Source organism: Akebia trifoliata, chromosome 7 (assembly GCF_017979445.1).
Source record: "Akebia trifoliata isolate Shusen 1 chromosome 7, ASM1797944v1, whole genome shotgun sequence".
Taxonomy (NCBI): Eukaryota; Viridiplantae; Streptophyta; class Magnoliopsida; order Ranunculales; family Lardizabalaceae; genus Akebia; species Akebia trifoliata.
The window spans coordinates 2,928,924-3,001,012 of record NC_141381.1 but is presented as its reverse complement, the minus strand read 5'-3'; the positions used below and the strand labels follow the sequence as shown (position 1 = coordinate 3,001,012).

Genomic DNA, 72,089 nt, shown 5'->3' with positions numbered 1-72,089 from the left:
CAAAGTAGGCGATCAAGGAGACCACCTAATGCGGAACCCAATTGATGATGAGAATTACTACAATTTTATTTCGCCAATGGTAAAATCTTTCCAGTCGAAGAGAATTGATGGGGACATCAAATATTGAAATGTATATTAAAAAATTTATTTAGTTTTCTATTTTAGAGCTTTGGTTTTATGTTTTTTGAGCTTATTTTGATGTTTTATTAGCCTAATATGTTAGTATATGTGTTGGGGCAATTTGGTAACTTTATATTGATTTTTTAATGAGTTTTCATAAGCTGAAATTCAAGGGAAATAAAGTTACGGGATTGAGACATAGAGGATATTTCTGCTTTTGTTTTATTTAAGTTTTAAGTTTTAAGTTTTATTTACAACCATTGGATCTCTTTATTTTAGTTGGATGGTTGAGATTAGATTTAGGGTTTAGAGAACATTATAAATACTTGCTTCTCGCTGTAACTTTTTAAAATGATGAATAAAAATTGAGATTTAAGCTCTGATATGCCCATTAATAGTGTGATTTGTGGTCATTTTGGAGTGAGTTAAACATCTCTTTCTTCTTCTAATCTTTATTTTATTTTATTTTTTATTCTTTTATTTTTCTTGAATCCTTTATCTTTTCTCTTAACCTTTAACCATTCTTTAACCATTTTCTCTATCTTACAATAATTGAAATAAAATTTTCATCTTACCTTTTGGGTTTACCCTATCCTAACACAAATCCTTTACCCAATCCTAAACCAAATTCCCTAAATCCCATGTTTTTTTTCTCCCATCACTGTCTTGCATCACTACCTACTATACACAAGAAGAAAAAAAAATAGTAAAAAACCCGAGGGGTAGCTCAATGGCCATTTCGGATCCAATAAGCGGTGAGAGTCTGTAGGTTGTGAGTTCAATACCTAGTATGAGCAATATTTCCTCGGGGTCACCCGCGAGGGCGCACCCTCACTTACCCAGTGCGGGTGTTGCACGTGCCCAAGGGAGGGATCCATATGCCTTGGCTCCAGCCTTTCTCTTCCAGTCCCCCCAATTTGAACGTCAGTTCGGACACCCCTGTCATTAGGAAAAAAAATGTAAAAAAATCTCAATAGCCAAACCAAATAAACAAGCAAAAAGTAGTCAAACATTGAACACGAGAATTGGGTTAAAAACCTGTTGACCCACTTTCACGTTGACCACTACCTCCTTGCTTGCCTAACAAAAAAGTGTTTTATACTTTTGGGGTCAAGTTGAGGCTATTCCTTTTGATATTGGCCAGAGGTGATAGTTGTCTATCGATCATCTAGGTTCATATTTCAAAGTAAACGTTGTGATGGGATCCAACATGTTTTTTTTCTTTTCTATTTAGCCTTGCAAATGGTGCAATGCAAGGTATGTGGCTCCCCTTGCCCGCTCCCCCCCACCCACCCACCCATTCATTTTTTTAGATTGTTTCTAATATCAATTAAACTTTTTGGTTATAAAAACACAACTTTCATTTGCCTTATTTTTCGATGCCTATGAGGCATTTTTTTTAATCGGTAAGCTTGGGTTTTTAAGAAGACCCCTCCCCTTTTATTAAGATATCAGAAATTACATCCTTTCATAGTTACACATTTTTTCTTCTAAAAGGATATTTCTCAACTCGTTAGGCAATACATGTTCCCCCAACATGAGAATAGGATCTCCTCCAATCACACCTATTTTAGCCAAAAAATCCTTAGCTCTATTCGTTTCTCTTCAATAAAACTCGAAACAACAATATTGAAATTCTTGAGATTGGGATTTAATCCTTCTCACCAATATTTCATATCTCCATCCTACCTCAATCTCCCCCTTAAATGCAATTGATTGCATAAGAAGAGTTAGCTGAAATAGCAACTCTACTAATCCTTCTTTGTAAAGCATACCTGAGAGCTTCTTGAATAGCTGTAAGCTCTATAAAATTAATATCCACAGACTCCAGTCTCCCACACATCCCAAACTCAAAGAATACATTAGAGTCTCTGCCAACAAACCCAAATCCACCACCTCTAGGGGAAAGAGATCCATCTGAATTAATCTTCGTTACTCCCAATTTGGGGTAGTTCCAGAACACATGAAGCTGCTTTTTAGGCGTAATCTGGAAGGCCTATGAGACTTTAGTTCACTTCTTTCTCTTCCTTTGATTTATTACTCTGTATAATCCTTGCCTAAATACATATTTTACGAAGTTTATAGAGCAATATATTCCATGAAATCTTCCTCTGTTTCAATCATACCATCCTTAGCTTTCCATGGTCTGTCCTACCACATTAACCCTAAACCTACTTCACATTCTAGTCATATCATACCCTAAATGACCCTGATTGTTTGCACCATATTACTCCTCTTTCTACACCTTACCCAATCCTGTAAACCTAGTTGAAATTGTACATTATGCTATTGCGACTTTTGTCATAGCAAAGAACAAAATGTTGGTTCATAGACAACAAAAAAAATTGAGAATGATATTTTTCTTCTCACCCTTCACACAATAGCATAATGTTTAATGACTTGTGATCACATTTTCAGGCTCAAAAGGATTGTTGATACAAGAATAATGCTAACAAAACAAACCTAATATTTAAGGTAAAATTTTCACTACTGATCTGCTCAAATAAAAAATGGTTTTTCATTTAAAGTAGAAGGATGATGTTAAATGCCTCATGGCTCATGTTTTGGGTCCACTACTCCTATGGGCCAGTCCTTGTTATACTATTACATAAAGAAATCAGTTGGTGACTTTTAGTAATTTCATTTAAGTATTTTCCACTGGTGATTTCTAGTCATTTTCCATCAATGATTTCTAGTCCCGTACTTAATATTTTTTTTATAGGTACTTATTTAATAATTTCTATTGTCAATATATGACATCAAATTATCAATCAAGCTGATTTTGCATGTGTAGGTCCATGCAAAGATTAGACAAATATTCATTAATCAAAATGCCAAATAAGTGTCACAATGAACTGATAACATAATGTATCACAGTGCAATTTTTTGACACCACATTAAGCTTTTTGTTACAATAAGACATCTAATTTGTGTGTTATTTGCATCTTCATCTTTGCTTTTGATGCAAACCCCTCACATCAAATCTGAATTCATGTGTTTCGTTGTGTTTGACTTTCATGTTATTTGATGTTAAACTCTTGTATAAAACTTGGACCCATGTGTGTAATTTTTGTTATTTATTTTACTTGAAATTGTGCCATAACTTGTTTTTATTGTTGTTTCCTAATCAATATGCTTATAATCGAATCTACAACTGATGTTGGGAATAATAATCAAAGTGACATACGTATTGATTATTTGGCCGAACCTTGTTGGGCAAATTGTGTATCACAATCAATAGAGATAAAAAAAAGAAACTCTAAGTGTATTTATACCTGAGTTAAGCCTCATGACCCTCGTTATATTCATGATTCCCCCCCTCTCCAATAGATCAGTCTTTTGGAGTAGTTGGTTGGTTGACATGGTATCAGAGCACTAGGTTCGTATAGGTCATGAGTTCGATTCTTTTCACCCTTATGGGTGAGGGGAAGTGTATATTTTCCTCCAGTCTCGGGTGTGTCATACCCCAATTAAGCCCCGTGATCCTCTTATATTCATAGCTCCTCCCCCTTTCCAATAGATTGGTCTTTTGGAGTGGGTTGGTTGGTTAACAAAAAGGTGGTAAAATTGGAGGAAATTTGTTTGATTTGAGGCCCAGTAGTGCAATGGGGGCACATTCAAGTTTAGTGCCAAAAAACCTTGGCAAATAGATGTCGAGTGGTCATTTCCTACGATTTTTTTCCCCAAATAAGGGCATTTGTTAGTGGTAAAAGATTTTAGATGGTGTGTTAATTGAGAATGAGTACATTGATTCTATGATTATATCAAGAACTGCTAATGTTTGAAAAATTGGTATGAAGAAAGCATACGATCATGTTAATTGGATTTTTTTTGTGGTATATTCTTTGTAGGATAGGTTTAATTGAAAATCTTGGAAATTGATTTACAAATGGAAATCTTTGGTACTTTCTATTTCGGTAAATGGGCTCCTCTCTAGAGCTATAAAAGATTGATACAAAGTGATCCTTTCTCTTTGTTATGGCAATGAAGGCTTGGGCGGGATGATATATATATAGTCAATGAGGTTGACTATCTGTATGGCCTCTCGATGGGAGAAATTGTTCGATAATCTCTCACCACCTTCAGTTTGTAAATGACACATTGTTGTAGTTGGCACTTCCCCCAATCAGTTGAGTCATGAAGTGCTTATTATGTTGTTTCGAGATAATATTCAATCTTATAATTAATAATGAGGGAGTTTCTAAATATCATTTTGTGAATCGGGAAAATATTTGTTGTTCAAAAATCGGGACGGACTAGGGATTAAAAATCTTATGTCCATGGATTATGTTGTCCTTGGAAAAATGGTTTTGGAGATTTTGTGAGGAACCGTTGAGCCTTTGGAGGACTATTTCCAAGTTCTGGTGTTGTGATATGGAGTGGGAGATGGTTGTTGCATATGGAAAGGCATTAGTAGATTGCCGATTAATTTTTTTGTGGGAATTAGATTTCAGGTCGATAATGAGGGACAAAGAATACATTTTTGTGAGGACAATTGGTGCGGAAGTTCCACTCATCATCATCATTGTCATCATCGAAGCCTTATCCCAAAGATTCTTTATTCTCTCCACCAAGAAATATCATACATTACATTGTGGAATGACCCGACTTGGAATCTTGGATCCAGGAAGAATCTAAATGATTGGAAAATATATCCAATATCTAATCTGCCTGGAAACATCAATTATTCTCTGGGCACTTGATCAAATGGTAGAAGAATATGGATTTTATAAGGCACCTTTTTGGCATGTTTCGTCAGAAGGCTTTGAATAAAAGTCATAATCCTTTCTACCTTGCTTCCTTTGTGGCTCTAAATCCCATCTAAGGTATGATATTTTGTCTGGATAGTATCTCTAGTAAAATCCTCACGATTTATGAAGTCAAAAAGAAAATTATCATTATCTTTTGCTACAAGTGAATGGTTAATTTGTGACTCATTTGTTTCTGCGTTACTCATTAGCCTATTGTATTGGGAGCTTTTGTTACACAATTTGATATCAATTATGAATTCTTCTTTTAGCTTAGAAATTGTGACAGTTCTCTTAGTTATTTACTTCAAGAAAGAAAATAAGATGATGTGAGACACGGATATTTGATAACTTGTTCCTACGGTGAAGTTATAAACGTGCTAATTGATAAGATTTTACAAGGTTAACTTATAGGTCCAATCATGTCTTGAGGTTGACACATTACCAAATAAGATTAATCCGTAACATCAGGTAAAGACACATTGGGCCGCCTCAGCAAAGATATTAAAAACAATCAAAGGGAAGAATAGGTAACCCAATTGGAAAAGATCTGGAACTTGCAGTATCAATCAGCAACTGTTGCCATTAATTGCTTAATTAATTACCTTTCGAATTTCGTTTTTCTTGACTTGTTAATTATTTTTCCAATCATTGATGTATATTATATTTGAAAAGAAGAAAGCTGTTACGTGGGTCCATAACCAAATTCTTGAAAAACATGATTGTCAAAACTTCTAGAGCACGTGTACATGGTCATACCACGACCATTGGAATACATAACAATACACTGCTTGGGGTTCTATACGTCATGATCGAGGGCAAATGACGTGGTGGTTAACCAAGGCACTGCCTTGGATTCCTTTCCATTCACTGCTTGGGGTCCTAGACGTCATGGTTGAAGGCGGATGACGTTATGGCTAACCAAGGCATTGCCTTGGATTCCTTGTCATTCACTGCTTGGGAGCCTCTATGTCATGGTCGAAGGTGGATGTCGTTATGGTTAAACCAAGGCACCACCTTGGATTCCTTGTCAGAGAAAACTTTGAAGCAGCCAGGCCACTTGCTTCAAAGTTTTGGAGGATCCCTCTCCATTGTAAGACATGTCGCATTTTCACGTTTCTGTGGATAATTGAGACAACCCCTATATTTTAAATTAATTACACACCCCTTGACCCGAGTCTTCTCTTATCAACTAATGAAAAACGATTTAAATAACTAAGTGTTTTTTCTTCCCAAAACCATTCATCTTCAATATCTTGGATGTGATTATGGTGATGACTATGAGAGTTTAGGTCATTTTTTTATTATCTTATATAAGAGAAGGGGGCATATCACCAGTTGAAAATAAGTAAGGATGTATAACAAATATTCATGAAAACCTAAAGGGGCATGTCATTGTTTTGAAAACATACGAGAAACATGTGTCCAGAAAAAAAAGAAAAAAAAGAGGGTTGCTGCAAAACTTTCGAAGGACTTGTCATTCTTGTATGCACACACATCCATACATTCATATTTACGTACACGGTGTGTAATAATTTGTTTATATGGTCTATAATTAAAGCACTTGATCTACATTTACAATTGCACCAGTTAGTCTCTTTGAAATTGACTTTTTTGGGCTCCAATAATTTTTTATGCTAATGAAAGTGGTTCATATTCTTAACAGGAAACCTGGGATACAAATCTGAGACTAAGTGAGCTTCAGTTTGTTGCAACCCACTATGGGGACTATTTGATCTGTTTTGGTATTACTATGGACTATTGCAGAAACTTTCTTCTCTATTATGTTTTGCTTTGGCAACTTTCAGTTTCATTTACTGGAATAAAGTTACTCTTTAACAAGAATATTATGTCTTGAAATCAGATCTTTTTAAACAAGAAGTCGGTTTTATTTGTCTCTATTTTCTATATTTAAGCTGATTCTTGTTAGAAAGAAAGAACAGTTTTATAAAGATTGTGCTCTTAAATGTAGTTGGTTTACTTAAAGTGTATCGGCGTTCTATGATCCATGTTTAAGTAAGTAATTGTTTCGATAAACTGATAATTGAAGGATATGGGCAACATTGGAATTCGTAGGACCACTTGGCATGGTAGCTCACCAACTTACCTAATCGAATGAATTATTCAATCGTCCGACTACACCTTCAATGTTTATTAACTCAAAAGTCCAACTGGAGAATCTTAACCATCTGATGTGGTGAGTGATTAAATCAGTGTCCCACATTGAACGGACACGATGAAGCGATGTGGGTATCGTCATCTGCCTCTAGGTTGCGTTCATCAATGTCCTATACCATAATTTTCCAGCTAAAATGCAACTCCCCAGTTACCCACCTAAAACGTTGAACTTTTTTTCTGCTAAAAGTCAAAGATTTTTTCCAGTTGGGTTTGGGTCATTTCTTGACCCAAGTCTAGTGCTGCCACGTGTCATTCATGAACAATTTTTTATTTTTAAATTTAAGATGAATCCTACCTACTGTGCTCCAAAGGATGAGAAAATGTCAAAAGGAATAGTAACGTCTTTTTCTTGATTCTCTGTTAGGCAAGAGAATGTGAAGAACTTGAAATCTTTAGAGGTGAGGGATGTCTTGGTCCCACTCTCACACCTCTTCTCTTCTTTATAGAAAACCAACTCTCTTCTTTTAGATAAAGAAACAAATACAACATCTAACTTGTCAAATTTTCTTGTAAACAATTCCCAACTGTTAGTCTACCACCTACCATTCTCATTTCTTGACTTTGACTTTTTATTTTATGATGACACGTGTCAAAATAAAGAATGAATAATGATGGGTATATTATGATGATGAAGACCATGGGATCTTTGACTCAATCCATGCCATGGCACACCCAAAATTATGTCAATCCAAGAATAAAATGAAAAATAAATAATGGTCTCTCTGTTTCACCTAAAGCCATATCAATAAAAAAAAATATGACACCTCTCTCTCTCTCTCTCCAGTCTCATGTATTAGTCAAAATAAGAGAGCTGCTATTAGCACCCCAATTTTTACTTATTACACCCCCAATTATTAAATTATTTATCATACCCCAATTAAAGATTAAAACAAACTCTTCAAGCATTAAAAAAAAAAAAAATTTAGAAATCTAGAAAAAAAAGAGCTTCTATGGACACCTCAAATTTTACTTATTCTTAACCATTCACTTAATTTTTGGGGGATTTTCTCAAAGCATGCTCAATTTTTGTCCAAATTCTGATTTCGACACATCACTTTTATAATCAATGAATTTGTTGATATATCTACAAATTCGTAGATATAAAAAGTGACGAACTCACAAGTTTGTATATTATAAAAATGACAAATGCGTGTTTTAAAAATTAAAATAATCAATGTAGTGAACTTGGAATTGTATCATAATCAACGCACGAAATGGGAGATTCACCCTAATTTTTTTTAATTATGGTGTAATAAGTAGAAGTTGGGTTATCAATTGCAGCTCTCAAAAATAAATGGTTGGGGTTACCTTTTAAAAGGTGATGACTTTAGGATTCACATCTAACCGTTGTCACTTGGTCTGATATCTCTCTCTCTCTCTATTAAGTTTTTTGTAGGTTTGGTTTGGTGGTTGCCAACCGACCAGCAATGCATTTCTTTAGAAACGTATTAAATACTCACTGTCGCTGAAAACGAGACGTGTGGGCTCCTCCACACTTCCTTTAAAATAAACACTCTTGTTGAAAACAAGACAAGGTATAATAAAAGGAGGTTTTGTTTGGACTCTTAGGTTCTGTTTGGAAATGCAATCCGATTCTGTCATTATGAGGGAGCTGAAGTTGAAGTGCTGTTATAAAAAGTAGAGAAGTATTTTTTGGCAAAATTAGCGTTTGGGAAATCATATCGAAGAAGTGCCATTGTGCGACGATTATTATTTGGAAAAAATAGTGTTTGGGAATCACCCCCATTTTTGTACAATAACTACAAAAACAAAGAAATTGAGTATATTATTTTTATTATCTATTGTTGTTGATCTCTAATAGATTGTTGATTATAGATCCAAAACATTAGAATAGATAATAGATCATAAATCATTGACCAAAAATAAAGAAATCGATTTTGTTATTTTCATTATCTATGATCATTGATATATGATAGATTGTCGATTATAGAACGAAATAGTTTGATCATAGACCAAAATAGTAACATAGGTCATAGACCTATTAAATATTAGAACACATTATTCAAACATTACAAAGATTTGGCTCACGTTATCAATGAATATAATAAAACATTACAACACTCATTCAAACAATGGCGATAGTTGTTTGCAATTACAATTAGACTCATAAAAAATGGGAAAAATTAGTTAATAGTACCTGGAGCTAAGTTTTCTTTTAATTTAGTCCTAAACTTTTGTGGATTATCAAAATAGTCCATTTAGTAAATCCTTATTTTCAAAACAGTCCATGAACCCCACTTTAGACATTTCTAGTGATTGAAATGTCAAAATTGCCCTAAATTTTCGTTCGAAAAAATTGGATTTTTGACATTCTAGTTAGGGGCGTACATTCGGGTACCAAGAACATAACCAGACTCAATTTTTCAGTACGGGTCGAGTATACATGAAACCGGAACCAACCCATTAGTTTTCGTGATGGGTTTGAGCATACATTAAATTTTAAATTTTGAATTTTTTATATAGGTTAGTTTAACTTTAAAGTTTAAATTTAAAACAAAGTTCAAATTTATAATTATATAAAACTTACTAAATATAAAATTTTATAAAAAATAGAGTATGTGCAAATTATATAAGACATAACTAAATATTTTTAACTTAAAAATCTAAATATTTTACGGGTAGTGGGTAATGGGTATTTTATGAGTCGGTTACTAGTCGGAGATAGTTCTAGGTCATAGAAACCATAACCAAACCAAGTCGGGTACAATTCGATTGGGTATTTATCAGGTTCAAATCGAATTCAGTTATGTTTTTTATTCGGATTTCAGGTGGGTAATGGATATTTTGTACCACCCTAATTTGGATCAAGTTTTGGAGATTCCATTCCGATGAAAATTATTTGAGAATGAAGGATAATCATTTTCAAGTATTTTAAAGATGTATATAAAAAATCTAGACTTTTTTCAATTGTTTTGCATCTTTTTCGAATGAAAATTGATCAAGAATGATTTTTTAAATTTGAAATCATCTACACAAGTTGTTATGTCAAATTTTAAGACGGTCTTTCCATGTATTTTAGTTGGAAAAACTTGAAAAAATGAAAACGGGTGGATTTCACAGCATCAAAGTCGATAATTTTTATTTTGAGTTCAATATTTTTATTTTAGAGGTCAACATTTTTTTTAATTATTATCAAACTCAACGATGAGCATTGACGTCCTCACCAATTTTTTGTATTATCGAGCTCACTAGTTGTTATTATTATCAAACTTAACAATAATTTTAAAAAAAATGTTGACCTTGAAAATAAAAATTGTCGACCTTTTTGTAAAATCCACCTGTATTTCATTTTTTTAAGTTTTTATAACTAAAATATATGGAAAAATTGACTTAAAACTTGGCATAACAACTTGTGTAGATGATTTCATACCAAAAAAAACATCATTGATTGATTTTCATCTAAAAAGAAGTAAAATAATTGAAAAACCTTAATTTTTTACGTACATCTTCAAAATATTTGAAAATGACTTCTTCTTTTTTTTTTCTCAAATACTTTTTATCAGAATGGAGTCTTCAAAACTCAATCAAGAGGTCGGAAATTCAATTTTTTAGATGAAAATGGTGAATTTGAATAGTTAGGACAATTTCAACATTTCATAAATGAAAAATGTCTAGAGTAAGGTTCACGGACTGTTTTGAAAATGAGAAATTTACTAAATAGACTATTTTGATAACTTGCAAAAGTCAAGGATTAAATTGAAAGAAAAGTCAGCGCCAAGGACGATTAAGTAACTTTTGTTAAAAAAATAGAATTATGTGTGTGAGAGAGAGAAAGAGAGAGAGATTATTAGCACCCCAACTTTTACTTATTTTCAATCATTCACTTTTATCTATATATATAATGGGATGGGATGTAATAAGCAACAGTTGCACTGTCAGTAGCAGCTCTCAATAATTATTGATAATTTTACTTAATTTCTTAATAATAATAAAAAGTAATCAAGTAAGTCGAGTAGGATGTATAATTATCGGACCCATGTCCAACCCTACACATATATATATATATATAGGTCTGGTTCAGCAATAAACATTTTGGCAAAACATTTTTCAAAACATGGGTTAGAGGTTTTGGAATGGGCTTATTTTTGGTGAGGATGATCTTTATGGTGAGGAGATCACCCTCACCAAAAATCAGCCCATTCAAAAACTTCTAGCCCCAGTTTACAAGTTGAAAAATCGTGGACCATCCTTTTTTGTAAACCATTTTTGATGGGGTTAGAAGTTTTGGAATGGGCTGATTTTTGGTGATGATGATCTCTTCACCGTAGAGATCATCCTCACCAAAAATCAGCCCATTCCAAAACCTCTAACTCATGTTCTGAAAAATGTTTTGCCATTAAACGTGACCTTTTATATATATATAGGGTCACGTTCAATGACAAACTTTTTGGCAAAACATTTTTCAAAACATGAGTTAGAGGTTTTGGAATGGGCTGATTTTTGGTGAGGATGATCTCCTCACCGTAGAGATCATCCTCACCAAAAATCAGCCCATTCCAAAACTTCTAACTCATGTTTTGAAAAATGTTTTGCCAAAAAGTTAGCCATTGAACGCTACCCATATATATATATGGGGACGGTTCAACAGCCCTAAAGTTTGCCAAGTTTGATGCCAAACATTTTTCAAAATATGTGTTAGAAGCTTTGGAATGAGCTAAGTTTTTGTGAGGATGATCTCTATGATGAGGATATCATCCTCACCAAAAATCAGCCTATTCCAAAACTTCTAACCCCATCAAAAGTGATTTACAAAAATCGGACGGTCCACGATTCTTCAACTTGTAAACTAGGGTTAGAAGCTTTGGAATAGGCTGATTTTTTGTGAGGATGATCTCTTCACTTTAGATATCATCCTCACAAAAAATCAACCTATTCTAAAACTTCTAACCCCATCAAAAGTGATTTACAAAAAATGTTTGGCACCAAACTTGGCAAACTTTAGGGTTGTCGAACTGCTCCCCATATATTTGCCAAATTTGGTGCCAAACATTTTTCAAAATATAGGTTAGAAGCTTTGGAATGAGCTGATTTTTTGTGAGGCTGATCTCTATGATGAGGAGATCTTCCTCATAAAAAATCAGCCTATTCCAAAACTTCTAACCCCATCAAAAGTGATTTACAAAAAATGTTTGGCACCAAACTTGGCAAACTTTAAGACTGTCGAACCGCTCCCTATACATATATATATATATATATATATATATGGAAATGTTCAGCAACAAACATTTTGGCAAAACATTTTTCAAAACATGGGTTAGAGGTTTTAGAATAGGCTACTTTTTGGTGAGGATGATCTCTACGGTGAGGAGATCATCACCAAAAATCAGCCCATTCCAAAACTTCTAACCTCATCAAAAATGGTTTACAAAAAATGGACGGTCCACGATTTTTCAACTTGTAAACTGGGGCTAGAAGTTTTGGAATGGGCTGATTTTTGGTGAGGATGATCTCCTCACCGTAGAGATCATCCTCACCAAAAATCAACCCATTCCAAAACCTCTAACCCATGTTTTGAAAAATATTTTGCCAAAATGTTTGTTGCTGAACGGGACCCATATATATATATATATATATGGGTAGCGTTCAAGGGCAAACTTTTTAGCAAACTTTTTGGCAAAACATTTTTCAAAACATGGGCTAGAGGTTTTGGAATGGGCTGATTTTTGGTGAGGATGATCACTATGGTGAGTAGATCATCCTCACCAAAAATCAGCCCATTCCAAAACTTCTAACCCATGTTTACCAGTTGAAAAATCGTGGACCGTCCATTTTTTGTAAACTGTTTTTGATGGGGTTAGAAGTTTTGGAATGGGCTGATTTTTGGTGATGATGATCTCCTCACCATAGAGATCATCCTCACCAAAAATCAGCCCATTCCAAAACCTCTAACTCATGTTTTGAAAAATGTTTTGCCAAAAAGTTTGCTAAAAAGTTGGCCATTGAACGCCCCCTATATATATATATATAGGGAAATGTTCAGCACCCTAAGTTTTACCACACACTTTAACAAACGTTTTTTGTCCTACATGGGTTAGAAGTTTTGGAATGAGCTGATTTTTGGTGAGGATGATCTCTATGATTAGAAGATCATCCTCCCCAAAAATCAGTCCATTCCGAAATGTTTAGCCCCATGTTTACACATTGAAAAATCGTGGACCGTCCATTTTTTGTAAATCAATTTTGATGGGGTTAGAAGTTTTGGAATGAGCTGATTTTTGGTGAGGATGATCTCCTCACCATAGAGATCATCCTCACCAAAAATCAGCTCATTCCGAAACTTCTAACCCATGTAAGACAAAACGCGTTTGTTAAAGTGTGTGGTAAAACTAAGGGTGGCGAACGGGACCCATATATATATATATATATATATATATATATATAGGGAAATGTTCAGCAACAAACATTTTGACAAACATTTTGGCAAAACATTTTTCAAAATATGGGTTAGAGGTTTTGGAATTGGCTGATTTTTGGTGAGGATGATCTCTACGGTGAGGAGATAATCATCACCAAAAATCAGCCCATTCCAAAACCTTTTACCCATCAAAAATGGCTTACAAAAAATGGACGGTCCACGATTTCCCAACTTGTAAACATGGGGTTAGAAGTTTTGGAATGGGCTGATTTTTGATGAGGATGATCTCCTCACCATAGAGATCATGCTCATCAAAAATCAGCCCATTCCAAAACCTCTAACCCATGTTTTGAAAAATGTTTTGCCAAAATGTTTGCCAAAATGTTTGTTGCTGAAAGGGACCCATATATATATATATATATATATAGGGAGCGGTTCGGCAGTCCTAAAGTTTGCCAAGTTTGGTACCAAACATTTTTTGTAAATCACTTTTGATGGGGTTAGAAGTTTTGGAATAGGCTAATTTTTTGTGACGATGATCTCTACGGTGAAGAGATCATCCTCACAAAAAATCAGCTCATTTTGAAACTTCTAACCCTAGTTTACAAGTTGAAGAATCGTGGACCGTCCAATTTTTGTAAACACTTTTGATGGGGTTAAAAGTTTTGGAATAGGCTGATTTTTGGTGAGGATGATCTCCTCATCATAGAGATCATCCTTACAAAAAATCAGTTCATTCCAAAGCTTCTAACCCATATTTTGAAAATGTTTGGCACCCAACTTGGCAAACTTTAGGGCTGCTGAACCGTCCCCATATATATATGGGAAATGTTCAACACCCTAAGCTTTACCCTACACTTAAAAAGATGTGTTTTGTCCTACATGGGTTAGAAGTTTCGGCATGGGTTGATTTTTGGTGAAGATGATCTCTATGATTAGAAGATCATCCTCACCAAAAATCAGCCCATTCCAAAAAATTTAGCCCTATGTTTATAAGTTGAAAAATCGTGGAACTTCCATTTTTTGTAAATCATTTTTGATGGGGTCAGAAGTTTTGGAATGAGCTGATTTTTGGTGAGGACGATCTCCTCACCATAGAGATCATCCTCACAAAAAATCAGTCCATTCCAAGACTCCTAACCCATGTAGGACAAAACACGTTTGTTAAAGTGTAAGGTAAAACTTTAGGTGTTGTTTGTTAAACTGAAAAAAATAAGTGATGAATAGCATTAAGCGCTAAAACTTATAAGCACTGAATTTAAGTGCTGAAAAAGTTATTTGTTTAGATGCTGAATCATGTTTGTTACACATTGCTGAAACTGGTAAATTGTCTTTGTTACCCTTATAATTATATTATATATTGTTTGCATGTTTCAAATGCTTATTTATTATCAAACACAATAAAATATATTATTTCTTATAAAATTAAAATACAATTTATTTTTAAATAATAAATAATACTCAAATCTTCAATTTATAAATAATAATTTCTATTTATAAAAGCCTATAAATTTCAAATTAAAAATAATAATGCCATACAAGTCCCCAAAATTTGAAATCAACTTTAAAATAACTTAATTTTAGATGAATAATTTTCGATGAAAATAAAGGAAGTGTAATTATAAAAGCATCCTATGAATTAATAAGGGCAACCCACACTATAGCCATTTTTTGTTTTGTTTTATGTGGGTTAAAATTTTTGGAATGAGAAATTTTTTAGTGAGGATAGTCTATATGGTCTAGAGATCATCCTCACCAAAAATCAGTCTATTTTGAAACTTCTAACTCGTCAAAAATAGTTTTTTAAAAAAAATGACAAATTACAGTTCTTGAACTTGTTTTGATAAGGTTAGAAGTTTCAAGATGTGCTAATTTTTTGTGAGGATGATCTCCTCATTGTAGAGATCATCCTCACCAAAAATCAACTCATTCCAAAACTTTTAACTGATATAAGACAAAATAATTTAGTTATGGTGTGAGTTTATTAATTTGTGGCGTGTTTATATACTTATCCATAGGATATAAGAGGTAATATCCTTTTAAGAATAAGGGCATACTTGTCCATGCTCAAAAAAATAAAGGGTATACTTGTCCGTGTTGAAAAAAGCGAAGTGCTTACCGCTTAGCACTTTTTTTCAGCATCAAAATAGTGTTGAATTTTTTTCACTTTTTTTGAGCAATAAGCGCTGAAAATATAGAGTAAACAAACGCGTTATTTTAACAAAAGTGCTGAATTTAATTTTTTTCAGCAATAAACACTGAAAAATAGCACAAACAAACATCGCCTTAGGGTGGGGAACGGGACCATATATATGGTCTCGGTCCCCATCCTAAGCTTTACCCTACACTTTAACAAACGTGTTTTGTCCTACATGGGTTAGAAGTTTTGGAATGGGCTGATTTTTGGTGAGGACGATCTCTATGGTGAGGAGATCATCCTCACCGAAAATCAGCTCATTCCAAAACTTCTAACCCTATCAAAAATGGTTTACAAAAAATAGACGGTCCACGATATTTCAACTTGTAAGCATGGGGTTAAAATTTTCGGAATGGGCTGATTTTTGGTGAGGATGATCTTCTAATCATAGAGATCATCCTCACCAAAAATCAGTCCATTCCAAAACTTATAACCCATGTAGGACAAAACACATTTGTTAAAGTGTAGGGTAAAGCTTAGGGTGTTGAACATTTCCCATATATATATATGGGAAATGTTCAGCAACAAACATTTTGGCAAAATATTTTTTAAAATATGGGTTAGAGGTTTTGGAATGGGCTGATTTTTGGTGAGGATGATCTCTACGGTGAGGAGATCATCATTATCAAAAATCAGTCCATTCTAAAACTTCTAACCCATCAAAAATGGTTTATAAAAATGGACGGTCCATAATTTTTCAACTTATAAATATGGGACTAGAAATTTTAGAATGGACTGATTTTTGGTGATGATGATCTCCTCACCGTAGATATCATCCTCACCAAAAATCAGCCCATTTCAAAATCTCTAAGCGATGATTTGAAAAATGTTTTGCCAAAATGTTTGTGGGTGAAAAGACCCTATATATACATATATATATAAAAATAGAAGGTTAAAAACGTAATATGATGATAAACGATCCTGTAAAACACGATTCCCGAGGCATTTGCCGCTACTGCTGCTGCAGCACACGCCAAATCAACCAGCGTCCTCGAAGCTCTATTATATATATATATATATATATTAATTATGGGTGTCTTTTTTAGTCATAAATCATCATTCCTTCTGCCAGGAGAGGAGTTTCCCATCATTCATTCATTCCTTCCTTCCTGTCACCACCTTCTTTCTTATTAATATCCTCTCAGATACCGACACAAAATGACGATTAATAATTTTTTATTTTCTAATTTTTAATTATAAATATATATATTTTTTTATTCTAATTTACCGTTTTGCCCTTATCTTAAACTCAGTTTAGTACTACTGTTAAAATGTCATTCCACGATACGCCCTTTATCAGGAAATATTTTCACCTCGGCAATCGAGTCGGCGATTTTGTTTTCATTTGGGAGGCAAAAAGAACGTTTTTAAGTTTTTGCTTGTTAGATAACTTCTCTTCTATTCATTTTGTACGATTTTTCTGACATTACGCCGTTTTCGCTGTTATTCAAAAGAAAAATCGCCATAAAAACGATACTCCTCTTCGTTAAAATTGATCTTGACCGTTGGTTTTAACTTTGATTAAGACGATTCACACTTGCTAATGATGGTTTAGATCATCTTAGGGATCTACTATTTGCCCACACAAAAATGCTCTAGTACCCATCAGATTATAAAATGTTACAAAAAAAAAAAAAAAAAATTATCAACTCCCTTATTCACGGGGGCAAGCCACGATTTTACCAAGAGTAGAATATATATATGGGTCCCGTTCAGCACCCTAAGTTTTACCACACACTTTAACAAACGTGTTTTATCTTACATGGGTTAGAAGTCTTGGAATGGGCTGATTTTTGGTGAGGATGATCTCTATGGTGAGGAGATCATCCTCACCAAAAATCAGCTCATTCCAAAACTTATAACCCCATCAAAAATAATTTACAAAAAATGGACGATTCACAATTTTTCAACGTGTAAACATGGGGTTAAACATTTCGGAATGGGCTGATTTTTGGGGAGGATGATTTTTTAATAATAGAGATCATCCTCACAAAAAATCAGCCCATTCCAAAACTTCTAACCCATGTAGGACAAAAAACGTTTGTTAAAGTGTGTGGTAAAACTTAGGGTGCTGAACATTTCCCTATATATATATATATATTTTGTTGGACTAACTAAGCATGAAAAAAAAAATTAGTGAGAATAATAATAGTAAATTTTTTTATCCGTCGTTAAAATTTGTTGCAATATCTCACTAATTCATAGATTTTAAAAATTCTTATGGAGGCAAGTGCACCCGCTCTAAATCTAATTGAGTTTAGTAAGAGGTTTTGGAATTTCTTTTACAAGTTATCTTATATTACTTCTTCTATTTTTTCGAATTTAATCAATAACAAAGATGAAAAAATCATTAGTAAATCCTCCAAAACGATGATTTTGGATCGAAGAATTTGAATTTTTTTGATAGATTTGTTTAGTAGGTTTAGATTGAACTTATTTTATCAAATTCAATAGGTACCTAGGTATATTAACAAACATATTTAATAAGTACCATTCGAAAAGAATTTTCTACTGAACATTACAAAACAAATTCTATAGGTACCTATTAAACAAACTTTATCATGTGAATGAATTCAACTCAATTGGAGGTGTTATGGTAAAAAAAATCAAGATCAGAGTTTCAAACCCTAATTGAAACCTTCTAAATGCAAATAAAAAGAAGAGATTGATTCGGTGGATGGGTGCATGAAGAATAAAATTTTATTTCATTTGGTAGTTCATGGGATGTGTGTATTGAGAATCTTGTTTAAGTAAGTGTGTGCGTTGAGAATTTTTACTTGTTAGATGTGTACACTAAGTACATAGAGTATATTTTGATATGTACGAATAGACATTCTCATCATCTTATCCCATGGAATTACAAATATTTGGCCCATAAGATTGATATTCAACCTAGACCAAGAAATAGATCTATAATGACACGATATCTCTAGCACAAGGTTTGCACTTAATCAAAAGATCTTTAGTTTGATCATAGATGGAGGTAACAATGGAAATATTATGTCTTTAACAATGATGAAAAAAATTATATCATATCTTTCACTTTAACTCTATGTTCCATTCGAATAATCTTTAGACTCAAGATCGAATGATGTTCACATCAAAGTAGGCATAGCTTCCTCTATTTTATTTTGAAAAAATTACTTAAAAGACCCTGGTGGAAGGACTTTTTTTTTCTAGATAATCCCTAAGTTTTGGGCAATCTCTTAATAATCCATTTAGTTAACTTTTCTTTTCTTAATAGTCTCTAGACCTTATCTCACGTGTATAATGTCATTGAAATATCCAAACTATCATTTTCTCATCTTCTTCGCATTGTTAGGTTTTTCAACAACGATTGCGATCATTTATGATAATCGTTGACCATTTTCGATGATTTTTTATCATGAATGACGAATGGAGAATTATATTATTTTAATTTGAAGATCTAAACGATTTTTTTTTCGATGAATTATTAATATATAAAAAATTGAAGAACAAAGTTGAGATTCGCGTTTTTGTGATGATTAAGCTATAATTTTTTATTTACAACTATGAATTATTCATTTTGGGTATTTCAGAGAGATTTGCCAAGTATCAAAGTTGAAAAAAAAAATAAAAAATCCGATTCACATTATAGCGTCGAGTTCACGACTTTTTATTTAATTATTGTTGAGTTCGACAATATTTTCATAAGAAAAAAAAAATGTCGAACTTGATAGTAATTAAATGGTGAATTAGATAATAAAAAATGATGAACTTAATGCTCTAAATATGAATCAGATTTTTCATGTTTCCAAGTTTGATATTGGGTAAATCTCCTCGAAATACCCAAAATGCATAATTCATAGTTGCAAATAAAAAAATTATAACTTAATCATAAAAAAAATGTGAATCCCAACTTTGTTTTTCAAAATTTTTTTTTTATAACTCATCGAAATAAATAATAAAAAAACACGTCTAAATCTTAAAAAAAAAAAAAAAAATCATTCTCCATCCATCATTCGTGATAAAAAAAAATTCATCGCTGAAAAATTAACTATGTGAAGAAGATGAGAAAATGATAGTTTGAGTGTTTCAAAGATCTTGTACAAGTGGGATGGGATCCAATGACTATTAAGAAAAGAATTATTTACTAAATGGATTACTAAGAGATCACTCAAAACTTAGGGACTATTTAGAAAAGAGCCCCTTCGCCAAGGTCCTTTAAGTAATTTCCCCTTTTATTTAAAAAGGGATTTCAAGATGTTTCTATGACCCGACTTTTGCGTTCTAGTTGTACATTTGTGCATTTGATAATTGAAAATAAAAAAAGGAAAATGATATGTTTTCTTCATAGAGAGTAGTCTTGTGACACGTAATGGATAAATCACGCTCTTTTGACAATTCCAACTTGATCGATTCCTGATTAATTACTAATAGCTCAATTACTTGGTATCATCAACTTAACGCTAGGGTCGGTCTAGGGCGTGCTCCACCTATTTTTGGTAGGGCTAAGGTTCAATTAAGTACACTTTAAACTAATCTATCGACAACCATACTGATTGGGAGTGCAACTTGGTGCAGTTTGGGGCCAAATCATAATCGAACATTACAGAGGTTTGGCTACGTTAAAACACACTTGTAAACTAAGAAATTCAACCCATTCCAGAAAATCAGCTCATTTCGAAATTCTAACCCTAGCAGAATTGGTTTACAAATTAATAGTAAAAATTGACGATCCACAATTCTTCAACTTGTAAACTGTGGTTAGATATTTCAATATAAGCTGATTTTTTGCTAGGATCACAAAAATCAACCTATTTCGAAACATCTAGTCCATATAAGACAAAACACGTTGACTATATTATTGGCTCTTGAACCCCAATCTAATATTATAAATATATTTTATTTGCATTTCAAATATGTTATCAGATCGAAATATGATTGATCCAAAATCGGCCTAATAAATTATAAGTTTGGCTTATTTATCAAACCCATATACTTGATCCATTTAAATGGATCGGATTTCGGGTCTGATCTGATCCAATAGCTGACTAATCCAGTAATGAGTGAAATTTCCACAGGCGTGTGTCCTTTTCAAATAAAAACATTTGGGTTTGTCAAATAGAGCCTGATTTCAAAAGAATTAATTACAAAACTGCCCCTCTATTTGTAGTATCTGAAACGTCTGCAGAGGGGACAGATAGACGTTTCAGGGATGTTCAGACTCTTCCAGAGAGAGATAGAGAGAGAGAGAGAGAACAGTGTTAGAGAGAGAAAGTGCAGATTTTCTTTCACTTGTGTTATATACCCCTTCATGTTTTGGTGAATAATTTAGAAACCATGTTTTAAAACTGTTGTCTCTTTGACCTCTGTGTTCTTTGATTGACAAATAAAATGACTTAAATGCCCTGAACTCCAATTTTTAAACAAAAAACTCTTGATTTTTTAAAAATAAGAAATAAATCCAAATCAGTCATCTTCAACATCTTGATAAAATTGTTTTGCTTATCTTCAACCTTTAAGCATCAACAACAACATAAGATTTTAGAGAAGGTTCCAACTAAGTAAGTTAGTTAAAGTACAGGAATGTCGATACCATTGTATATATTCAAAATCTGTCTTTTCCTATTAACTACTGATCATTGATTTTATTTTTTGCAACAAAGAAAATTAAATAAAATAGATAAATTTTTTGAAAAAATAGAAGATAATTAAATTTTAGATAGAAAATCAAGGGTTTTCTATAAAGGATTATGACCAGAATTAATATGAAGAAGACAAAACTAATTTGTAATTACACACACTTGTACTTGTCAATATTTTTCTAGTAAAAGTTGGGGTCCCTTAATGCTCAAAACATATGATAAAAAAAATTGGGAGGTTACATACATTAAAAATAATTTTCTATATAAGTTAATAATTTACTATATAAGTTAAAAAGTGGGAACATGGTAGGTTTTTCGGAGAAAAAACACAGGGTGTGTAGTCTAGAGCATAGTTAGTAATTTTTCGAATAATTTGTGAATTATACCTGAATTTTTTAAATGATATACAACACGATTAATACTTTCGTCCAATTCAACTCCTATTAAAAATTCACGATTTTTTGAACCTTTTCGAATCATTCACGGTTTATTCTTTTTCTGAATTAAACAAATAAAAAATATTTTATGCAAAGAGGGTTAAACACACAAATTAACCCATATTTTTATAATTAAAAAAATTCTATCTCAATATCGTATAATAGTATTCTTCACACTTAAAGGTTTCATCAATAAACAATTAGTTTTTTCACTTCTTTTACATTTCTGTCTCCGCTCATATATTTTGAACATGAATCTTGGTAACTCAATTAAGTCATATATTATGTGTTTTGCATTATAAAGATTTGTGAAAATAGTATGATTAATTATTAGAAAAAAATTATTAATTTTAAAATTTTCTATATATGCTATTTTAGAATAAATATTAAAACAGAATATGTGTAAAGTTATCCAAGTATTATTGAGTTGTGATAAAACTTGAGTGTTTGATATACATGCATAAAAGTATCATATGTTTTTAATTAATGAGTTCAAAGATGAAGAGTACTAATCGTGATTTTGAAAAAAGAAATTTCTAAATATTGGGATATGGGTACACGAATTTTTGAAAATTTTCTAGAGTATTGAAGTCGAATTATACCCAAACTGTTCCCGTATCGCATTTATGCCATTCTTTGAATTTTTGATCAAATTTTTAAATGAACTATTAAGTGTATATTCTGAATCATACTCGAATTAATCCCGTAATAATTTTTGTTGTACAAAGAATTGCTAACTATGGTCTAGAGGTTGAAGATGAAGGTATTGATGTCATTTTACATTAATATATTAAAGAAGACTGAGGTCAAAGGGTATATCATCAATTTAAAAATACATGAGGCTATCTCAAATATTCCCCAAAACACGAAGAGATTTTACCTAAATCAACCCTTTAAAACTAAAAAATTAAAAAAAAAAATTCAAAAGTCGGCACCGCCTTTACTTCCCAATTCCCCCAACTCAATAGAAAACGTGATTGATGGGTTGGGTAATTTAATATTTTACAAAAGCCCATGTATCTGTTAAAAATTACACAAAATACCTACTAATTAGTTCTGAAATTCTGATAAGAAGTGGATTCTTTTCGTATTTTTCAATTTATCCCATCTACGTAGTTGACTTTTTGACAAGAAAGAAAGACTTGATGGGGTTTGATTGGTTCAAGATGAGAAGATTAAACATGAAAAATAAAGGCCAATTCCATTTGAATACTCAATCTTTGTTGATTGACTGTCACATCAATGTTTTCGTTGGGAGTGATGATCCAACGTTCAAAAATCATCAATCAAGTCGAATTTGTGTGGGTCCACTTGGAATTTTGGGAGGTGGGGTCATTGTCCAACAGCAAAGGAAGTCTGCGTATTGGGTCAATTAACATGTTTTCGATATATTCTACGGCCAGCCGTATTCTTTTGTGTTCGCTGTATCTTTAGAAAACGAATGTCTACATAGACAGTGAATGGGAGAAGCCTGCACACGCGGGCTTTCTTTTAAGTATTTATATATAAACTTTGGGTTATACCTTACGTCATAAATCTAAGTCTTATTATTATTATTATTATTATTATTATTATTATTTTCAGGAAAATGCTGATGAAATTGACATCTTCAGAGGCATTACTGACGTCGATGTGACTATAGAATCATACATGCTTTCGTCGAGATACAAGTGTTAAGTATTTAAGATTTTATGCACACCAATGTCCCGAACGATGTCACTTTTAACGTTACTCTAGCATGACTTTTTTTTTTTTAATTGTTATTATTTGTATGAGATTGGATGCCCTAAATCTTATTCCTTCGTTCCACTCCACATTGATTTATATATTTTACTGTTGAAAGTTTGTTTATACTCATTTTCACTATCCCAATGCTTATTATTTTATAAATTTTGATTGGTTGAAATTATAATATATTTTTTTGTTAAACATGCCCAAGTCTTCCAAGTCGACTTTCTCTTCATTCATTATCGATTAGAGTTATTCTTATGTTTTTATTTATAATCTTTTATACTTTAGAAATTTAATTTTGTAGTGTTATCTTAATATAAAAAAATTCTTATAATTTGATTGGTATGCATCAATCACATTGTACTTTAGAAATGCTTTCAAAAAAAAATTCAATGACCAAAAATATAATTTTGAATTTGGGCATATAATCTTTTGAATTTTTTATAAAAAAATTTGTAACCAAAATCAATTAATTATGTTAAATCGTCATCGTCCAAGTCTTATCTTGTGTTTATCTACTTACTCGTTGAGTTCGGGTCGTGTTTGATTTTGGTTATAATTTTTCCATTCCCTTTTAGGATCAAATAGAAACATAGTGTGAGATCAAACTACCCATTGTATCATTCTCAACATGATAATTCATTGTAAGAAAATGTGTTCAATTCTATCATTATTATTTGTAGGAAAAAATTGAAATAAAGTAACAAATAAATTAAAAGATCTAGATCTCAAAATCAAATTAACTTTTTGTGGGTCTCACAAGTGACTTTGAGTACAAATGGTGTGGGAGAATGGTGTAAGTATTGATCAACTCGTCAGGTTGGGTTACAAGCTACCAAGCCTAGCTACATCCGGATTTATCAATGAGGGAATGAATTATAAAAACTCTTATAATTTGAAAGATCAAAATCAAGGTCATAACCCTCGTTTTTCTAGATTCTACGACTCGCTTGACAAACAACCATATTGAAACCTACCACTTGGATTGTTAGTTGTGCGGGTGCAAATCAAGCTTAGTTAGTCCCTAACCCATCCCTAAAGAAATGGGTTGTACCTAGGACAAACGGCCTTACGCTCCTATTGAGCCTAAATTAGTTAAGCTCAAGGTTGACTCCAATGGGATTAGATCGGTTTTAATTATTACTAGATTTTATAAAAATATTAAATTCATGCACATTTTGAAGACGTTTGATATAACTATTCATCAAAATAAAAAGTCTAATATATTTCCTTGTTAAATTTTTTATGGAATTAATGTATATTTTTTTTACAAACTTTGCAGGCTGAAAATCAAGGCCTTAAACATTATTTTTAGAGTAGTTTTTTCTCACAACCAAACACTCGTTTGACATATGGCGCAGATGATGTAAGCAACATAGCTGAAATTTCTCTCTCCTGCCTAAGGCTTAAAATGGGATGGATTTTTATCTAAAATTGAGTGCATTGAATCTAAATTTAGCGGATTTGATTCCATCAAGTATATCTTAATTAAAATATGGTTCGGATATGGATTGATATTCTTTGATCCGAGTCGAATACGGATCCATTCTCATATCCGAATAATATATTACTTTACAAGTTGTATTTTTACATTTTTCAAGTTATCTTCTATCAACTAACAATAGTTGAGTGTAGTGGTTAAGAGTTCTCTCCTAAATGGAAATGTCTTGGATTCAAATTATCATTTGATTACATTTTAGTAATTTTATTTGAAATAACATTGAATGACTTGACATTATTCGACCCAATCAATTAATTCAATCGATCGGATCTGAATATGGACTTGATGAAAGTAAAATGGTTCAGATATGATTTTAGTTATTAGGATTTGGATCCAGATATGCATTTGAATATGGATATGGACATACTCATATTCGACATGTTTTAAACCCTAATCTTGCTCACACATCCTCTGCCCACAAATTTGTAATTTTGGCAATCAAAACACTACAACCTTCCTGATTTAATTAAGAAACTCATGGTCAAAATAAAATTTCAAAAAAACAATGTTTTTCGAGTTTGATCCAAGGTGTTGAAAATGAATAGCTACTAAGCACTCAAATTTAAATTTAAATTTAAAATTCAACGGTGAAAAATAACTTTTTTTTTTAAGTTCATAGAATTACATCTTCTACAATACCGTAGAATTAGATTATGTTTTTGAATTCTACGCAAGGTGATGTAATTAGGAAATTTCATTTTTTCATTATGTACAGGAGATATATTTTCTATTTTATTATTTACGTCATCTGCGCCATACGTCAAGCGGATGTTGGACCGTCTTGTTTTTGGGTGGGCCCGTAGGCCCAATTGGCAGTCCTACCTACCACATGGAGAGTTGATAGCTTTTGGTTAGCCACTTCAGCCTCCACCTGTAAAGTAAAACCTATCTATTGGTGGGTGATAAATTGATACTTCTCTCCACCGCCAGTGTACAAAACTGCCTAATTTTAAAAAAGACTTTCATGGGCTTTTGTGACAAAACTGATCATCATCATAACATACGTTGTTGTTTTGTGAGGAGAGAGGTTTGAGGTCAAAGCTTATATGTAATGATTTCATGAAGATCAGAAGCTCGTGATGAGAATTTTTCTTTGCAGGACAGCAGAACAGAAGAAATACCCTCAAAGGAATTTACAGACCCCCCCCCCCCCCAAAGCTTCTTCTTTGCTTTTCTCGTGATCTATCTTTCTCTCTCTCAGGGAGAGCTTTTTTTTAGTCATACTTTTAAAGCAACTATACAGGAGAGATGAAAATTATTCTCTTTCTCTGGAAGAAAAATATTTATAATAAGAGTGAATAGATTAGAGAGAGAGAAAGAGAGAGTTTTGAGAAGAAACCCATTGATAAGGTAAAACTATAAGAAACCGAGAATCTGAAGAGCAAATCCATTGATTCTGTTTGGGTGTCTGAGGTTTGGTTGAAAACCCAAACCCATTTTTTTTTTTTTAAAGGATAAAAATGGGGAGTTGTGGTAGGAATGGATCAGTAAGGCAGTATATAAGGTCTAAGGTGCCTCGTTTAAGATGGACTCCTGATCTTCATCAATGTTTTGTTAATGCCATTGAAAGTCTTGGAGGTCAAGAAAGTAAGAGCTCTCTCTCTCTCTCTCTCTCTCTGATCTCTTTATTCTGAATATTTTTTCTAAATTTTATTTTATACTTTGTAGAGGCTACACCTAAGCTTGTTCTTCAACTTATGGATGTGAGAGGACTAACCATTTCACATGTCAAAAGCCATCTTCAGGTTGCTTATTTCTTCCTTTTTTTTTAATATTTTGTTTTGTTTAATTTATTATTTATTTTCATAGCTGATGATTTTTATTTGTTGGTTTGTTAATTTGGGTTCTCTTTGGTTCAAAACAGATGCATAGAAGCATGAAGAATGACCACCTTAGCAGACAAGGTAGGAGAAATAAAAGATTTTTTCTCTGCAATTATTGCTCCATTCTTTTGTTTATTATAAATAAATAAAGGATGGAGAACTCATCGTAGTTTGGTTTCCACTACTGGCAGTTCTTAAAACAAGTTTGTGAACTAAAATCTTTACTCAGAGTTTTCATTTTCCATTAGTTTAATTTATTTCTTCAATGAAAGTTTTTGAACTCATTAGCACTATTGGTTCCCTCTCTTTTCTTCATTTATTTCTTTCTAAAGTTCTGAACAAAAATAGATGAGAAATGAATGAGAGACCACCTCTCTTCATTTATTTCTTTCGATTTCACTATTCTCACATCAAACCTTCACAAATGGTTGTCTATTTTTTTAATTAAATCCTACTATGTTTATTTTTATTTTTATTTTTTTCTTCTTGACATGTTTTGTGTGTGAATGTGAAAGCAGGTTTGCACCCAACCCAACAAAGAAAACCATCTTTTGATTTTCATGGTGGGTGTATTGATGAGGAAAATGACGATATGGGTTTTTTCCATTCTACAAAACCCATAAAGGACTCCAACCCTCAATCCCTTTACAGTGCTCTCCCTTCAAAGAGGTTAGCTAAACTTTCCATCTATTTCAAAAGTGATATAATAAATAAACAAAGAGACAAGACTCTCTCTCTCCCTTTTTACACCCACACTTTATTTACTCATATTTCTCTACTTTTTCTTTTGTTTATTTGTTTATTTTTCTATACACATCAGAGCTCGAATAGAAACCAATTCTATCTCCAACAGCCTGCATTGCAGTGAAAGAATATGTGAGAAAGTCTCCTACCCGTACTGTTTTGATGATTATCTGCAAACCAATGCTGAGAAAAGAGGAATAAAGGGGGATTTCAGATGGCAGACAGAGTCTCCAAACCCTCCCTTCTCTCTGCCATATGATCTTTACAAGCTTAATACATTTGGATGCACAGAAGAATCTGAGTTCTTCAAGGTACATCTCTCTCCCTCTCTCTCTCTTTGGTTTCTAGGCATATTTTATTCTCTTTTCCTACTTTAGTAATTTTCTTGACCTTTTTGTAGGGTCAGTTCATGTTGTTGGTTTTTCATGTAAGAATGCTGCTGTTGGTTTTTATATAGGAATGCATGAAATGTCTCATCTTGAAATAAGAGAACTTCTGTTGACACACCATTTTTATGAATTAAATGCATATCACCCTCTTATCTTGCTTTATAGTTGAAGAGTGCTTGAGAAGATATCATGTACTGTTGGGTCTAGTGGATGTGCCTAGAACCCTATTATACACCATGGTATGGTATATGTAAAAGTTGGTGTGCTAATAGAAGTTCTCTGAAACAGATATTTTTGGATAATTTTTAAGTGTGAAATATCTCAACTTTAATAAAATGGATCATCCATATGATGTGGGGTCATCCTTTGAAGGACTCATCATTTGGAGTTTAGATGTTTGTGATCGATTCTTCTTCTATAACTTGGACAATTCAAAGTGGATGCAGTACCCGTACCTGACAATTTATTTTTATGGAGGGAAAATGCAGTGTGCATGATGTACCCTATCAGTGTCTAGCATTTGAATGGTCCTGATTGATGCACACATATTCCTTGATATGGAGTACAACTCATATACTAGTTCCTAGTTGTATCTTCGCATGTGGTCGCATATATTAGTAATCCTACGTGTAAATATATTTCTTAGTTTATTTATTTATTTCTTGTTTGGATGATTTTCCTTGATTTATATTAGATGATTTTATTTGAAAAATCCTAGATGTAAAAATACCTAGATCTTGTCTTTTTTATCTGTCTTCCAAACTATGGAATGGCTTCATCCATGGCTATTTAGATGGCCCTTTTATGGTTTTAGTGGTAAAGTTTTTAAAAAAGTGCGAATTTCTTATTAGAGTGAAATACTTTGTAATGGAAATTATGGTTGAATCTCATGTTCTTAAATTGGCAAAAATTCAGTTATTGTGATAGGATAGAAAAGGTTTCAAATTTTGATTTTGTTGTATATTTGGGTCATCTTGTAAATGGAAATATTTTGAGAATCGTCATTGAAAAACATAGGTACACACATTGACATTAAGACAAACTAAATCAAACATGAATAAACATGAATAATAATTCACTTGTTAATGGTAGAGAAAAACATTGGACACAAAACGATGAAGGGTAACAATGTTGAGACCAATACTGAGGGTAACAATGGCCGATCTGCACTACACCTCCTTTGATCTAGGAAAGTGGCAGAAGAATTCATGGAATCTTGGATTGCCAAGTAAAAGGGCTGGCGTGCACTAGTGAGATCATGGACCCACGGGACACGGGGTCGAAATCATATGAGGAGGCCAATTCTTGAATGGAAACTCCATCGATGCAACATGATAGGATGACCACCAATCGTCCATATTGCAGAGTTAAGAACCATCTCACAGTCCTCCCAAAGGTTGAATTTGAATAGAAATAAACCATTTTTCAAAAACATTACTTTCATTGAACCTTTGATCTTCCACGTTCTTTGAACCACCCTTCATACTGTGATAGAAGGGTCTCTTACCTAGAAGATAACCCACCAAAGACTGCTTCCATCTTCTCTTCCTTGTCCAAGATGGATCATGGGATTTGAATCTTACTCTTCTTGCTTAGGTCCAGGTATGCAGGAAGAATGTGATCTTCCTTGTCCCTTGATCGAAGTGATTCTTCCATGAAAGGCCAGGGTTTTCACCATCACCTGAGTAGAAGCTTCACCTTTGTTAGATCTTGTCAACTCTCTACTTGAGTTTTCCCTTGATTATTGGACAAAGTAAGAAAAAAGACCACCCCAAGTGGAAAAATCCATCAAGAGTTCACTGTCATGTGCGAACTCTTTCAACAATGTACGTTGGGAATCAACAATTCTTTATTGGTGGCCACATTCTTCAATGACAACTTTAACATTAACATTTTTTGGCCAAACTCACGATAATAGTTGATAACCATAAGGAGGGCTAATAGAGCATTAGAGTTCGGGGGTTTTGACTTAAGGACATGAATACACTCCCCCATGATCTTTTATGTGTATGTTAACACACCATATCATAATACTATAAGATTAGGATTATGATTAGATTAGAATTGATTTGGATACTTTTTTCATAGGATTGTAATCTTCTAATTAAACCCTTCTTAGGGTGATCGTAATTTTATCCAATTTTCAATGAAGTTAAATTTCTTGCAGAGAAGCAACAGCCAGAGTAATCCATTGTTTTAAATAGTTCATACATTATAAAGATGATATTTTGATGACATTATTTATAAGTTGCGCCTAGAGCACACGATGCATCCAAGGCTTCATGATGTAATTCTGCTGACTGTTCAAGGACAATCCTGTCATGATTACAAGAACCCAAACATGGCAAATGGGATACTTTCGCACCTTTGAATCCCATAAGTATTTGAAACAACCATTCGGTGAAAATCTACACACAAGAATCAGCATAATTGGTGATCTCTATCCTTTTGGGTTTGACCATTTAATCTTCTTGAAAGTGGGGTTGAATTTTTTTCCTATGGGGGAACTCATGAAAAAATTGCTTAATCCAAATGTTTGAAATCATCAATCAGGCTAATTCTTGAGAACAATGAGCCTAAAAGAATCTGCGGCCGGATTCTGCAGATCCCACCTAAGAGAACTCGCGAGTTAAAGATCGACGTGATTAAATGTCCATAACAATCTGATCTATTATATTCTTTTGGATGCTTGAAAAACCTTGTGACACATTATAAAATAATGGTCATTCATTGTCATCGAGCCCCTTATCCCATAATTTGGGGTTGGCTGAACCAATTTAGTTCCTCTATTTGATTTTGTTTAGAACTATGTTTTCTGTTATTGAAAGTATGTCAATATCTGCTTTCATGATCTCAATCCGCATTCTTTTGTATCTTCCACTCACTCTTGTAGAACCTTCAACTTGAAAATCACTTAATGGATTTGTTATTTTAAATAATACTCGGATTCTTAGATTATGCTTTATCTTTGTTGGCATTGTTACAAAAAACTAAGGTATGAACTTTTAATCATAATGTAACAACTATAAATTCTCACCTTACACATTTCTTTTTTTCTTTTCTCAGAGTGTTAAACTAGATGAACAACAGCTTTCATTTGCAAGGGAAAAAGGACTAGAAGATATGGAGAATGGATTTCAACAACCTCTATCGCGATCAATTGATGGACGACAAGTAGATGATGAAGACATGGGTGGTGGAACACTGTCATTGTCACTCTCATTGCATCCTTCCACTCAAAGAAGCAATGCTTCATCAACTAGTGATATTAGTGAGGCATTTTCGTCGAACTCTAGGTTTAATATTCAAGACTCCTCTGGTTGTTCTATTGAAGAACACAAAATAAATTTAGATCTCTCTCTCTAAGTAGTACCTAATGTTGGACACTGTAAATCTTTTTGTTTTAATGAAATTCATCTCTTTTTTATCATCATTCCAATTCAATTCTCATTCGAATTTTTTTCTTCTTTATTTTCATTATCGGAATAGGGGATGAGTGTTGCTGAGATAGTATCATGGACCAAGCCTCCCGTTACCTAGTGCCCGTGTGGCACTCAAGTTAATCTCCACGATCTAGCTCAAGTCAGCCTTACTCACATGGCCTAAGAGTCAAGTCTCCAACACTTGTGTAAAATGTGGAAGTTTTACTAAGCTTCCAAGATTTACACAAGTGTGAGAATTCCTTTGACAATGTGCGAGGGTGACTCCTAATTAAGACACATGGGAAAGGCTGACTTGAGCTAGATCGTGGGGATTAGGGATTAGGTTGAGTACTGCATGGGCGCTAGGTACGTCGGAGGATGACATTAAGTTTTGTTCTGTACCTAAAAGTTGGATCCATTTGTACATATATTGAGATAAAAACATGGATGACCTTTGGCCATATGCCTTAAAAATATGGTTGAAAGCTATAGTTGTGTTTGGCACCCCATTTGGGGGAATGTATTAGCTTTTTTATCAAACGAAATTTTCAGTCAAAAGCATGGTAGGTGGGTACTTAAAACTTTTGGATTTTTACAAAAGTTAAAAGCTGAAGTAGTCTGGGGAATTGGATATTTAAGAGTCGTGATAATCTGACTTACCAATGTGGCATACTCAATTGACACCCTTGGCGTGACATGTTTGGGAACCGTAGATCTGTACTCAGCATACATGATTCCCTTGGGATATATTTTTTTATGGGGAACTGCAGTTGTGCATCCCGAGGTGTACATATCTACGGTTCCAAACATGTCACGTAAGTGGTGTCAATTGAGTATGCCACGTGGATAAGTCAGATTATCATGAGTATTTAAAATCCAGTCTGGAGACATTTCCAATCAAAAGAGCTCTTAACCCGTCCATATCTAGGTCGAAAAGATAAGTAATATTAGCTTCCCCAGACTTGAATCAATTGGCTGACGTAGGGAGATAAGAAATACCATGTTTTTTCTTATGGGATAATAACTAGGGAGAAATTGTGTCATTCTACAGAAGTCATTTTTGTCCTCAATAGTCGAATTTCAATCAACACGTAACTCATGAAATTTTGGCAGTTTTAAAGAAGGAAAAAAGAGAAGTAGTTTGAGTGTCATTCTGGACATAAAGAAAGCTTATGATATGATAGAATTGAATCGGTCTTATCTTAGGTGAAATTTTGGCAGTTTTAAGGAAAAAGAGAAGTGGTTTGAGTGTCAATCTCGACATGGAAAAAGCTTATGATAGAATTGAGTGGGTCTTATCTTTAGATAAGACTTGCGAATTATCTGTTGATGACGAGAGTGGGTAAGTTTTCATAGCCAGAGATGCCTTTTAGTCAATGGGCTCATACCACAAGTTTCTTCAATCTATCCACAATATACCCACTGTATCCTCCTGAATTGTGTCATATTCCATAATACTGAAAAATGTGAGGACTTTTGCATGATACCACACAAACTTCAGCCTAACAAATATAGTCCTAGAAAGATTCGCAATCCTAAAAAGGGGTGCCTAAACACCACATATTGCTTGGCTTTGGGCCTCCTTGCCCTAGGTACAATAATTCAATCCTTAGTGCTTACACCTGAAAAGGTCGAGCCCCTCTTGAGTGCTAAGGGCTATTTGGAACCGATTGGGCATTTGCGAGTACTTAGCTGCTCCATGCAACCTTTTGCGAGTAATGGACCACAAAGAGAATTTGGACTATGTCAGCGGATACCATAACCAAGATCACCTATACGGATAGAAACATCATCATCAAATGATTGTCTAACAGAAAACCTTTTGGAAGGTTTCTGTTGGACGAGTTTGGACCAATAAAAAAGGGCTTAGCCCAACTATGGGCATTAAGGGAAGACTTCTTGGGTGAGGGACGGATCTTTAGCACTATTGAAAAGTAGAAGGATCCAAAATTGAAGATAAAAGGTAAAAGGAGAGAAAAAGAAGAAAACAGAGGAGAATGAAGGAAATGCAATAGCAGATTTTTGCTTGCTTTAAGCTTGAATCGCCTAGCGACCCAACCTAAAAATAGAAAAGTGTACCACAATAAATTGGAAATAGTGTCCCATGTTAATAAAATACAGTGAACTGTCCAGAAAGAAAATGGGTTCTTCTCATGAGGCTCTTTAGATTTCTCGGACTTCCCTCAACACAAGTAGTCCAAGGGAAATCCTCCAGAGATTGGACTATTTAATTAGATTCAAACAGTTTTAAAAGATTCGCAGAACTTTAGCTCATCTGTTGGTCAAGTAATGATGCAGTTAATGTCCTCACCCATTTTCAATGTGTCTGACACTTGTTAATCCAGAGTCATAAGCCATACATGTGCCAAGGCCATTTTGTGATATTTCAAATAGAGTAAATAAATAGATCTGAGACACCACTGCATTGGATCGTATCTGAAACAATGAGGTGCAACTACAAAACCAGCTACAATACTGAAGCAGTTGAAATGAAATATCTATTAATAAACATTTAACAAAGGACAGCGCGTTGAAGAATTAAATGTGGCAAAAGAAAAAAACGCTTTCTTGTGGCAGTGTTGAGATTGACACAATTAATCAACTATTACCACTTAAGTATCTCCTTTGTTCGCTCCAAAATTTACATACTTCAGATTTCCTTGGAAACACCAAGGAAGCAGCAACGAAGCATTGTTGTGTTCGGATTTCATTAAGAGAGAACAACCATCAAGCAAGAAACCATATTCAAATGTTTCCATTTGGAGTCTTGGTATCTGAAACCAATGCTTTGATGCAGAGCCGTGGCTTTGTACTGATGAGGTTATGTGGAAGAACTGAAACAGCAACCACTAATGATCCATTCGGTACTCTAGAAAGTGGTAGCAACTCAACAAGAATGGCAAGCTAGAGATACATTAAATATAGTCAGCACAAGCACTATGGGAGATGCAAAAAAAAAAAAAAGTATTTTAGAAATACCCCCCTGATAAATTGGTGATATTAAGTTTGCCTCCTTTTACCGTAAGTCGAGGTTGAGTTTTCTTTATGATTTAATGGTGAAAATTTTGATTTTTTTTTTCAAAATGCTATTCAAATACTTAAATTACTAAATCAAACTTCGGGAAAAAAATCAAAACTTCATAAGACATGTTGACTACGGTCAAGAAGGGGTAAACCTAATATCACCAATTTACCAGACATTAAATGTGGGGTTACAGGACCAAGGATTAAGAGTCTCGATTGGTGCTGTTAGATGCATACTGAGAAATCAAAGCATGTAATGTGAAAATCTAAAAGAAATGAGAAAAAGAAACAATTTCAAAGAAAATTAAAATAAAGATAAAATTGTACAAGTAATTCATGGATTTTCACCTGTGGAGATTTGAGGTCCACAACCGAATCTGCTACAGTGTTTTTAACTGCGCTAGCGACGATGCCAAAGCACTTGTTTCGGTCTAATAAAGCCAATAAATTAGAATCTTTGGTATTACTTTTGTCCATCTTCAACTCCGTCTCGTCCATCCCTCTTCTGTTATACCCAACAGCAAACTACAAAATCAAATAAAAATTTGTATAAAAAACTCTAGAGAATTACAATGAAATAATGTATGGCAACTCTGTCAGTCCCTCCTTCCAAGAAAACCTTAATTTGAATTTATACCTTGGATCTTAGTGACTAGAGTATGGAGTGGGAGTGGCAGCAGGAGCGGGTGCGGATAAGAGAACCCCAAGTTCAAAATATCTTAGGGTGTGAACTGTGGAGGGCTTTGAAATTGCTTACCCACTCACCACTTACTATATCTTAAGAATAAAAAGACCTTATTTTACAATTTAAAACTGATAATTTTTAAGAAACTAAATATATTTTAATCAACTAAAGTGTGATTTGAAAAAGACAATCATGACCCCACTAGGTTCCATAACTCAGTTATATTTTCACTGAAACCATGCCCATAGTGTGCTTGCATTTCATCTCAACATTGACTTGACTAGTATCACCTATGTCACTGTTCTTTTCACAACCTCCAAACGGTAGAAGTCCAAATTTTTTTTTATCAATATCATTATTAATTAGTACAAATATTTAATATATTTGAAAATTCTTCTGCTTTGAAAATTTTCAATGAATCCGATAAGTATAACAACATTATATTTTTTTCCCAATATTTCATTACAATAACTGCTTTTAAGAACCAATTGTCAAATAAAATGCCAAATTTGGATCATATGATGGCATATGCGCATAAAAATGGTTGAAAACAAAAGTGGTGGTACCTTAATAGGTCTCTCAAATGTATTCTGCTTATTATCCAAGAATTGTTGGACAAGCTTGGACACAACTGGGCGAAGATCATCCTCATTCAGTCTACAAGTTGCTTGGATAGGAAAAATGCGATGACACCAGCTGCATCAAAGAAATGTGTATCACTTGAAACAGAGTAGCAAATTTCTAAGGCTCTTGTCAAGGCAGGAAAAAAAAAACACAAAAAAGGATACTAGCCAATGCAACAACTGCAAATAATAGGGTAAAATTTTTATAATTCACCTTCTCAATGTTGAATTAAAAAACATGAATTTGATGTACCTCCGTGACACCAAAAATTTGATGGCCACGGCAGCCACTCTATCCACCAATGCCTTGTGGCCACTTTTGTATAGATTTTGAAGCATTATATTATGGCAAAGTGTATCTATAAAAAATAGGCCTTGAGCCATTTTCCAATTATAAGCTCATGATTCTCAATAGGGTTTTGTTAGTGGCTTCAGCTTGACCATTACCCTTCAGGTAGAACGGTACTAATTACCAAGACATTTTTGTCAAGTTAATAGGTCACATAATGAAAGAGAGCTGCTATTGGAACCCCAACTTTTCCTTGTTAGACCCAAATTAAAAAAACAAATCAATGGTTGAGAATAAGTAAAAGTTGGGTCCCAATAGAAACTCTCTTATTTTTGTTTAGATTTCTATTTGCTAGATTTAGGATTTTTACGAGCCTAATCATATTTATAAACTGCTGAAATTGTTTGAATGTGTTATAATACTTTGTAATGTTGAGGTAATAACTAGAATCGAACATTACAATCGATTGGTGTGTTTTAATATTTAATTAGGGTGTGATTAATAATTTAAGAAATAGAGTTGTAATAAGTAAAAAAGTTGGGGTGCCAATAGCAGCTCTTAAAAAGGGTATGGACTTGATGGACCATGTAAAAGTGGCAAAAGAAATGCTGAATGTTACAACATCTAGAAAAATAATGATTAGTCATTGACAAAGTTTATATAGTCCTCACACAAGTAAATTGGAAAACTGAGTGCCTGACAACTCTGACATGGCTACTACTTGTGTGCAGATAATTGAGAAAAAACAATGTATCTGAATGGTATATGAACTTTAAAAAAAGACATAATAGGAGATGTGACACTCGTGCAGTATGTGTCAACGTCTTTATTTATTGAAACTGGAAAAATAAAAGAGAGATTCTATTGTCAGACCAACTTTTGCTAACGCCACCCCAATTCATATATAAATCACCAAAGAATTAGTACACATCTTGGGGTGGCGTTATAAAAAGTTGGTGTGGAAATAGAAGCTCTCATATAAAAAACTTTTTTTTTTTCTAGTATGAGTGGAGAGCAATATTTGAACAAAAATTCAAACTACTAAATATTGTAGGTTTGAAAAGAAAACACACAAACATACAATATTTGAACAAAAAAATCAAACTACTAAATATTGTAGGTTTGAAAAGAACACAAACAAACATGCAATATTTGAACCAAAAAATCAAACTACTAAATATTGTAGGTTTGAAATGAACCGCCCCCCCCCCCCCCCCAATAAGCAAGAAACTTACATTAGTGGCTTGAGACTTCTAGAATCCAGAGAATGAAATATGTTTGACACAATATCAACAGTGTCGGGAAAGTTGTTTCTTGGGAAGGTAAATAGAAGCAAGCCACTCCTTGTCAACTTCACCAATGAAAGAAGCCCTTTTTCCACATTTGCATCCATCTTTGCAGCAGATGAACTATCTTCTTTGGAAGTGTCACCTGCTTTCAAAGCTAATGAGATCGCGTTTGTTTACATGTGACTACATCTAACAACTTTAGTTCTAAGCACAATGAAAACTAACCACTGCGTTTAACAAACTATTACCACATTCGATGGTCTCCGTGCTTTTTGCACCATTGACACATTCTTTGCCTATTTCCTCAGAGCATATTTTCCTTCTCTTTACGGCTGCATTTACATCCAAGGTCTCCAAATTTTCGGGAATGTGCCCACTCAAGGAACCAACATACTGCAACAGTTACAAAAGATTTACAATATCAAATCCCAAAGAGAACTTGAAATAACATAACGTAGTTAGAATAGTCCGGAAAACATCTTCAATAAGGAAAATAACATAAAAATGTGAGATTTGCTCCAAATCCAAATAAAATGTCTTAAATATAGATAAATTTGTAGAATTGCAACCTTTGAGGCAAGGAATTTATTTTCTTTTGAATGAGTTGGTTGAAACATGGTTGGAAATTTCATTTCGTCTTGGAATGTCACCGTCAAAGATGCCTAGGTCATAGGGGTTCATGGAATGAGACATTGGAACTTTATTTTAATGACTAGGAAGTGGTCGAGACAAAGAAGGATAGACCATCCAAGAGTGGTCGAGAAAGGCAGGCTAGGAGAATTATTTTAAATGATAATAATATCACCCCCTCTAGGAGGTTGCTGTTTTTAAGTTGGAACTTGCATTGGTTTTACTAGCAGAGTCTGACTAGCCTTACTACCTTAGTAAGATTTCAAATCCGTTGACCTCACCTTGTGATATCCAAAACCGTGATCCGACGCCACAGCGTTGTAGAGGACAAAATTCTATGAAGTTTCAAAAAAAATAAAATTTTCAACGTTGAATTTTAATTTTAAATTTGGGAGTTTTGTGGAAGTTTAGTAGATGTCCATTTTCAAAACCTTGGATCAAGCCCACAATTTTTTTTTAATCCGAGTTTTTCTACAAAATTTGGAGGGCTGTGGTGTTGGATTGCCAATGTGGTAATCCATTTGAGAAAACAACCATTAGTAAGACTTACAATTTTACTAAGTTAGTAAGGAAAGTGTTTTTTTTACAAGTGAAAGTATTACTAAAAGGAGGACAAGAAGTCCTCAGAAAGATACAACTAAAACTGAAAACACTTACTCAAAACAAACAGAATCCCACCTATAAACAAAATCCTCAAAGAACAAACCCCTAAAAATCTTAAACTGCTTGCACCAAAAAAATAACAAGGCAAGAATGCTCAAAATCAACTCATGTAATGTCGACTCCTTTCCTTTCTTTCCAAAGGTCCCAGCAAATGGCAAAAGGAATAATCTTACGCAAAATCCTTTCCCTTCCAGAGCAGTTAGTGAACAACCAACAATTTAACAAGGACGACATTGAAAGGGGTTGGCACCAAGCAAGGTTAAACAACGATAAGAAATGAGACCATACTAAAGAGGCTGAATTACAATGGATGAGAATATGATCTACCAACTCCCCACTCGCCTTACAAAAGCAACAAAAGTCGACAAGGTATTGATCCCTTGATCTTAGAAAATCAATAGTGGGGAGTCTATTCAGGGTAGCCAACCACATGAAAAAAGAAAACTTTAGAATGAACCAACGAGAGCCAAACCGTAGAAACTGGAAACTGGGGCGCAAGGTTGTCAGTCAAAAGGGAATAAAAAGAGCTAACAAAGAACATACCGTCACGGTTGCCTTTCCAAATCTTGCAATCTTCCCAACCTGGAGACAGCACAGCAAATGACAACAGATGGAGAAGAGATGCTATCGTAGGAATCTTAGTCAGTCAATCTTCTTCTAAACCCCAAATCCCAAGAGAATTTTGTGTCAGTAAAAATCAAGACGGCAGAAACTAGCTTTCCTTTCCTTGTAGATAGCAAATACAACCCGTGAAAGAGTTCATGAAGAGAGATCTCACTGTACCAACAATCCTCACAAAAACGAACCCGATCTCCTTTTCCATCTTTAAAACTGAAATGCCTCCTGAACTTAGAAACGATATTACAAATGCCTCTCCAAACAAAGCACCCAAAGGGCAATCCAACTGGTATACTAGCCTACCCTGACGAATCCACCCCATACTTAGCCGCAATAAGTTTTTTCCAAAGCCATCTTCCAAGCAACAACCTATTAACTTGTATGATGCTTCTCATACCCAGCCCCCCCTCCCCACAGTTTCTTAAGACAACAAACTAACTTCCAATTAACAACATGAATCTTCTGATAACGCACCCGATCATTCAACATATTTTTTTACCAAAATTTCAAACTAGGCTTCCACTTTCCGAGGCATTGCAAACAAGGCCAAGAAGTGAATCGAAATACTCGACAACATACTTTTAATTAAAGGCAATTTTCCTTCTTTCAAAAGTTATTTCGCTTTCCAGGAACCCCATCTCTTTCTCACTCTCTCAAGCACAGGCTCCCACAAACTAGACAATCTGTATTGAGCACCAAGAGGAAAATCCAAATATATGGATGGAAAGGGATCCACCTAACAGCCCAAAATTTCTTCCCAAGCATAAATATCAGAACCTCTCCCAAGGCAAAGATTATGCTCTTACTCAAGTTAATAGGAAGACCCGAAACCGCTTCGACGCACAACAGAAGACCCTTCAGAAAACAAACTTCACTCATTTGCGCCTTGAGAAACAATAAGGTATCGTTTGCAAAACACAGATGAGAAAAAACTGGACCCTCTTCCACCACCCCAAACCCTCTCAGGGACCCACCTCAGTTGCTCTAGAAATCATCTTTCCCATAGCTTCAACCATGAAATTAAAAAGAAAGGGGGGCATAGGGTCGCCTTGCCTAAGCCCATGGGAACTTTTGAAAAAACCTGCAGGAGAACCATTTACTATGACTAAAAAAGAGGCTGAAGAAGTGCACTTGCTAATCCAAGAAATCCATTTGTCTAAGCATGTACCTCAAAAACTCCCAGTTGACGTGATCATAAGCTTTCTCGATATCTATTTTGCACACCAGACCTCGCCTACCATTTCTAATTCTAGAGTCGTGCACTCATTTGCTATCAAAACCCCATCAAGAATCTGTCTCCACTTAATAAAAGCCCCTTGTTCTTGGCCAATGACCATGGGAATCGTAACTTTCAACCTTGAAGCAAGAATTTTCGAGATGATTTTGTAAATCATACAAACTAAGCTTATGGGTCTAAAATTTGTAGCTCATCGGCTCCCTCCTTAGGAATTAGTGAAATGAAAATAGTGTTGGAATTGTTATCCAGAAAATCATTCTCGTAAAAATCCCTGATTGCTAACACATCTTTCTTAACAATCGGCCTCGTAGCTTTGTCTCTGCTCAAACTCCCCAAAGCCAAAGCCACCTTCTCTTTTCCAATTAGTCACTCATCTTGACAGAAATGGAATTGAAAGCTAAATTGTTCAAAAAGGGTCGTTCCTCAAAAATTACAGGAAAATCCCTCAAATCCGATCAAACGACCCTTTAGTAGAAAAGCCCCTACATCCCTCATAAATCACAGGAAAATCCCTCAAATCTATAAATCTAAATTGGTCCCATCGATTGGAATGGGCCTTCCATGGCCCACATCTGGGTTTTCTGGGATAAAACTTGTGGTTTAGACATGTCCACGTGATCTAGAATAGGCATCGGGCCTTCAAAACAATCCAAGTGAGTCAACCTATGAAATAAATAGTCTGGTCACATGCCCACACCAAAGATGGATGGAACCCACAAAAAATTCATAAAATAACTAAATTGAGATGGGGCTTGTTTATCCTTTAGATCAATTAATAAAGGCCATCAAATCAAGGGAATACTTGAAAGGTCATCCCCACCATAGGTCAACAAATATAAAAGCAAAGGCCATTAAAAGAAGCCCCTGGATTATTCCTTCACACGATCCTTTAGAGAAAATCAAGTTCACAAACCTTTCTTTAGAGATAACATCCTCCATAGAATATCAAGCTCACAATTCATTCTCTAGAGAAAAAACATCCTTCATAGAAGATCAACACAAAGCCTCCAAAGAAGATCAAGTTTTTAGTAGATGTATGGGCCTTTTAGTACATGTAGTGGCCCATTTTATACCATTTACAAGTATAAATTTCTAAAGCCATTTCCCCAAAAGAGTTATGTCACTTACATTGATATTGATCGTCAATCAAAGATTTTCAAAATCTATACAAGTTCAAAGAAGGATGATAATAATAATACATCATAAATAAAATGCGTCAAGTAGACACGTAGAATTTTACCCATTTATTTAAATTTTCCCATAATTGTAAGATGTGAAAAACTCATATCCATTCATGAAAGAACTTTCTCGTGAAGAACATAACCCATTCATTGGGCCAAACATTAGCTTCAAACTTAAAGAAAGTCATAGAAGGGAAATTGAAGTGGGTGGAAATGACTACAATACCATACCCAAGGAAATTTAGAATTAATTCAAGAAAATCTACTTAAGACTTGTAGCAATTACCAAAAACACCCCTTACACATATTCCCTAATTTCATTTTTGTATGGACTAATTTATTTTATATTAAGTTGATATGAATTAATGTACGGATCTAAATTAGCACGGTCATGTTATCCAAAGGAACATGCGTATTTCAATACTGGCTATCGTTGATGTTAATACCACAGTTGCAACCAAGGCATAAAAATTTAATGTTCTAATGCATTTCTACAATTTTAGTATAATAATATGTCCTTTGCAAGCACTATCGCAAAATTCGGTAAATTTTTCCGAAAATTCCAAAAAAATTCTCTGAATACGGGGCCAATAATTAGTGAAACAAGGAATTAATCGGCAAGTTGCTGATTAATTGCCCCCGCCCTTCAACCTCAAGATTATATCTTCTTCCTTAATAACACGACAGGGTTTTTAGGGAGGTTGAAGTTGATGCATTTTTGGGGAGAAACCCAAAACCATCATTTGTATAATCCCCGAAAATTTTTTCCAAAAATTTCCCAAATCCCCTTGCCGAATAATTGTAGAATGTTGAACTCTATGAAGGAAGTAGAGATTAGGGTTGCAACTCGGGTAGGTTGGTGCGGGTTGATTCCCCGCACCCAACCAACAATGGACAAACACCAACCCATGCCTGCGCCCAACCTGACCTCGGGCATGAATTGCTCAATGCAAGTTAGGTTGGTCGGGTTGATTGGGTTGGTTCATTCGTCATTAATATTAGATAATTTAGTAATGATAATGGCTTATATAAAGATAAGTGGTATGTAAAAAAATATAAAATTATAATTATTTGTCTAAAAAATATATTTCAAAGTTCACATACATGAAATTATAAGCAAATGTAAATAATATGGTTACTATGATTGCAAGGACAAACACAACTAAGTTCCAAGCAATATCAAATAGAATTGATTTTTTCTTATCTTAATTTGATAAGAAATATCATGATTAGTACTAAAGAAATATAAATATCATGATAAATACCTTCGAAAGGATGGAAATAGCTTCTTTTGTGGCGCTTTTCTCCCTTTCTAACAAGAACAAAAAGTTTGTCAAATGTCACCCCCAACTAGAATACGAAAGGAAACACAAGTTTCTATTAGAAGGAGATAAGAAACCCTTTCCACGTGCAATTGCTTTACTGAAGATCAAAAGCACAAAACTTTAACCAACAACACATACTACATTCAGTTAGACTCAATTTTTTCCAAAAAGGTTTTGCTTGATTAAAGATCCTTCAGACTGATTCCTTTTTTTTTCCTCCCTAAACTAATAAACTCAATAATGATCTTCTTTTCTCTATCTTTTTTTCACATTTCTATGAGCACAATTTGAGCATTTGAGGTGAATTTCTAGGTGTTTGGTACATAATTTCCTTATGTTTTCAATGTTTCATGAATTACACAAAACAAAAGTGATTCAAATATAGCTGCTCAAACAATTGACACCTTCCGCTCGTGCAACATCAAATGTTTGAATTCAATTTCTCGTCAATTATAACATTCACTAAGCATGGTTTTAAAAATCATCAGAGATCAAGATGATTCTCAGTCTCATTCATGAATGAGATTATCAATTTGAATTGGCCTTCACATTGATTCATCAGATATCCGATATTACTCGTTTGATATTTTGAAAAATAACAGGGTTTTTTTTTTTGTTGTACTTTTTGATAAAATAGTTAAGTTTTAATGATTTTCAATCATTATTATTTAAACAGAAATTAAATAAAAATATGATCTTGTCATGGGCATCTTCCAATCCACCTTATTTTTATATTTTTTTTATAGATATAATTATTTGAATATAAAAATATATTAATAAATAATATAAAAACCATTTAACATGGTTTATATCGTCTTGACGAGACAGAATTCTGAGTTTTAGATTTTTTTTTTTTTTTAAGTGATTGTTTTTAAATCTTAGCCAAAGTGGAGTCGATTCGAGCGACATTTTTTTTCCAGAACTAATCAATATAGAGAGTAGTGTGGCAATAAGACCCCTCCAGAGCTCCACCCATTGAAAGGGTTTGAAGCGACACTCCAGAAAACGAACACCTACGCTAATAAATACAAAATTGACAGAAATTTCAAAGAAGAAGAAGAAGAGAATCTCACTGATGGTGCAGGTGATGAGGAATCCTGAATGAGAGTGTTGGAGAAGAGAAGAAGGAGCGTTGTAATCGAAGCGAGGGATACTAATTACTGCTGAATGTTGCTCCCATGGTGTCATCGTCTTACTCTCTTCTTCTTCAGCCTTACCAAACCCTAACCCTAATTCTTCTTGTTCTTCCTCCGCCATTGTCTCTCTCTCTCTCTCTCTCAGAGAGGGAGTTTAGGTTTACCGCCAAAACCCTAGTAAGTGTGGCAGAGGGCTGGCAACGGATCCGAATTTTTATAGAGCTATTATTGGCACCCCAACTTTTACTTATTGCACTCCAACTAAAAATAAAGAAAGTATGGGGCCGGAATGGTGTCCAAAGAAACTCTATCGTTTACTTTTTCTATGTTCCTTCTCTTTTGCTTTAGGAGTTTGGGAGGGCGTAAAATGGGTCGGGTTCGGTCCGGATATATATTTGTAATATTCATATCAAGATTTTTAATTCGGATCCTACTAACTCAAATCATATTCGATTTCTTTTACTTTTATTAAATTAATATCTTGATCCGATCCGACCGAATTAATTGATTCGGGTCTGTCAGGTCGAATAACTTCAAATCATTACAAAGTAATTTATTAAAAATATGATTGAATTCAAGGCCTCTCTCCTTTTGAAAAAAGCTTTAACCACTACACCTAATACTCATTTGTTAATGATTGATAGATTAAAAAATATAAAAATATAACATACAACATACAAATATAATATATTATTTGGATATAGGCGGATATAATGATGGGTCTGTATTTGACTCGTATCCGACTCGGGTCAAGAACATTAAACCATATATTTTTATTCGGATATGCTTGAAGAAACTAAATCCGCTAAAATCGAATTCAAATCACTCGGATTTCAGATTAAATCCTACCCAATTTAGGTTTAATGTGTTGTAATGTCGAGATTATAATTTGAGCCAAGCCTTTGTAATGTTTGAAGAGTGGATTTTTAATCTTTAATTGGGGTGTGGTATATAATTTAAAAGTTGAGGTGTACTAAGAAAAGTTAGGGTGTCAATAGTCATTTTAATTTTTTTTATTATTATATGATCCGAATCCTATAAATAAATTTTAGAATCAAATCCGATCCAACTAAATGTTCACACTTAGTCCAAAATCAATTTGATCCAATTAAATACAATTACGATAATGATTGCGAAGACTCATTTATTATAAGTATGTACCCAAAAGTCTTATGGTTGAGAATTTAGACTCTTTAAGGCACTTTCTATATGATATCACTCTAAAAATCCACCATTTGAAGATTTTTTTTTAAATACGTAAACTACCCTTCAACAACGGCGTTTAAAGAAATTGTACAGTTTCAAATGTAGCCCTTCTACGTTTTAGTGAATAGTTGAGATACCCCTAAGTTTTAGGATTGATGACATGTCCCTTGACCTTGGTCTCTTCTATTGAATAACAAAAAAAAATTATCTAAGTGATGATGACGACGGGATGTGAGTCATCATCACTCAAGTTATTTTTGTTGTGTAGGTAGACCAATTGAAGATCCTAAGACATTTTGACCTTTTTAAATCTATCTTGAATTTATTAAAATATTTAACAATAATTTTAAATATTTATAATATACTTATAAAACTCGATACAAATGCTTATCGAATCAAATCAACTAAAAAACTTTTAAGTTGACAAAAGAGCCAAATAAAATCATATTAATTTTACAAATATTATCTTAAATTATAAATATAAAAAAATTAATTCTCCGCAGTTATTATGTACAACCAAATAACTCAATCAAGTTTTGTACCCTACCAATGCTTTTTTGAGTTGACTCGACAAGTTGGTCCCCTCGAGTATGTGGCCAAGTAATTTTGAAATCCAATAGAGCTGATAAAAAAAAATTCTATGCATTGTTATCACCTTGATTGGATGTCTCAGTGACTCAGTCCCAAACTCGATGGAACCAATTTCCCTTGTCATCTTGAAAATGCACTCAAGTCAAGTTAGAAACTTGGCCGAGTTATTTGGTTATATGCATGGTTTTTAAACTCGTTATCGCATCTCATCTTGTTTAGCTTCGATACCTAGTCGTCTCAGACAAGTTTTCCGATACGTTTGAGACGTCTCGTGAGATAACTCGAAAAATTGTACATAAGATATAAAACTCAGTAAAAAAAAATGACTTTGTGAGTTCAGCTCTAATACCGAGTTAACTCGGGTACCAACACCTCAAAAATTAATTGGATGATCATCATCATCAACATTGACATCATCTAAGAGAATGGGATGGCAATTTTGAAAAGATAAAACAAGAACTATTTACTCATTTAAATGATTTTTCATTAATCTAGAAGAGAAGTCTATAGTCCAGGGTCACCTCTCAATCAAACACCTTTTCCTTAGTTTTTTAAAGTTGTTGTTTAAAAGGATAGTTATGGTATATTTTTTAAATAAAGACTTTCAAAAATCCTGTTTAGACTAATATTTAAAAAAGTGTATCCTAAAGAGTCCATATCTGTTACGAAGGGACTTTTCGATGCATATTTCTAAAAATTATGCCTTTTGCACCATTGTCCAAATACAATTTACATGTACGATTTTGGTGTCGATAAGGTATTATGCGAAATCAAATTCAAATTGTCAGCCCCGAATAATAGAGATAACTCGCACTATGTGAAAATTGAATTTTTTGACAAGAAAATTTGATGGGCCAAAGCCTAAAAATTTTAGAAAGTGAAATTTGACGGCTTATGACCGTTGAAATTTTTTTACGATCCCCAATTTGACGGCTTAGAGCCATCAAATTTCTCCTATCCTCCATTGATTTAACGGCTTTGTTCCATAAAAAATAAAAATAAAAATTGACACCTTGGTCTGTCAAATTTTATGAAATTCGACTGCCTTGGGCTGTCAAATATAAGTTTTTTTCACGTTGTGTCATAGCTGATAATGAGCCAATCATTTTTTCATTTTTATTATTCTCAAATCGAAAAACGTTAAGATGATATATAGTAGTTACTAGGACACACCAAGCTTAGAAAATATAGGTAAGGCCTAAATCCTAGACATTAATTCATAAGCTTCAATACTTTCTTCCAAGCTGGTCGATTCGAGATATCTTCCCACCATGAATTCACATTCTTCCTTTCTTTGATAAGATGACTCTTTTTGGCTTCATTCATTAGGTATCTAGTGCCCGGGAGATGGCTTAGATCTGCGAGGGTGAATGAATCTCCGGCAAGGTAATTGCTTTGGGATAATCGTTGCTCGTAAATGTCAAGAACCTTCTCAAGCTTTTGCTCACAACTTTGGGCCAAGGCCATGTCCCCTTGTTCCCCCATTCGAGGCAAGATGACGAGTTGAAATACAAGTGTGTGCAATAAGCTGTTGTAGTTGTTCGATTCAACTTCGAGCCATTGATCTACCAAGGCTCGCTCCTCCAAAGTGTTCCCCAATAGATTTGGACCTCGATCAGCGTACTTAGCTGCATAGTACCTTATGATTGCCCTTGACTCTGTATGGCAAAAAACACGCAAACAATGATGTATTGTCAATTGTGATACATGTCGTTAATCAAAGTCCACAAACGCGCATAAAATGATTATATTTAACTGTTGTATGTATGCAGGGTGCTTAATACGTGCAGCCCTACCAAAACAACAACAACGAAAAAGATCCACAAAAAAAAAAATTTAAAGTATAAAAAAATATTACTAATTTCACTTCTATTTTGAACGGTGCTTGTATTCCATTCCAAAGATTTATGGCGGTGAAGGATGAGCAGAGTATGATATATTAATAATTTTGAAGATTTAGATCTAACTTTAAATCTATTTTGACGATTTGTTTAGACGAAATATTAGAACTTGTGACTTTGAATATATAATGAAATGGAGGAACATTATTCGTTTAGCTTACCCGGATCTTTGGGATAAAATTATAAGCACGTTTTATGAGTTAAGGGACACAAGGTGTGGACTATCCACCCTCATGAATTACTATTAAAACTTAAATACATGAATGTAAATATGTTCATGATCTAACCGTAGAGCCTGAAATCTCCATCCTCTACTACAGGAATTTGCCCAAACGGCTGCAAAACAAAACGAAAAATAATCTCAGGTGTCAATTTAGAAAAATAAAATTGCATAAATATGAACTCAAATTAGAAAAATAAATTAGCGAAATATGATTTGCATTAAACATAAGTAAATAATAAACTAGCAAAAAAAATAATAATAATAAATAAATATAGTCTCATAACTTGGTTGAGTTTTTAATCCAACGAGGTCAAATTTATGAATTAACTCGATAATTTTTCTGAGTTGATTAGGTGAGTTCGTAAAATCAAATTGTAAACAACTGCTGAAGTTGTTTCCATGTGTTATAATGCTTCGTAGTTTTTAATCTTGAAGTAATAACTTGAACTAATTTTTTGTAATGTTTGAATGGTGTGTTTTAATCTTTAATTATGGTGTGATAAATGGTTTAAGATTTTGGAGTGTTATAAGTAAAAGTTGGGATGCCAATATCAATTCTCTTAAAATAAAATTAGGGTGTGATAAATAATTTAGGAATTTTTCCTAAACTCCCAAAACATGTTCACTCGTAATTTATCAACGAATTCGCCAAAGCATGTTTTGGGCACGAAAGGGAGATATCGCCATGGTTTTAAAATTCAGTTTCACATCTCGTCTCGTCCAGACCCAATATCAAGTCGTCTCAGACGAGTTTTCTGATACATTCGAAACGTCTCATTCAAAAAAATGAAAAAATTGAACGTGAATCCTAAATCTCGATCAAAAAAGTGATTTTGTGAGTTGGTCTTGTTCAATTCCAATATCGAGTTAACTCGGGCAATACATTTCGATTTGAACGAGTTTTAAAATCATGGATATCGTCCAATAATTTAATAAATTAGGATGTAATAAGTAACAGTTGGGGTGCCCTCTTTAAAATAATATACTCTATTAAAAGAATTTGTAAACGCACCTGTTTTGCTAGAAACTCTGGTTTTTTGTGCTCCCCCGTGTCAAGATCCACGTGTATAACTTCGAACTCCACACCTTTTTCAATAAGACAAGCCATCACTCTTTGAGGACACGCAGCCTTCACATTACCGTAAACTTTTACAACCATTTTCAAATCAAATAATTATAAATAAATAAATAAAATGTAAGATCGAAGGAACTTAGTTGTGGAGGTTGTGTAGGGTGAGGGTCACCATTAGCTTTTATAATCTTTTATAACCAATAATGGTGATCGAGCCTTTTTGACCTTTTGGCCCCATGTGGGGGTTGTCACGTGCAGTGGTTATTGTAAACTGGTTGCTACCACGTGGGAATCTTCAAACAGCTCACGAACCAATTCATGCCACCTGCATATGTACTCGACCACAAGTTAAGTTGGATATTTTTTTTAAAGGTCAACAGGATTAAGGTAGACCCAAACCAGTTACAACCTCAGAAAAGAAACATCACAAGCATCGATAATTTTAAAATTGATTCAACAAAAAGTCATCTGATCTCATAAGTAGATTGGTAGAAAGTTTGGATTCAAGTAATTATTTGTCGAGATTTCAATTCGATTAATTCTTGTAAATTCATGAAATTTTCGTAAAGAAGTCAAAAATAATTTAATTTTAATATGCAAATGATGTCATTGAATTTCCTATTAAAACCTATAATCTTCAACCTTTTAAATAAAATCTCCAATAATGTTAATTAAAGTAAAGAGTATCTTTTATTAAAAAGTAACATAAGTTATTTTAATTAGTCTAAAATTTATTCTTAATTCTAAGAGACTCAACAAATCTTTTTCTATTTATAATATTTTATATTATTTTACTATTAAAGTATATTTTATATTTTCTCTTCTATTTGACCAAAATTAAAATTTTCTTACTATTTTTTTCAAAATAAATTGAAATTTTGACTTTTCATGATATTTTTTTAATTTTTAACCAAGATCAAAACTTTGATTTTCTTTCCATTGTTCTTTATAAGTTCAACTTCCTCATCTTTTAAATTAATACAATAAAAAATAATATTACTAGAAATTACAAATTCTAAAATATTAGAGGAAAATTCAAATTAGATATTGTAGAAAAAAATTAAGGTAAACATTTATTTTTATAATAATAAAAAATCTCAATCTTTTATCGTTGCAAATTATAAAAGTCCACTGTTTTATAATCGTTTAAAGCTATTACAATTTTTAAAGAGAGCTAACATTGGCACCCGAACTTTTATTTATTATATTCCAATTAAAAAATAAAGAAAATAAGTGAATGATTGAGAATAAGTAAAAGTTGGGCTGCCAATAAAAGCTCTCTCGATTTTTTGGATTTAGGATTTTATATAAGCATAATTATAATTGCAAATAACTGCTGAAATTATTTGAACGAGTGTTATGATGTTTTGTAATGTTAAAATAATAATTACAGTCAAACTATTGTAATTTTTTAATAGTGTGTTTTAATCTTTATTTGGGGTGTGATAAATATTTAAAAAAATTAGAGTGATTTGGGGTGCCAATAGCATCTCTATTTTTAAAATACAAAAATAAAAAATAAAAAAAATTGAAAACTAATTTTAATTTATATTAATCTTTTATTGAATAGCAACCCTAAACCACTCGCTATGTATACCGAGTGGTAAGGGTGCAACTTGGTTCGGTTTGAGGTCAAATTGGAACTGAACCAATATATGTCGATTCCACTAAATAAGAACCAGAGCCGAAACAAATTCCATTGGAGCCAAACCAACCCAAACCGAACTAAAGTCGGTTTGGTTCAATTATATTTTTCGGATTGTCAATATTCCATAAATTGTAAGTAATATTTTTTAATGAAAAAAAAAACATAAAATTTCATACAATAATCACTAATCTTTCTATAAAAAATCACTAATATATGTCCTAACTCCTAAAATAATTCATAATAATTATTACATACATATATATTTATTTATTGCATAGGAGTTCGATTCTTAGTTTGATTCAGTTCTATACAAGTTTAATCCAAGAATCAAACCAAATTAATTGGTTATCCATTTTTGTAACCTAGAATCGAACCGCAACTTGTTTCAAACCTAACCAAACCACCCTAAAGCTAACGGTTTGGATCGGTTCTCAATTTGAACTGGACCAAGTTGCACCCTTACCGAGTGGGATAGCCCACACTGTGGTACGAAGTGGATACAACAATCTCTTGGAGGACCGTTTTTGTCCTTTGTGCTCTTTAAACCGTCTACCAAGAGACTCTAGCAAGTCTATTGGAGATGCTCTAAAAATCTTCTCAATCATGAGATTTGAATGTTGAAGAAAATGAACTTTTGAGGGTGAAGGGTAAAATTTATATAATAAAACACAATGGTTTTCATCCCAATATTTATCCATAAGTAGGGGATTTAGATTTAATCTCCTCACTAATCTCGAGGAATAATTTCAATTTTATTTCTTTTCTCTTCTCCATTTTTAAGAATATCCCTTCAACCTTACTGTGTCTTTTCTCTTCTACCCACTTTCTAATAAAATCCCTCCAATTTCACTCTCTTTCTTCTTCTCCTCTATTTTCAATATTACCCCTCAAATTTTTTTGTCTTTACTCTATTTTTTTTCAATAATACCTCTACAACTGCATCATCTTTCTTTTTTACCCTCTTAATCCCAAAGATGATGACCATGTCGTAGACATGAGCAAACTCTAGTATTATCATATTCCATGATTAATCAATAAATCATTGATTAATTCATCAGTTGGTCGATTTAATCAGCCAGTCATTCATGATATTATTTTTATTTAATCTATAAATGATGTATGGTCATTTTATTGAATCTATTTTCATAACTATATTTTGAATTTGGGACAAATGATCTTTTAGTTGTGATTCAACAAAGGGTATACAAGTAAAATCACTAAAGATGAATTAAAATAAATAAATGCTAAAATAAGTGGACATCCTTTTCAATAAATAAAATATTAGATATATATCCGGACTTAATTTCATCTTCAACCTTTAGTCAATAAAGCTCATTTTCTCTCCTCAAAATTAGAAATCCTTAATGTTTAAGTAGACTTTTTTATCATCATCTTCAATCTTAAGATTCTATCTCCTTTAAACCTTCAAACCTAAAGAATAAGGTATGATTTATGTGAAAGTGAAACACTATGGATTTTTGTATAAAAAAAACCATGTATTTTTTTTTTTTACAAGAGGTTATGATGAGGTTTAATACATTATGAATAACTAGGAATTTTACAAATACCATTTTCCCAAATTGGTGATGTTAAGTTTACCCCTACAAAATGCAACATTAAGTTTACCCCTTGCAGGTCACCCCACCCTTAAGGATTTCTCCTGGAAATTACCTAATGCTTCTGGGTGAAAGGGACAGCATGTGCTATGAGGATTAGTCGGGTGCTTTAAAAGACATGACACCTCTATTAAAAGGAGAGAGAGAGAGAGAGACGTTGACTTTTGATGTAGGGTAAATCTAATCTAGTATTTTATAGGGGGTAAGCCTAATGTTGTCAATTTTGTAAGAGTTACAAAATGTCTAGAAAAATTTAGCTTAGAGGTTCAAGAGCTTAATGAAGGCTTTCTTTATCTTTATTTATTTATTATTATTATTATTATTTTGTGTGTGTGTGTGTGTGTGTGAGTGAGGGGGGGGGGGGGGGCTGATTTAGACATGCCACCTCACTTTTTTGGTGAGTATCATAAATAATGCTTTGTATCTTTAAACTAATGACATGCCTATCTTGATTAGAGCTTAAAATGGTATGGGTTTTATCCGAAATTCGAGTAATCCAAATTCAAATTTAGCGGGTTTGGTTTCATCAAGTATATCTGAATTAAAATATAGTTCGGATATGGGTGATGTCCCTTGACTCGAGTTAGATACGATTCCATCCCTATATCAGTCAAAATTCGAATGATATATTATTGTAAGTCATCTTTCATCAACCAACAATGGTTGGGTGTAATGATCGATGCCTCTCTCCAAAATGATAAGTCTTTGAGTTCAAATCATCATTTTAGTCACATTTTAGCAATTTTCGAATCAATTAATTCGATCATATCAAATCTGGATATAATTTTAATAAAAGTAAAATGGTTCAGATATGATCTTAATTATTATGATTCGATAGGACTACAACTTGGGCGGGCAAAACCTAAACCCAACCTTGGGTTATGTCTAGGCATAGTTAGCTTGGATTTGGCCCTTCGTTTAGGTAGCAACAGAAAATGCCCGACTCAAATCGGGTTGGGCGCAAGCATAGGTATCGATCAACCCGATTTGCCCGAATCTGAACTTAATATGATGATAATTTAAAAATATTTATTATCTTAGTTTCTTTCACCATCATAATTCATATTTCAATATGTATGCTTTTGTTTATCTATATATCAAAATTAATGTGTGTATAAATATTGTCATACAATCATTATATTACAACTTTAAATATTTTTCTTTTCTAGAAAATTGTGATTATTAATAAAAATGATTATTTTAGTTAATCTTATTATTTTTCTTCTCTATTTAAGTTTTCTTATAATTTTATGTATATAAAATTTTGAAACACATTTTTAAGAAAAATAATTGTAAATTTTAAGTTCTTTTACAATGCCACTTACTAGTACTAAATTACCTAGTAGTAATGAGGAATGTGTTAACCTGACCAACCCGACTTGGATATGGTTTGGGTTGAGCATTTCCTGCCCAAGGTTGGATTGGACAAGGGCACGGGTTGATTCCCAATTTGCCCAAGTTGCAACCCTATGATTTGAGTTGGATTCGAATCCGAATATGAATTCAAATATGGATATGGACACACTCATATCCGACCTATTTTAAGCCTTACTCTTAACTTTAATTTTCTTAATAGACTCATGGGAGAAGAACCAAATGACCTCGTCTTCAACTTCTACTAAAAAACCCTTAATTTTTTTTTTCCCCTCAAAATCAGGCATCTTCAACTTCTTCATGTTAATATTTTAACCCTTACCTTCAACCTTAAGATTGTATCTACTCAAATCTTCAAACCTAAACGAAAAAATAAGATTTTTGTTGAAATGTAAAACATGATTTTGGTGTAGAACAAACTAGGATTTCCTACAATGGGTTAAGGTACGGTGGAAAACGATGGATTGAAAATAAAGTTGAATAGATTAAAGTTATCTAAGAGGTTGAAGAGCTTGAAAATGATCGGTTTTGAAATGAATAATAAAATGAGATTTTCAGAGAGGAAGAAGATTATGAATTTTTTTATAGAAAACTTTAGGATTTTCTACAAAGGATTAAATGATCGATTCAAAATGATGAATTGAAGAAGGTTGAGTATATTACAAAAAGATAACATAGAAATCGAAGAACTAGAAGGTGAATGTTTTAGGAAGAAAAGTAAATGATTGTTAATGAAAAATTGAAGACCAGGACATTTAGGGATTTTCTCATTAGTTTGTAAAGAAGACGGAGGTCAAGGGACCCATGTCATCAATTTCAAAACATAAAGAGTTATATTTAATATTCTCCAAAAAGTGGGGGTATATCTAAATCACCCTTTCTTTTCTTTTTCTTTTTTTTTGTGTGTGTGTGTGGGGGGGGGGGGGGGGGGGGGGGGGGGGTTATATTTACTATTGATAAAATCATAGAGGGTGTGACTAAACCATAGTTTGTTATTGGGTCGTGGTCCGTTGAGGCTTGAAAAATTATTAACCTTATTATAATACAAATTGGTAAAATAAAATATTATATTTAGTCTTTAACGGTACCCATTTTTTAATCCATAAGGTTTAAAAATGTTTGGGAAACCTACTTTTATGGGTCGGATATTACGATAAAAATAAAAATTATTTATTTATTTATAAAATTCACTTTTCTGACTAAGCAAGGAAAGTTACATCACGCTACCTCCACACGTGGGACAAAAAACTCGATCGTACGCTACTGGCGTGTAGAATAACTAATTTTTAAGATTTTTTTTAAATTAATAATTTAAAAAAATGATAATTTTTTATTGTATCATTTGAATTTAAATTTGAGGGTTGGTGGCCAAAGTCTTTCCATGTATTTGATTTAAGCTATGAAATCTAGAAGACTAGTATGTTGTTTGGCTAATATGACAATTCATGTGGGCCATCAAACCATAGTAAAGGTGGGACCGTGGGAGCTTAAGTTAGTCATGTTGGTATAACTTTTTTTTTATTTGTATGAGATAAATTTCTAGCCCCATACCTTGAGATGTTCACCATTGGGTAGGGGTGCAACATGGTCTGGTTCAAACCGAGAACTGAACCAAAGTGAGAGTTTGGATTGGTTTGATTCGATTTATAATGAATTTCGATTCGATTCTGGGTTAACAAACTAGAAATGACTAATTTGATTCAATTCTCGATTCATGCCTTGTAAGAACCAAATCAAACCGAGAATCGAATCCTTATATTAATAAAATTATAAATAAATATTATTAATCTATTTAATAAATTATACTTATATTTTTATAGATAAATTGATCATTTTTTATGGATAGATTAATGACATTTTTTTGGATGGATGGGATTAATGACTTTCTTTAATTTATGAAAAAACTATTTACTTTTTTTTAAAAAATGAATGAATACGTTACTGATTTTTATTATTATTAATAGATAGATTAATGACTCGTTATATGAGATTTCATATTCATATCTATTTTTATATATATTAAAAATATGTTAATTCAATTAGGTTTAGAAGATATTGGCAATCCATAGAACCAAACAAACCTTAGCTTAGTTTGGGTTGGTTTGGTTCGGTTCCAATTCTCATTTAAGGGAACTGACCTAGGTAGGTTTGGTTTCAATTTGACCTCAAACCGAACCAAGTTGCACCCCCTACCAATGAGAAATAAGGTGAAGACAAGTTTCTTTTCTAGTTGAGTCGTGATAATATGATACCCCCTCTGACATACAAAAGAAAAATATTTATGATTTTGCGTATCTCGAGGTAAATGATCTATGATTTTATGGGGGGGGGGGGGTATGTCTTAGAGGGTGTCAAAAAATCACTATTCTTTCTAATTTGGTTTTGATAGTATATATGTGATTTCTACGTTAATTCTACTCTAATGAACAAGTCAATTAATAATCTAGTAGAGTTTCAGTTTGAGTTAGTGAAAATTGCGCACATTTATCTCCTATAGTAAAACTTTTTATAACCTAATAGTGAAAATGGGTAGGTGGCTGTCCCATTTACCTTTCTACCACCATACTTTGATGGTAGTGAGGTCCCCTCATCCATTTTGTTTAATTCTTGACTCTTAGAAACTTGCTTGCCCAGATGGGGTAAGAGTTGATCTTTTGTCGTTGTTTGTTTTTATGATTCTACCAGAAGGCTTTAAATTGAATTTCATTTCTATTAAATATTTTTTTGTATTATCATCTCCATGTTAGGTTTCCCCACTTACTTAACATATGCGCGATCTTTGAGAGGGATCTCACCTATTTATTGCTCGAGTGAGTTGTCTATGCCTATTTGTAGATCTTTGTCAAATATCTCCTTCTTCAAATCCATGAAATCTTAATTGATCGTACTCACAAAGGATCAGCATGTTTGAGTCAATCTAACACGATTTATGTTTTAATGATCGAAGATTATTTCATTTTAATGATTTTAGATTAATTTTGTAATTGCGATAATATTTAAAATTTTGCATCTTTATACTATTGTTGTCTTTTAGTTGTAATGCCCACCCACCAATATTTCATTGCAATATTTATTTTTGAGGACTTACATGACTAAAAGCCTCACATCATACTTAAAAAAAAAAAAAAAAAGAAAAGGGACTGACTAGTTGCACTCCATCACTTAAAAATCCCTTATTGCACTCCATTTGGATGACTGCACTCCAAAAATAATTTGAAAAAAAAAGTTTACGATTCATATTTTTGGTTTTTTTTTTGTTCTTCCTCAACTATACCCACATAAATTATTGTTGATTCATTAATTTTTGCAAAAAATATTTTGTTATTTTGAAATCATGTTTACCAAGTTACAATCTCTTGAAATACACAAATTCATATTAATATTAAACGGAGATTGTAAAATCAGTACTTTAAATAAGTTGAAGTCAAAGAGATGACGAACAAAATCAATCACAAAACATGAATAAAGTAGAGTATGAGCAAAGAATCATAACTACGAGTTAAAAGAGGTATTGAAGTGTAAGCAATAGGTTAAAATAGAAGTTATAAAAAATAAAAAAAAATAAAGAATTTTTTAATGTTGGTGTGCAACTAGTCGATCCCCAAAAAAAATCCTATATTAAATTAATAACTGGGCGGTGAAAATTGGCAACTCACATAAGTTACTCTACATTTTTGTGGTTGGAACACCCAACAATTCTTATTTTTAAGAGCTATAATTCTTTACATATGATGTGAGTAGGGGTCGATTTAGAGTGGGGGCACTTATTTTCAAAGTCTATAAATTAGTGAGATATTGCAACAGATTTTAGTGGTAGATAAAAAAATCTGCCACTATTGTCCCGCATGTTTTTTTTTTTTTCCAATCTTAGTTGCCCCCACATAGGCAAAATCCTGGCTCCACCCCTGGATGTGAGAGTCATAAGTTCGTATTAAGTGAGGTGACAAACTCGATACAAGAAAACTAATGATGATAACGATGATTATCTAGTTATCTACTTAATAAAATCTGAACTTCATCAAATATTTTTCGTTCCCCAAATAATAAATAGAGAAATCATAGTAGTCGTCTATGGATTTACAACACTTGATTTAGGTAGGTCACCAAGCCCGCTAAAAGATCTACACAATCCTATCCAAATATACTCTAAATTGGGAAAGTATTCAAAGATAATTGATTATCACAACTCTATAAAGTTGAATTTCAACGATCCAACTCCACAAGATCAAACAAATCCTAAGATATTTCTAAGGTGGTTCGATAGTACTGGAGTGTCACATGTGCTCCATGGTCTTTTCTTCGTGGGGGGCAAAATTATAACGTGGGACATTATTGATATAATTTTTTTTTAAATTACTATTAACTCCTTCAAAATTTAAAAATATTTTGTGAGGGGCAAATTCCTCGACAATTTGAAATATTTTTTTATATTTATAAGTCCTTCAAAGTTTGCAAATTTTTGTGGGGGGCAAAGTTCTTTGAAGATCTTAAAAAAATTTAATTTATGAATAACTCCTTGAAAATTTAAAAAATGTTGTGGGGGCAAAGTTTTTAAAAAAAAAGTTATTTTTAAGTAGCTCCTTAAAGTTTGAAAAATTCTTGTAGGGGGCAATTGCCACCACTGTAAATCCGCCCCTAGTGTTGAACACAGAGTTTAGAGAATATAATGGTCCCAAACAAGACAAAATCATCTTCTATTTTATTTTATGCAATTCCGTGTAGAAACACCCTACCCCATCACCAATAGATGTATCGAGTAAAGTCAATTGTGGGGGTAATTCAATCTCGGGCCCTACTCTACATAAGCAAGTCGCTGGACCACTGACCCACCACTAGAATATTCAAGTTTAAATCATTTTAGAGTGTTACTATTGACACTTCAACTTTTACTTATTATACCTTAATTTCTTAAATTATTTCCTTCATACATTACAAAGGTTTGGTTCAAGTTATTATTTCACCATTACAACGAGTTATAACATGTCGAAATAACTTCAACCCTTATTTATAATTAGGGTTAGGCCCATATAAAATTTTAAATCCAACCAATAGAAATATTAAGAAAAGAGAATTTCTATTGGCACCCCAACTTTTACTTATTGTCATCTATTGACTTATTTGTTTTAAATTTTAATTGTGATGTGATAGAAACTTGACATAGAGAACGACAAATTGCACCCATTACCAATTGCACTCACTCACTTAAATATAGTTGGTCCCATACCGCCGTACCCACGCAATAACTTGGATAGAATGGGCCGGGTTAGCGGATATTATCCGACACATTGGAAGCCCTAATCAAGAATGAGTGCATGTATGCCACGTGTCAACGAGAAGACGTGGTAGACCATGTGTTGGGTCTACGTGACGTTCTTCTCGATGGCTAAGTGAGAGAGCCGTCGTGACGAGTTTCAACTTTGATGCGCTCAGTTCGCTTCAAAATTTTGACGGAACCTTTTATAAAGAAATACACGTGTTTCAAAACCCCCCCACTTTCAAATTTATACCCCACTACTCCTCCACGTTTTCTATTAATATTCAAAACCGATCAAATACGTCCCTTGACCTCTCTCTTCTCTTATAGATTAATACAAAATGACATAATTGCCCTTAACTTTAAATGATTTAAAAAAAAACCCCTGTTTTTGTTCTCAAGAGTAAATTACCTGTCGTTTTAATTAAAAAAAATAAAAAATTTACCTACTCTTCAACTAGATTCTACATCCTATAATATTAAAATAATAATAATAAATATAGTCTTCTTCTTAAAAAAAAAGTTTTACATGAAAAATGATTTTTCATAGAAAATAAAATTTTTAGATGTTTAATTCCATATTTTTCATCAAACGGGTGGATTTCCTACATTGGGTGGTTCCCCAAACCTCAAAAACTAAAAATCATAGTTCTCAAATCAAATAAAATATATTAAAATTTATAAATATTTAAAATTTTGATTTTTTCTTCTCAAAAATATTATATATAGTCAAATAACTCGATTGAGTTTTATAACTGACATAATCTATTTTTTATTCGACTAACTTGAGTTGACAAGTTGACTCAATGGTTGATTCCATCAAATTTTAGTTTAAATCACCTCAAAATCCAATTGAGTCGGGTCAACTTAGCCACCGAGTTTCAAATCAGTTAAATGAGTTTTAAAATTATGTTAAAATCTTTATAATATTTTTTAGGTGCAATTAGATAAATGAAGTCATTTTCCCACAAAATTCACACTTCATCGAAGTCCAAATTCCTTGCAATTTAATTTTATTCTCAAAACTCATCATTAGCTCACGTAACATTTTTTTTACCCTACACGTCAACCAAGTTTTATCTACTATATAACTTTCAAAAATTACATTCCTCCTAGATCTTAAATTCAATTTAATCTTATTCTCAAAACTCATCATTAGCTCATGTAATTTTTTTTTTACCCTACCTCGACAATCAAGTTTTATCTACTATATAACTTTCAAAAATTACATTTCTCCTAGACCTTAAATTCAATTTACTTTTACTATTAAATCCTAAGAACAATATAAGATTTTTGGATTTTAAAGTGCAATAAATACAGTTTGGAAATTAGAATCTGAGGGCATTTTGATAATTTTATAAGGACATTTTCGTACAAAATCCAATTTCGAATGTGGTTCTTTTGAAAAAAAAAATAATAGAAATTATATGCCACGTGTCATAAAAAACAGAGAGTTCGTCCAAAATTTGAAGGCGCCGGACGAATCCAAAGAATTTTCCCTCGCATAGTAGAGAAAGGGCGAGGAAAGCGAAGACTACCCTTTTTCTCTCTAGTCTCTATCTACGCGAGAGAAGAGGAGAAGATAAAGCCTTTTTGTTGATTTTATAATTCTTTTTTATCTTCTATAAGTCAATCGATCCAACTTTAAGGTTCTAAGTTCAATTTCAGAAACGGAAGAATCACTCTAGGGTTTTTTTATTTTTTATTTTTATTAAATTAAATAAAACGCCCAATCCAATAATCATCGATTCGAATCCACACAAATCGAAACCCAAAAACCCTCCGTAATCTTCTCTCCTTCTACTACTACTACTACTACAAATTGATGTCTCCACCATATCAACCCTAATTCAAACCCTAGTTTTGATTGATTGGTTGGTTGATGAAGAGAACAGGAACAGAACAGATGGTAGAGCAACAAAGAAGAGCGACTACGATCATGGCGACGATCCGTGCAGCCATGTCTACTGAAATACTGCCGGAATCCGTTGTACTTCGCCGGATTCTGATGGTCGTGTTGTTCTTATTGGTCGTCGCATTGCCTTGTGTCGTAATCTATCAAGCAGCTTATTCGTTCGAGTTTATCCCTCGTTCGTCCTCACAAAATCTCGTCGATCCCTCTTCGTTTGATTCCAATGGTTCATCTCCTTTGGTGAGTCTTTCTCTGTTTCTTTGATTAGTTATTCTTGAGCTCTGCAAATTTCGGCGCACGTTAGCACACACGCACAAACTCCCTCTCTCTCTCTCTCCAAACTCCATAAAGAGAGGAGAGAAGAGTGAAAAGTTTTGTCAATGTTGGGTTCTGTAAAAAAAAAAATTTATTGGCGCACGTTAGCACACACGTGCATACTTCCCCCCTCCAAAGAGAGGAAATTGAAAAGTTATGTTCATGTTGAGCACTGCAAATATTTGCGCATATTAGCACACGTGCACTATCTCTCTCTCCCTTCAAACTCCCAAGGGGTGGAGAGTGAAAAGTTTTGTTCACTTGAACTCTGTAAATATTGGCGCACTTTAGCAGAACGACGCGCACGTTAGCACACACGTACACGCTTTCTCTCTCACTCCAAGGAGGGAAGAAATTGAAAGTTTTTGATAGGGATATATTTGAATGTTCCTCTGCGATGAACATTTTGTTTATTTCAGAGACCAATTATCTGCTAGATATTTGCCATCCGTTGAACACGCCTCGAGATACGTGTTTAGGGATTTCCATTTACTTTGACCTCTTTAGTTACTCTAGAAATTTAGATTTTTCTACTTTCATCAATGACTTGGACCAAGTCAAAGGAGCCGCCACAAATAACCATATATATATATATATATAAGAGGTGGGTCCACGAATAATTTTGGAATGTTATCTTTCAAATTGAGATGTGGGCATCACCCTTAATCCTTGGTATTGGGCTACACATTGGATGACACCGCCAGAGAAAGTGAAATAAAGTGGACAACTAGCTTGGACCCACAGTGGAACCAATAATAAAGTTGTCAAATCATAGGTTTTAAAACTCGTTGGGGGGACCGAGTTGATTCAGTCGAGTCTACTTGTCTCAAATTGATTTTATAGAAAATATGTGAGAAAATTCTTCTCACATTGTTGTTTTTGGATAGGCAAGGATACATGAATAAATATGAGAGGATACCAACACAATTAGGTAACTCAACTCCTTGATTCTAGGGAGTAAAAATAGAAACCAGTTAAGCCATAAATCTTGGAGATTTGGATACTAATTATCCTCATCTCTTTATTTGGAAACTAACAAAATCTGCTAAATATGGAAATGCAATATGAGATTTCCTCTGATTGCACATTCACAACTTAAAATTATTTGTTAGTGTTTATTTATATTTAGGGTGGATTAGTAGATGAATAGTTACAACTCACAGCATCTTTAATTTGTATATATTGCAAACTATTGAATCATTAGAAAATTGATTGTTTATATATCTAAAACACCAAATCCAATTGACTTGGTCATCCTCGAATTCTCATGTGAATACAATGTATGTCTTGAATAATAACAATTGTAAAGGTGATTGCTTCGAGGGGTTTTATCTTTATCCTTTAGGCTTCACAACATTCTTGTCATTCTTTGAGCTCACAACATTTCGCTCAAGAACGTGCTCTGATACTAATTGTTAAGTGCGTAGTTTATTAGATCAAGAAAAGAAAAAAAGAAATATTTGATTCGAGGTAGATCGGACCTCCTAGACCAATTCGAGATAATTAATCTCCAAATCCAATAAACGAGTCTTTAATATTTCTCTGGATATCCTTTATTAAGTTTTTACTCAAAAAATAAATACAAACAAAATACATCCGTTGAGGATTCTGCAATATACACAAAACCCATCTACATTTCCAACTTCTTAACTCCCTACAATAAAGGAGACCACCCTCTTTTATTGGACTTTCCCATTATCTCACAATCCAACTAAGTTACTCAATTACAAACCCAATATTTACGTAAACTCACAATAGGATTGATTCCCTCCATCTCACCTACTCCACTAACATAGACAATCAAATCAAACCAATAAGGTTTTCGTACGTATCAAAATTTTCCTATTATTTCATAAACTACCTTCAAATCTCTTAATAGTTAAACATGGAAAATTATAGCACCTCAAACGTGTTTTTGAGGATGGGAAATGTGTTCTTTTTAGACATTTGGACAGTAATTTCCACATTTATGATAGGAATATATGCCTAGAGATTCCCACTAGACAGAACCCTAGGACACTTTGTACTAATCCCTATGGAACATATGTGTTTCCTCCCATTTCTGCCATTTGTACATTTGGTGCTCTGCCTCAAAGGTGTTGAGGCTAGAAAAGTCCTGCAAATAACTAGAAGGTAAAATTGTCTGTGTCCATTATTTTCTTTACATGGCTACCCTTGTCACAACCAATTAATTACTGATGTTCCCAAGGTGTATGGGAATCCAAAGGTTGACATTGATGTAGTATTATAATAAAATACCACTAGTGTTACGACACCAGTGTCCTTTCTCAATTACTGAGCAGAAGTGCCTTCCATTGATATATTCTTTCAGTGATAACCATTTCAATTGATGGATAGGAGGATTGTTATAATTTCAATTGGGATAAGGCTTTGTTGATGTAGTTGTTGTAGGACCAAACCTAATTGGTTACCATGGGATATTACTATGATCAGCTCATGTATTTTGGATGCTTAAATTAAACATCTCTTTTTTTTTTTTTTTTTCAAAACAAAATTATGAACTGCAAGAATTATATTTAGGATTTATATTCTGGTTGAAAATAAGGGTATGAAGGCACAGTCCTTTAGAAGGATACTTCTATAGTGCAGAAGTGGCTGTCCAAACAAGCACTAAATGTTGGAATAAATGTTGATGGCGATCTAAAACACATGCAATACAGAAACAATGCATTTGGATAGCTGATTTGCATGAAAGTCATGCAGAAGAACGTGCTTGAAAAACCGTGTCAGAATAATTATATATGAAAAAGAGTACAATATAATTGTAGCTGGAAACATTGTTTTTGTTGAATTAAAATTTATCTAAATTACAACATCAGGGGGCTTAGACCCATAGCTCAGTTGGTTTGACACATTGCAAAACAACTTTAAGGCCGTGGGTTCAAGTCCAGCTTACTCATAAAAAGTGAAATAAAATTTGTCTAAATTAGATTGTGATGCAGGACGATGACTTCACCATGGACTTGATTTGCTTTCCGCATTAGATTGTCAGCATGTTTAATGTGAGTTCAAGACTGCCACATAAGATTCTAAAAATATACATTTAGAGACATTGACATGGATATGGTATGTTGGACAAACATGATCAAATAGCACTGTTTATCCTTTTTCTTGAGCCCCTAATGTAGATAGGGGCTTACATGATAGGAAAAGTAATCCTTCGATTCAATATTCTTTCATGTTCATGATTTTGAAATAGTAGATTTAGTTGTGGCATTTAACGAACAAATACATTTTCATGCAATATATTCTGTTCTATTTAGTATTTACAATACATATACAATTGTAGGATAGTGAGGAGGTTAGGCTGAAGAGAGTTTTGAAGGCGGCATCCATGGATGATGGAACTGTTATCTTAACTACTTTAAATGAAGCATGGGCAGCTTCAGGTTCAATTCTTGATCTCTTTCTTGAGAGCTTCCAAGCTGGGTATCGCACCCGTCAGCTTTTGAACCATTTGGTGATCATTGCATTGGATAGCAAAGCATATGCTCGTTGCTTGGATATTCATCCATATTGCTTTGCTCTTACCACTGAAGGAGTCGATTTCTCCGAGGAGGCTTATTTCATGACCCCTGACTACCTGAAGATGATGTGGAGAAGGATTGATTTTCTAAGATCTGTTCTTGAGATGGGATACAGCTTCATCTTCACGGTACTCTCTCTCTCTCTCTCTCTCTCTCTCTCTCTCTCTATGTATGTATATGCCTCTCTTATCTTTGAGTGCTTCCCATTTATCTATATCTCTTATGAACTTTGGATTTGGGCTTTCCCTCACTTCCTCCATCATGTTACAATGTTAACAAAGAACACCTCACTGGTTCTTCTCCATCACATAGATATTGAGAAACATAAGACATAAAAGGAATCACTTTGCGCCATATGTTTTCCCAAATTTCACCTTTTCACTCGCACTGATTTTTTAACCAATGCTTTTTACATAATAAATATTAAGGGCCTTAGATAGTTCGAGCATAAATTTCTTCATTCTTGGTAATGAATGTGTGTATTGCTGGTACCACTTCCCTTTTTCCTATTCTCATCCTTGGTTATTAGCCTTTTGGATTTTTTTTATTTAAATTTTTTGCTTCATAGCTATTTTATACCCATTTAAATGCTTTTTGAATCATTTTATTCTTCTTCAGGATGCTGATATAATGTGGTTTAGGGACCCTTTTCCACGCTTTAATCTGGACGCAGATTTCCAGATTGCATGTGATCACTTCTTGGGCAGTTCTTCCGACTTAAATAACAGGCCCAATGGAGGGTTTAATTATGTCAAGTCCAACAACCGAACAATAGAGTTCTACAAATTTTGGTACTCCTCAAGAGAGACCCATCCAGGGTATCATGACCAGGATGTGTTTAACAAGATCAAATTTGATCCGTATATCACCAAGATTGGATTGAAGATCAGATTCTTGGATACTGCTTATTTTGGTGGGCTTTGTGAGCCAAGCAAAGATTTGAATCAAGTCTGTACAATGCATGTAAATTGTTGTTATGGTCTTGATAGCAAGCTTAATGATCTAAGAGTTATGCTTGAGGATTGGAGGAAGTTTAAGTCTTTGCGACCAAGTTTGAAGGCATCACAGCACTCTTCTTGGAGTGTTCCACAGAATTGCAGGTAAGATGTAGAGTTTAATACTGTGGTCATCCAAATCCTAGCCTTAGTTCTTCTTCATTTATATTTCTTTAATTTTCTAGTGTTTATTGATTACGTCCTTTTCTGTTTTTTGATTGATTTCTTACAGTCTTGGGTCCTACCATCCTCCTGACACTACCAAGAAAGATGTACCACCACAAGGAAAGAAAGATTGACAATGCAAGATTTATGAAGGTAAAATGTTTTCTCTTAGTCTGACAACAAAATCTCAAGTAGCAAATAAACAAGGTTAGTATAACACAAAACCTTTATGAGTCCCAATATTTTGAAAATTATAAAACATTTTACATCATGTACTCATTTGGATATGTTAGCATATCAACCTGTTGAATCAACTTTTGAAGTTTCGAATTGGTTTCTTATGCCATCACAATTCTTGTCATTAATAACGCCAATAGGTTTCCTAAAGTGAGTAGAATTTGATTTTATTCATTAAGTTCATAAATTTTTTCTTTGGATAAGTGAATTTGTATTAAAATATCAATAAAGAGCGGTCAAGGGGGCCAGCCCAAAACAAGAGAAGGGAACTGAAGCCCTAGCCAGATTACAAAGATCACTTCTCACTAAGAAATATTCCAAAACAACTCCCCTTTGAACTCATTATACATACTTTACCCCTGAAGAACTACTGCCCCAAGACAGACATGATTACATTAAACATTGATTGCTCCTTATCTTCAAAAACTCTGCTATTCCTCTTTTTTCAAATAGCCCAACAAATAGCAAATAGGGTAAATCTCCATATGATTCTCTTGGCCTTCTTGATGAAGAAGAAACGTAGAGAGTAGCATTTAGACTTAAGGATTCTATTTTCCTTGCTTTGGCTTCTTAATGGAAATGGGAGGAAGGAGAATGACAGATAGATGAGGTCTTCTCTCTTAAAAACGAGAAAGTAAACCTCTACCCTCTAAACAGACAAGTGGTGAAGTACGTGTATGTATTTGTATCCTGTTTTACTTACCTATATGGCAAAGGTAATGATCAAACCAAGGGAAGAGTTTACAAGAGAACAATAGGACCAGCCGTGCTTTATTAGGGAGCTGCAACTTTGGTAGTTAAGAGATAACATGTTCCTAAGATGGATGAGAGGAAACTCTAGGAAAGACGACATCAGAAATGAGTTCATTTGAGGGAATGTAAGAAAAACTCTTCTATGAGGTGAAGTAGTGGAAGGTCAATTGGATGATTTGAGGATGTACAGCGAGACCAATGTCAACTTCAATGTTAAGTGCTTTTGTGTAAGTTCAGGACTCGGAAAGGGTGCCTTGAAGGCAAAAAATGTTGTGCATTAATGCTCCAACTTAAATATTGCAGATTGAAAACCCCAAGTGCAGGGTGCATAGTGAAGTAGTAAAAAACTTGGGAATTCGAGGTCGATCCACAAGGATTGACTAGTGTAGCTAAAATTAAGGGATACAAAAATGGATAAAAACAAACTCTTAAATTTATAAATTGAAAATTTCTTGATTGAAAACTAAATCTACCATAATGAAAAAAGTTAAATTCAATTTGGGAAAACTGTTAAGGATTTGAAGATCCACCATAAAATTGCAACTGATATTTTATTGATTTTTTTATCACTCAATTAAATCTGAATAAAGATTCTATATAATCAAAAAATTTAGAATTGAAATTCGCACTCAAGTTTTCATAAAACACTGGATTTACTAAATTATTGTTTTTAAATAATTTCCATGCCTTAATCTACTACACGGAATCCCAAGTATCTAATGTAATAAAAAAACACATCAGATCAAGAAATTGTATTAGTAAATTAATCTGATTAATAATCTAATCAAATAAATAATAAATAAATTAATTAAAAAATAATAATGCATTAATCCATCAATTAAAATAATGAAATTACAATCTTGTGGCTTCCCTTCTTACCTTAACATTAATTTTAGTTGGTCAATGTAAAATACATCATTATTTCATCGACTTAAAAAAATAAAATAAAATAAAGGAGGATGCAAACACAACCCGGATAATTTTTCACGTTGAATCCCTCTTCAGTCCTTCACTTTTCCTTCTTGATGGTTGAATTTGTGCGAAATTGGAGAAAACATGAAGGAATTTAAGAGAAAAAAATAGAGAAGAAGAAACTTGGGAGATGCCCATGAACAAATGGTGATTAACTGGAAGAATTTGAAGATGTGAATAATGGTGGTTAATAGGGTTGGAGTTGGAGATTTTAAATATAAAATAAGGGGATTGGAAATCATGGAGGATCAGGAGAAAATTTTGGGTGTGTTCTTGCTACAGTGTGTTACTTCAACTATGGTTATGAACTTTTGAGGTGTATTGAAGGGGGCACGTAGGTGAGGTAGGTCAACACCCCTGCTGACAGGCCAGAGGATAACACAAGCTCCCTTAATGATTTAATCAAATTGCCGACTTTCTCTCTCCTTAATCTCTGCTACATTTTCTACCCTACCCCAATCTTTCTCTCCTCTATCCTTCCCTATTTCTTCTTATTTTCTCACTCTCTCCCTATCTTCAACTATTTCCAATCTCCTTATTTTCTATTTAATCTCTCCAACTCCAACCCGAATTAACAATCATTATTCAGTTCAAATTCTTCCACTTAATCACCATCTTTTCGTGGGCATCTCCTAATTTTATTCTTTTCTATTTTCCTCCAAGTCGCTTCATTTTTTCTCCGATCTTGTACAAATTCAACCATCAAGAAGAAGTGAATGATTGAAGAGGGATTCAACGTGAAGAAGTAACCGGGTTGTATTTGCATTCTCCTTTTTTATTTTTTTTACTTTTTATTTATTTTAGTCCATGAAATTATGATGTATTTTATGATCATCAGCTAAAATCAATGTTAAGATGAGAAGGAAAGCCACAAGATTGTAATTTGGTTATTTTATTGATAGACTAATGCATTATTAATTTTAAATTTATTTATTTATTTATTGTTTGATTAGATTACTTTACTTGTACAATTTCTTGATTTGATGTGTATTTCGATTATATCAGATACTTGAGATTCTCTATTGTAGCTTAAGGCGGTGAAATTGTTTAAAAATAATAATTTGATAAATCCAGTATTTTATGAAAACTTGAGTGCGAATCTGAATTCTAAAATTTTCGATTAAATCAACTTTTATTCCAATTTAATTGAGTGATAAAAAATCAGTTGCAATTCTGTGGTGGACCTTCGAATCTTTAATAGTTTTTTCATATTGAATTTCAATTTTTTTATTCAGTTGTATATAGTTTTCAATCAATAAATTTTCAATTTACAAATGTAGGATTCTGTTTTTATCTGTTAGTTTAGATCCCTGTGGATTGACCTCGGATTCCTGAATTTTTACCACTACGCTTCCCAACCTGCACTTCGTATTTTAAATATGCAATATTTAAGATGTAATGAGTTTTTGGCACTGTTTGCCCCTTGTGTTTCTCTAAAATTCTTTCTCCATCTTTTTAACTTCTATTGCACCAAAAGTCCATCTCTAGTATCTTTCTTACACTTTGAGCCTCTCATACCTACAACAATTTACATGTATACACATTACGTTACAAAAGATAACTCCAAATATAATTGAATAGTAGAAAAGGATTCATGTTCCCCATCCCAATATTTGGGACAAGGCATAGATGACAACTGTACTCTGTAGTATTATATTATGTTGGTTATGTTGATGTAATTTATATAAATTATGATGTAGAACTTATTCATGAGATGGAGGAGGTGACTTTGTTTTTGTGTCTTATTGAGTTACCATTAAGGGTCTTGTTTTAATGGAGATGCCCATCACTTGAACAAATGTCACTGGCAATGTTCACCCCAAATTGAGAAAATAGTGGCAATGTCTTGTCCAGCAGGTAAAGACTTCTTTGGGTTATTGTTCCCATTGCAATGAGTTGGGAGCTTTTGAAAGAGAGGAATTGGAGAGCGTTTCAGGGTGAAGAAAAATCTTCACATGATGTGATCATGGAGATATCGGGACTGCTCTATAATTGGAGCAAGTTGAAGGAAGAGTTTCACAGGGTCTTTTTCGAAGATTTTGTGTTCAAGTGGGAAGCGAAGCTTCACGTAAAATGTGATTGGAGTCAGAGAGGTTGCCCTTCTCTGTGGTGTTTTTTCGCTTTGTTGGGGGCCATCTCGTCCTCCTATTTCTTCTTTCTTTAATAAAATTTATACTTGCAAAAAAAGAGAGTAACTCTTGGCTAAGACGGAACCAGCTTGACTTAGCCAAACTGAGTCATCTGTATCAGTGTAGGCTAGTTGAACATCAAAAATCAAGATTTCCTTTCCTACTTTACATTCAGTTACATAATATTTTAATCTTCAAGCTAATCTTCTTCCTCACTTTCTATTCGCATTTCAACCTTGCAGATCTAAAATTGTTTTCGTGTCAAGTTGTGGACAAGAGACGATTCCCTCTCATCTTATGCCGTCAGCTGTATCTATTGGGCATACATTGATAAAAAACGGAAAACATATGAATAAGGTTGCTTGGCATTCCTCATTTGATTTATTATTATTACAAGAGCTTCAATGGAATCTCACTACCATTAAGAATCGTTTCCACTCATTTAGCTTCTGTAAGTGTGTATTTTCTTTTGTTTATAGATAGATAGATAGATAGATGATTTAGTGTTTCCAAAATGATGAATTCAGATTTCAGGATTCCTTGCTTGTAAACATTGTGTAATAGGTCTCATCATTAGTTTCTCATTGAACAACATGAAGTGAATAACATGGGGTTGAATGTTTTTATTTTATTGGTAATCTGGATTTGAAGGGACTCCACTCTTTACAAAATTAACGAAAGTAACTATCTTCGACTAGAATTCTCGTTAGCTCTTGAGGTTCCTCAGTTAACCCCTACCCATCCGAGCTCCCAATCTAGCTAAATGATCTGCTGCTCTATTTTCCTTGTGCCAGACCAACTCAAAATCTCATGTCAAGAAAGTCGAAGCCATATCTTATCTCTCTCTAATCAGTTTCATGTCTCCTAGAGGTCGAAAATTCTTTTTTATTTTTTTTTATTTTATAGTACTCTTTATTGAAAACAAAGAGTTTAAGTTTATTAATCAAAGATGCGATTCTCCCGAGAGGTCACAATTACCGTGAGCAAACATATAAATGACGAGTAATGCATCTTTGCCATCCTACTAATAAGATTCATCATTAATTATTAAATTATTATTATTATTTAACAAGAATGATTCCATCATTAAATATAATATGCCCAGTCCTAATCAGCATATATTTTTTTGGATCAACATGTTGAGATGGATTAGTGGAATAACGAGGAAAGGTAAAATTAAAAACTAATGCATTTTGGAAAAAATGTCCAATATGCGATAAACTAAGATTAAGTGAAAATTGGTTCATGGTCTGGGCATGTTCAACGAATGCCAATCTCTAATTATTGGAATAAATATATAAGTTGAAGTTCCTAAAAGTGCGAAAGGACGACCCCCCCCCCCCCCCCCCCACCCACACACACACACACACACACACACACACAAAATAAATAAAAAATGGATGGAACAAAGCTGAGCCCGTAGGTTGTGTTCAATACCCAATATGAGCAATATTTCCTTGGGGCCACACACAAGGGCATTCCTTCACTTATGTGATGCGTGTGATGGGCGGGCATTGTATGCGCCCTGGGGAGGGTCCCATATGCCTTGGTTTTGGCCTTGGCTCATCCGGTCCCCCTAGTCGGACATAAGTCCGGACAACTCCATCATAAAAAATTAAGAAAAAACATATAGAACTCGCTCTTAATAACATAAGACTTGGCTTTGGTCTTAGGCAGAGTGGAATGAACATTATTTGTTTAGCTGACACCAATTTCTCTGGTAGGCTGACCTCAAAATTGCTTTGCAGTGTGTCAAACCAACTAAGCTACGGGTCTCAGCCCAAAAATGACCTTTTCGGGTTTAGATCATCACAGTCTGCAGTTCGTTATCAATGCTGGTTTGGGAGATTAGGTCCACCAACAAGAATCAGCCTTATTGGTGATTTTTAGCAGTTCGATTATGAATTCCGGCCCACGATGAAAATGGTCAAAGACAACACATAGAAATCACTGATCAAATTTGTTTTTAATGAGTGCGTCCCGAAAGCAGTCCTAACTGCTATGGTGATTCCTTAGTTCCATTTATTATGGGCTCTAAACAGAACTATAATTGGATTTGAAGCCCATGGTGAAAGTTAAATTAAAACAAGGACAGTCAATGGGCTGGACCACAAACAGCCCGTGACTCAAAAGCCAAACCTAAGACTAGCCTGTCTAATGGTCTTGGCTAGGCCTAATAAAATGTATATAATTCTAACCTAGT

General features: G+C 33.5%; 5 protein-coding genes across 11 annotated transcripts in view; 3 read left to right on the top strand and 2 right to left on the bottom strand.

The window, feature by feature from the left end:
* LOC147397983 (NADH-ubiquinone oxidoreductase B18 subunit) overlaps positions 1 to 6,769 on the top strand; it is a 14,664-nt gene extending 7,895 nt beyond the window's left edge. The window contains exons 2-3 of one of the 2 annotated variants that reach the window (XR_015179715.1): positions 2,539 to 2,595; positions 6,535 to 6,769. The gene's annotated coding sequence lies outside the window, so the exon portion shown is untranslated. The remainder of the gene's footprint in view (positions 1 to 2,538; positions 2,596 to 6,534) is intronic. The other variant, XM_086447080.1, reaches the window with a different exon arrangement.
* Positions 6,770 to 25,874: 19,105 nt separating this feature from the next.
* On the top strand, positions 25,875 to 31,274 carry LOC147397982 (myb family transcription factor MOF1-like). Its single transcript, XM_086447078.1, has 6 exons — positions 25,875 to 26,484; positions 26,566 to 26,642; positions 26,762 to 26,801; positions 27,239 to 27,389; positions 27,541 to 27,775; positions 30,920 to 31,274. The coding sequence occupies exons 1-6, from the start codon at positions 26,358 to 26,360 to the stop codon at positions 31,217 to 31,219; spliced, it is 930 nt and encodes a 309-aa protein (XP_086303204.1). The 5' UTR covers positions 25,875 to 26,357; the 3' UTR covers positions 31,220 to 31,274.
* Positions 31,275 to 33,759: 2,485 nt separating this feature from the next.
* Positions 33,760 to 44,175, bottom strand: LOC147397981 (uncharacterized). Of its 2 annotated transcripts, none has more exons than XM_086447076.1 (7): positions 43,913 to 44,175; positions 42,780 to 42,826; positions 37,434 to 37,578; positions 37,132 to 37,327; positions 35,551 to 35,680; positions 34,648 to 34,824; positions 33,760 to 34,109 (listed from the first exon to the last, which is right to left on the bottom strand). In XM_086447076.1, exons 1-7 carry the CDS (start codon positions 44,094 to 44,096, stop codon positions 33,888 to 33,890), a joined length of 1,101 nt encoding a protein of 366 aa, XP_086303202.1. In that variant the 5' UTR covers positions 44,097 to 44,175; the 3' UTR covers positions 33,760 to 33,887. The 2 variants fall into 2 exon arrangements, with proteins under 2 accessions (XP_086303202.1, XP_086303203.1); XM_086447077.1 differs by having other exon boundaries at positions 33,760 to 34,179; positions 43,913 to 44,172.
* A 2,691-nt stretch (positions 44,176 to 46,866) lies between these two features.
* Positions 46,867 to 49,135, bottom strand: LOC147397980 (glutathione S-transferase F11-like). Its single transcript, XM_086447075.1, has 3 exons — positions 48,909 to 49,135; positions 47,961 to 48,009; positions 46,867 to 47,430 (listed from the first exon to the last, which is right to left on the bottom strand). The coding sequence occupies exons 1-3, from the start codon at positions 49,053 to 49,055 to the stop codon at positions 46,985 to 46,987; spliced, it is 642 nt and encodes a 213-aa protein (XP_086303201.1). The 5' UTR covers positions 49,056 to 49,135; the 3' UTR covers positions 46,867 to 46,984.
* Positions 49,136 to 60,363: 11,228 nt separating this feature from the next.
* LOC147397979 (Nucleotide-diphospho-sugar transferase family protein) lies at positions 60,364 to 70,524 on the top strand. Of its 5 annotated transcripts, none has more exons than XR_015179711.1 (6): positions 60,364 to 61,012; positions 64,398 to 64,763; positions 65,254 to 65,735; positions 65,863 to 65,948; positions 69,615 to 69,850; positions 70,129 to 70,524. XR_015179711.1 is itself a non-coding variant. In XM_086447074.1 (5 exons), exons 1-4 carry the CDS (start codon positions 60,743 to 60,745, stop codon positions 65,927 to 65,929), a joined length of 1,185 nt encoding a protein of 394 aa, XP_086303200.1. In that variant the 5' UTR covers positions 60,365 to 60,742; the 3' UTR covers positions 65,930 to 65,948; positions 70,129 to 70,524. The 5 variants fall into 5 exon arrangements, 1 of the variants encoding a protein (XP_086303200.1); XR_015179712.1 differs by having other exon boundaries at positions 69,612 to 69,850; XR_015179714.1 differs by having other exon boundaries at positions 65,863 to 66,002.
* The last annotated feature ends 1,565 nt before the right edge of the window (positions 70,525 to 72,089 follow it).

Excerpts from the sequence above, each read along its gene's own strand:
- LOC147397982 (XM_086447078.1), top strand. The coding sequence starts at position 26,358 with ATGGGGAGTTGTGGTAGGAATGGATCAGTAAGGCAGTATATAAGGTCT. Across the intron at positions 26,643-26,761 it reads ATGTCAAAAGCCATCTTCAG|ATGCATAGAAGCATGAAGAA; the intron begins GTTGCTTATTTC and ends GGTTCAAAACAG. Across the intron at positions 27,776-30,919 it reads AAGAATCTGAGTTCTTCAAG|AGTGTTAAACTAGATGAACA; the intron begins GTACATCTCTCT and ends TTCTTTTCTCAG.
- LOC147397980 (XM_086447075.1), bottom strand. The coding sequence starts at position 49,055 with ATGGTTGTAAAAGTTTACGGTAATGTGAAGGCTGCGTGTCCTCAAAGA. Across the intron at positions 48,010-48,908 it reads CAGAGTTTCTAGCAAAACAG|CCGTTTGGGCAAATTCCTGT; the intron begins GTGCGTTTACAA and ends TTTGTTTTGCAG. Across the intron at positions 47,431-47,960 it reads TGGAGATTTCAGGCTCTACG|AGTCAAGGGCAATCATAAGG; the intron begins GTTAGATCATGA and ends TTTGCCATACAG.
- LOC147397979 (XM_086447074.1), top strand. The coding sequence starts at position 60,743 with ATGAAGAGAACAGGAACAGAACAGATGGTAGAGCAACAAAGAAGAGCG. Across the intron at positions 61,013-64,397 it reads CCAATGGTTCATCTCCTTTG|GATAGTGAGGAGGTTAGGCT; the intron begins GTGAGTCTTTCT and ends ATACAATTGTAG. Across the intron at positions 64,764-65,253 it reads GATACAGCTTCATCTTCACG|GATGCTGATATAATGTGGTT; the intron begins GTACTCTCTCTC and ends ATTCTTCTTCAG.
- LOC147397981 (XM_086447076.1), bottom strand. The coding sequence starts at position 44,096 with ATGGCGGAGGAAGAACAAGAAGAATTAGGGTTAGGGTTTGGTAAGGCT. Across the intron at positions 35,681-37,131 it reads AGAAGTCTCAAGCCACTAAT|CTGGTGTCATCGCATTTTTC; the intron begins GTAAGTTTCTTG and ends TCTTTGATGCAG. Across the intron at positions 34,825-35,550 it reads CATTTGAGAGACCTATTAAG|TTTGCTGTTGGGTATAACAG; the intron begins GTACCACCACTT and ends TTGATTTTGTAG.